Below are 72,089 nucleotides of genomic sequence, written 5' to 3'. Positions count from 1 at the left end.
CCCCCTCCCTCTGTTTCCACACCCCCTCCCTCCTCCTCCTCCTCCTCCTCCTCCTCCTCCTCCTCCCCCACCTCCTCCTCTTCCTCCTCCTCCTCCTCCACCTGCCCCAAGAAGGCTGCGCAAGAACCTAAACCTAACCCCAGGCTATCACGCCCCAAGTCCAGGGCATACAGACATGAATCCTACCAACGTAGCAACCGTTCACGCTACCCAATCCTAAGCCCCCGCTCCTCCTCGTCAGGGGCAAACAAATCCTCCTCCGAGCTCCCGCGCCGTGTGGCCATACCACGAGCCAGCTCGACTGGGAGGCCTAAGTTGAACCTGACGAAACTCACAAAGGAGACGCTGCGGGACATAATCCCCTTCACCAGCACTATTCCAGACACTGTCCAGTCTAGTGGTAGTGCATCCTCCTCCTCCTTCGACAGCGAAGTGCTTACCCTCCAAGCCCCTAAGGCTAACTAAGCTTCCTCTTAAAACTCCCTCCAACTAGTAGAACTCACTAAAGACAACTATTCCTATGGATAGATTGGATTTACGTGTGTTCTACCAGAACGTCCGTCACTGGGCCCCACAAAGGACCAGCACCTTGTTAGAAATTGCCAGACACGGTCCTGATGTCATTTGTTTGACTTCGATGGGTGATCCAGCCCCCGACTCTCTTCCCAAGATTCAAGGCTTCAATACTTGGAGTCGGGGTCTTGCTTTGCACTCGGGCGTCTGTATTTTGGCCAGGAAGTCCCTCCAGGCAACTATACTTGATCAATTTCATTATGAGCAGATGCTCGCGATCAAGTTAAGCACCACTCGCGGTCCCATCCTCCTCTGTACCCTCTACCGCCCTCCCCGTATCCCCTTCCTCCCCTTTGTTGACATTGCCAAGGTGATGTCATACAAAATCCCAACCTTCTTCATTGGCGATTTCAACTGCAGTCATGCTGCTTGGAGCCCTGGAACGCACAACAGCAGCTCAGTGAGTCGGCAACTACACTCTCTTACTATACTTCACCGGCTGAAGTTCCTAGGTCCGGACTTTCCCACATTCATAGGTCATGGATTGCAGGGTAAGCCCGACCTGGTGTTCTCCAACAGCCGAGCTTTCTTCCTCAACTCCACTATCTCACCCGGTGCCCCCACCCTCTCAGACCACATACCCTTAATCCTTCGCATCTCCACCTCACCCATCCTTATCCCCAGTGAGCCTCGGTTACGTTACAGTCAGGCCGACTGGGAAGGCTTCAAAAACACTCTCACGACATACACCAACACAAACATGGACAACACTCCACAAGCGGCGATAGAGCAGGAATGGCGCTCACTTACAAAGTTTGTCAAAAACGCTGTAAAAAAGCACATTCCTAGAACAAAGCACCGAAAGATTGCCACGTTCACCGCTTCTATGCGCACTAACAGACTACGCATTGCACTACAAAACAGATCTACAGATCTATTACAAGCACCCCTAGAGGCCCGTGTAGCCATCCTAAGAGACATGCACTGGCTACAGAGTAGCCTGAGGAAGTCCCTCTACATCGATTCACATCGAGAAGAGGAGCAACTGATGGCCTCGCTCTCCGGCGCCTGTGAGAAGGACCCTTCCAAGTTCTGGAGGACCCTCAAACGTGAGCTGGAGGAGTGCTCTGTGCCACCACCCAAGGTCATCAACCATCTTAACCACTCTGCACACTCCCCCCAACACCAAGCTGACCTTCTGGCGTCAGCATGGAGTGAGGTCTTTAAGCCCCATCCTGTGCAAGGACCACATTGCTTTAGCACCTTGCACAGTGTTAACTCATTTATGAACAGCTGTAGTGACCTCATTCCCGACGAGACTGTTGATCTCTCTCAGTTAGATGAAGATGATCCCCTTATCTGCCCCATCGTTTTGGAGGAGGTAAAGGGGGTTATCTCGGCACTAAAACTAAAATCCCCTGGCCCTTCAGGCATCGATGCACACATACTCAAACGTATGCCAGACAACATAATCTCACACATGACGACACTATATAACAGCTCACTAGCCTCTGGGTACTTCCCACAACTATTCAAGGCCTCCCATACCATCCTCATTCCTAAACCCCAGAAACCCGCCTCCGCCCCCCTTTCATATCGGCCCATCTCCCTTCTGGAGTACTTTGGAAAGGTGTTCGAGCACGTCTTAAGCCGCCGCCTGACCGTGTACCTAGAGACGGAGAATGTGCTGAGGGACTGCCAGTTTGGTTTTCGGCCGGGGCGCGGTGCAGAAGACGTAATATCCATAATCACTCAATGGGTTCAAAGACCGCCAGACGGTCGCCCTGGTAAGGCCATTTTGGTTTGTAAGGATGTGGAGAAGGCATTCGATGCTGTCTGGCACGAAGGCCTGAAGTACAAATTGTACCACAACTTCGACTTTGCCCTGCCGTTCACAAGGTTGCTCTGCAACTACCTGGACGACAGGTCAATTAGAATAAAGTGGCGGGGCTGTCTGTCCCAACCTTTTGTGCCGAAGGCTGGAGTGCCGCAAGGGTCAGTCCTTGCCCCCACTCTGTACAATCTATATACGAATGACCTGCCAGAGCCGGCTTATCCTCGCAACCAGGCTCTAACTCTCTCGTATGCGGACGACACTAACCACATAAGCAGACACAAAACGCTGCAGGGAGCGTTACACGTAATGCAAAACATCCTAGACGGGGCACACGCGTGGGAGCAACAGTGGCGCATTAAGACCAACGCGTCGAAATGCAATGCTGTACACTTCCGCTGCAAACGAACCAACAGAACAATCACAAACACTCCTCTTAAAATAAACAACACAAACATCCCAGCGAAGGACCATACCCGTGTGCTGGGTAGCACACTTGATAGTGGCCTTACCTGGACCCCACACTTCCGCAAGCAGGGAGCGAAGGCTAGGGCTGTGCTGGGTAGGCTCAGACGCTTCAAAACTGCAACACTGAGAACCAAACGTCGATTGTACCTAGCCCTCGTCAGACCGATTCTGTGCCAGTCCCCGGGACTAAGCCAGCTGACATGTGCCACCAATAACTACGAGCATCAGAAGGTTCAGAATGCCGCTGTCCAGTTCATCACGGGCTCGCGATGGAGCGACTTCAGAACCACTGAGTCTCTACACCAAATTTCCAACATCCGTCCACTCAACCAACACAAACACAAACTTCACTCAAGACACCTAGAAAAACTGCACGCCAAACACAAACATCTGATACAACATATTACACCTAGACCACACCGTACAGACTATCTGTCAGCTGCGCCCGTCCCACGTGCGGTGTACACGATAAAACGTGTATAACCGCACCAACAAGTAACACACCCCTTCACCAGCTTGACTGGTGATAATGTAATAATAATAATGGTAATGGTAGTAATAATGATAATAATAATAATAATAATAATAATATCGTTACTCAAACCTGACCTGGGGTAAAACAGGAATCCTCATGCCTTACCTGGGGCTAATCAGGAACGCCCTCTAAACGCGGGAAGTGAAATCTACTCACTAACCGTAAATTACACACACACACCTCTCACGAACATAGCCGCATCCCACGCACAAACATATACACTTCCTTTTTCTTCGACTAAAATTCGCTTCCTTTCTCACTTTCTCTTATACTACATCTTCTCATTTCAGTTTACCTCCCACTAAAGATTTTTCCGTTTTTCCCCCTTTCTCTACTACTACGCCTCCTACCATTTTCTCAACTTTCGTTGGTGATCCTAACCCCGTTGGTAACCCCGTTGGTAATCCCAACCTCCTAACCTCCTGCGTCGGGCGCTTCCCTCCAAGCTCCTGGTCAAGTCCTCCTATGCCATGACAACAATCTAGCCCCTAATTGCTCGCGATTCGCCCGGTGGCAATAGCCCTCTTTTATACACTACTATCTTTTCATTTTCTAACAGACGTTCTTCCCCTCCCACAAAACCCGATCCCGCGCAAGCGAGGTGGTCTTTTCTTGAATTCCAGAATTCCAGAATCCTTTGTCAACAAATTCACCAGTCAACACCTCCTAAAGATGGCCAGTTAAGGACAAAATGTGTCTATGGACTTCAGTACTCTACTACGAAATCTGCATCCAGACGAAAGCACATTGGTGCGTAACATATAAAAGAAATTCTATAAACAGAATAATGCTATCACAGCTGTTGACTTTAACAACGCACATATATATATATATATATATATATAATGCATAGATGTACATAATATATATTTATATGAATATAAATATACATATACCAAAGGCTTTTTCCCCATTACAAGGGAGGTAGCCAAAAAACAAAGGCATAAAAATCATTCCCACCCATTCCATCTCCAATACACTCCACTCCCCTCCACCCTCTCCCTTATCTTGATACCTCCTGGATGACGGGTTATCCCTGTATCTTGTCCACTGCCCTGGGTCAGAAGCAGTGTCACAAGACACAGCACATACACAGCAAGGCCGCTTCATTAAATCGGCGACCCTCCCTCTCCGTCCCCTCATGCAGAAAAGGAGATGGGGAGAAATCCCTTCGGGCTGCGACAAATTTTGCTCACACATACTACCTCACCCCCCCCCATCCTCCACCCATTCCACCTCATGCATCACAGCATCATCCACATACAACCATTTTTCCTTCACCCCTGTCATCTGTCCTCTCCCGTCCTTCCTCAACAGACATTCCACTCTTCCCCAAAGCCCTTTTCACGCCATCCATCCATGTCATCCTAGGTCGCCCCCTCATGTTCACTCCCTCCACATCTGCCTTCCATACCTCTTTTACTAGTCTTTCTTCACTCATTCTTTCCATGTGTCCAAACCATCCCAATACTCTTTCATCCACCCTATCTCTCAACTCCCTTACCACCCCTGTTCTCCTCCTCACCTCCTCATTTCTCACTCTATCCAGCCTAGTAACCCCCATCATACTTCTCAGACACCTCATCTCAAACACATTCAAACTCCTTCTCTCTTCCTCTCTTATGTTCCATGTTTCTGCCCCATACAGTGCTGTTGGCACAATCACTCCTTCATACAATCTCCTCTTAGCATCCATTCCGAAATGTCTATTTCTCATTACACTTTTTAATCCATCAAGGCATTTATTTGATTCTCTCATTCTACATTCTACCTCCACCTCCACTCCACCCTTTCCTGTCACATTCGCACGCAAGTATCTAAAACTATCCATTTCCTCCAGTTGCTCTCTCTTAATGCTTACTTCCAGCCTACTGTCACTCTCTCCCCTTGTACATCTCATCACCTTACTTTTGCCCACATTTATCTTCAATTTCCTTCTTTCACACACCTTCCCAAACTCTGTCACTAACTTCCTCAGTCCCTCCTCTGATCCTGCTACAAGTGCAGTGTCGTCCGCAAACAACAGCTGGCTCACCTCCCATTTTTCTCCATTTTCTTTAACCATCTCCAATCCCTGACCCACCACCCTTGCATTTACCTCTCGCACCACCCCATCCATGTATAAGTTGAACAGCCAGGGCCACAATAACTCCCACAGTGCCTTCCTGTCTACCCTGTCATAAGCCTTTTCCAGATCCATAAAAGCCCAAAAAACATCCTTATCTTTTCCTATAGCTTTCTCATGTATCTGTCTTACCACAAAAATCTGATCTACACCTCTATCTGTCCTAAATCCACACTGTTTCTCACCAATTACTCCCTCTATTCCTCTCCTAATTCTCTCAATCAAGATCCTCCCATAAGCCTTCCCAACTACACTCAACAAGCTAATCCCTCTGAAACTACTGCACTCACACTTGTCCCCTTTTCCCTTGTAGAGTGGAACTATACAGGCACTCCTCCAGTCCTCCAGAACTCTACCCTCTCTCCAGCAAACACTAACCTCACCAGCCAGTCCACCATCACTGTACCTCCTTTTTCTTTTCTTTTTTCTTTTTTTTTTTAGACATTCTGCATGACATCCATCTAGACAAGGTGCCTTACATCTTAACAACAGCCTTTACTTCATCCTTCCTTATTTCTCCTCCATTTTCCTCACTCATCACTCTCATTTTCTTAACACTTCACACTGCAACTATCTTTCCCTCCCTATCTTCCTTCACATTTAGAAACTCCCTAAAATATTCTGCCCATCTTCCCCTTACTGCCTTCTCTTTCATTATCGTCTCACCATCTGCACCTTTTACCTTTTCTTCTCTACTTGATTTGCCTCCTTTTCCTCTCTTAATTTCTTTCCAAAACATCATTTTATTACTTTCAAAATTTTCTGTCACACTCCTACCCCATTTCACATCTGCTCTCCTCTTTGCCTCCTTTACCTTGTGCTTTACTTCTCTTTTCTTTTCTATGTATCTCTCATATGACTCCTTCGTCCTATTATGTAACCAATCTGTGAAAGCTCGCTTCTTCTCTACTACTTCTTTATTTCCTCATCCCACCACTCACTACCCTTCCTTCATTTTCCTCCCATCCTTCTTGTTCCACACACCATTTTTGCACACTTTGTGACTCCCTCCTTGAACCATCCCCATTCCTCCTCCACTCCCAGCTCTACTCTATCCTTCACTCCCTCCCACTCCTCTCTCAGCTTCTTCTTGTACTCCTTCTCTTTTTTTCTTTTCATTTAAAGAGTTCACTCTAAGCACCTCCCTACCTTTTGTCCTCTTCCTTTCTCCATCTATCCTCCACTCTCAACTTACCTTCCACCAAAAAATTATCTTATATTCCCCCACTCTCTCCCCTTAGCACATGTGCATCCTTAACTCTTCCTATTATACTCCTATCAACCACTACATAGTCCATTAACGCTCTATCTACCACCCTTCCATCCACCACCCTCTCCCATGTGTACTTCTGCTTGACTTTCTTCCGAAACACTGTATTTGCTATCATCAACTCTCTCTCTAGACACATCTCCACCATCAACTCTCCACTATATATATATATATATATATATATATATATATATGTATTTATATATATATATATATACATAAACACACACACAAACACACACAGCACAGGAGCAAAAATTTGCAAAAAGGTCGTCAAAAATAGATGGGTTAAACATTTGGAAGAAAAAGCTATACTGAATCCAAATCAGTTTGGATTCAGACAAGGAAGATCATGTACAATAAACTTGATCTGTTTCTGCTCAAGATTAATATTCACAATGCAAGAGAGACCTACAAAAGGCATTTGATAAGGTACCACACAATGAACTAATAAGGTAGAGTCAATAGGTGGCATCAGAGGAAAATTATTGGAATGGATGAAAGACTTCCTGACTGGGAGGAAAATGAGTAGTAATTAGAGATAAATTCTCAAATTGGGAAGAAATGAAAAGTGGTGTCCCGCAGGGATCAGTACTGGGCTACTGGCCCCGATCATATTTGCCATATACATATATGACATGGATGAAGGAGAAGTGTTATATGAATTTCTTTGCAGACAACACAAAAATACTAAAGAAAGTAATAACTGAGGAGGATTGCAACTCATTACAACAAGACTTGGACAAGATCTAGAAATGGACTCAAAAGTGGGAAGTGAAATTCAATATCAAGAAATGTAGTATAATGGAATTTGGAAAAAGTAAAAACAGAATATCAAGAGATTATAAAATTGGTGAAGAAGAGGTCAAAAAAGTAAACTCGGAAAAAGACCTTGTAGTGATGATCAGCAAAGACTTGACACTGGATGAGCATATTAATAAAATAGTCGAAGAAACCTACAATCTATTGAGGTCAATAAAAGTGACATTTGCCTATGTAGATGTGGAAATGATAAAAAAGATTAACTACACTAATAAGACCAAAACTTGAGTACGCAGCAACACTATGGACGCCCAGTACCAAAAAGAATATAAAAAAATTAGAAAGAATACAAAGAGCAACAACAAAACTGGCACCAACTCTTTCCAAAATGACATATGAACAAAGACTGTCCAAATTAGAATTACCAACTCTAGAGCAAAGAAGGGAAAGAGGAGACCTACTATCTATAGAATTATGAAGGGAATGGAAATTTTAGATAAGAATTATTTATTGCAATGGGACAATGGAAAACAAGAGGACACGAAAAGAAACTAAAAAAAAATAATTACAGAGATCTAAAAAAAAAAAAAAAAAAAATAGCTTCCCACACAGAGTGATAGACACTTGAAATAAATTAGACAAAGAAACAGTGTGTGCAAACACTATTCAAGATCTTAAGAAAAAACTTGATGCTGAGAGATACAAAGACAGGTCACCACGAGCATAGCTCACTTTCCATATAATACAACTAGGTAAATACACACACACACATATATAAATATATCATATACATACATATATTATTTATACACACACACACACACTGAAGTGAATGTCAACATTAAAAAATGTAGTACAGTAGTCCCTCAAATAACGCGGATTCAATCATAGGCGGATTTTATTTCAAGACCATCTCAAATGTAGAGAATTGTTTTAAAATTCGCGCCGAGTTGGGCACGCATACGCACACACGCGGCAACATCGCAAACATTTGTGGTGACTGCTTTCTATTTTACCATATACAGTCGATTCTCATATAATGCGGTCATTATGTACACTGGGAACAGCTCAAACAAGGGTGTGGGGTGAGGGGAAAGCCGTGGGTGGCTGCCTGAGGTCACGTGTCAACCTCCGGGGCGTTACAATAAATCGCGTTATCTGAGGAACGACTGTATATATTTTGTATTTTACTTATATTCATTTCATTTTATTTTAATACTAGATTTTGTTAGAAAGGGGCTTCGCCCCTGAGATCTCAGCATGTTGATGAATTCGATAAACTCTTAATTTAAAATTTTGATATTCCTTATTTCCATTCCTAATTCTCTCTTTTTCTTCTTCATCCATCTCACTTTTTTTTTTTTTTTTTACTATTACAATTTTCACTTATTTTTATTTTTCTACTTCTACTGTTAACAGTGTTAATGATGATATTAGAATCCATACTAAAAGGATTCAAGTCTGAAACACTATCGCTATAATTACCAGTTTTATTGAGCGAATGAGGTGGTGACGACCTCATTTACTACTAACCTAAAGTGCGATTCGACGAACAACAAATCGGGCAGTTCGAATCGCGTCACCTGGATCGATCGAAAAAATTAAAAAAAAATTAAAAGAATAAATTGTATAATAGAGACGAAATTGATATTAGCTCGTTTAATTTTTTTTTGTCGAATTTATTCTCAATTTTAATAACTTATCAAAGGTATGTATGGCAAGTGTATTTTATTATTTTTCTTATATATTGTTTTTTTTTCTTATCATTTTTCATTTAAAAAAAATTAGCCAATATTTGTTCGAAAAGCTCAATTACTTTGAATGCTACTCATGAATTGGAGCCAAATTTAATCTGAAACATTTACAAAGTAAGGTTGAGTCGTCGAAATCGAAATTAGTCGATCGATCGAATCGAGAAAAAAGTATTTTTCATAAAAAAAAACAATATTTGTTCGAAAAGCTCAATTACTTTGAATGCTACTCATGAATTGGAGCCAAATTTAATCTGAAACATTTACAAAGTAAGGTTGAGTCGTCGAAATCGAAATTAGTCGATCGATCGAATCGAGAAAAAAGTCTGACAGACAGACAGACAGACACGAAACCGCTTTTGTTCGAAAAGCTCAATTACTTTGAATGCTACTCATGAATTGGAGCCAAATTTAATCTGAAACATTTACAAAGTAAGGTTGAGTCGTCGAAATCGAAATTAGTCGATCGATCGAATCGAGAAAAAAGTGACAGACAGACAGACACGAAACCGCTTTTGTTCGAAAAGCTCAATTACTTTGAATGCTACTCATGAATTGGAGCCAAATTTAATCTGAAACATTTACAAAGTAAGGTTGAGTCGTCGAAATCGAAATTAGTCGATCGATCGAATCGAGAAAAAAGTCTGACAGACAGACACGAAACCGCTTTTATTTATTAGATTATATTCCACTTTCCAATATTTCATTATTGCTGTTTTGTCTCACTTTGATCATTTATGTACTCGTAAAGTTAAGGTTGTTTGTTGGTTACAGTCCATTAGCGGTGCGCTTGATTCTACCTGTTCCCGCGACTTGTGCGGTGACCCATTCCTCAGTCTCTCACCATTCGTAGTGCTGGTCAATTGCTCTGAAGGTCGTGTTCATTACCCCTCCACGTGTTCACATGGCACCGATACACTACTCTAAGCCAACAAAGACAAAGATTCAAGGAAAGGCTGGAAAAATTGCTAAGCGAGAAAGGAAGTGTATGACGTTATCAGAAAAAATCGTCATTTTGGACAAACTGAGAAGTGGTATGTCCTATGCATCATGTGCCAGAGAATACTGACTTAATTAATCTTCTGTGCGAACCATAAAAAAATGTGAAAATGACATGCCGTGACACATTGTGCTCCTGTTTCTGCTAAAGTGGCGCATCACATCAGACGAATTTATCATCCTTTCATATCTTCGACGTCGGCATCTACCATAAACATGGCGTACCATTCGTCGTACACGACTTCGTTACTTAAAAAAAATCTGTTTTAGCACCTTTTTTGTTTTTCATTTCCGCACACAAAATTGCATATTACGGTGATACATTTTAATTTACAAAATTAATATTTAATTTTCTATTGCTATATTACTCCCATGGTCGAAACTAAAGATTTACCCCGGTATTTAATATGAAATATCACCATACGCGGATTTGGTTATACGCGGTAATTTCAGGAACCTAACCCCCGCGTTATTCGAGGGACTACTGTATAATGGAATTTGGAAAAATCAAAAATAGAATATCCGGTAAATATAAAATTGGAACAAAAGAAGTTACAAAAGTAAACTCAGAAAGAGACCTAGGAGTGATCATTTCAAATGACATGATACCTGACAAACATGTAAACAAAATAGTTGGAAAAACCAATGGAAGTGGCCTTTGACTACATGGACGAGGAAATGGTGAAGGAAATGGTGAAGAAAATCCTAGTTACACTGGTAAGACCAAAATTAGAGTATGCAGCTTCACTATGGACACCCAGTACAAAAAAAAAAAAAAAAAAATAGAAAGAATTCAAAGAGCACTAACAAAGATGTCACCAACATTCACTATGGACACCCAGTACAAAAAAAAATAGAAAGAATTCAAAGAGCACTAACAAAGATGTCACCAACACTCAGCATGTTGACATATGAACAAAGATTGGACAAGCTAAACTTATTGACTCTGGAGCAAAGAAGAGAAAGAGGCAATTTGATATCCATATACAGAATTATGAAAGGGATGGAAATCCTTGATAGGGATGATCTACTTAAATGGGACAGAAGAAATACAAGGGGACACAAGAAGAAACTTAAATAGGATAGTTACAGAAGAGATCTGAAAAAGAATAGCTTTCCACATAGAGTGATAGATACATGGAATAAATTGAAAGAGAAAACAGTGACTGCTAAAACTATACGACTTTAAGAAAGAACTGGATGCGGAAAGATACAACTGTGGGTCCCTACAAGCATAGCTCTTCTTCCGCAAAATACAACTAGGTAAATACACACACACACACTTATATATATATATTCATAACTGACCAAATTAAATATACAATTCATACATACATGCATAAACCAAAGGATTATTCCCCCTTATACAGGAGGTAGCCAAAAAACAAAAGCATAGAAACCATTCCATCCCCTATATAGTCCACTCCACTCTACCCTCCCTCTTATCTTGGCACCTTCTGGATGATGGGTCATCCCTGCATTTTGTCCACTGCTCTGGGTCAGAAGCAGTGTCGCAAGACACAGCACATCCACAGCAAGGGTGCTTTATTAAATAGGCGATCCCCCCCCCCCATCCCCTCATGCAGAAAAGGAGAAGACGGGGAGAAATCCTTTAAGGCTGCGTCAATTCATTTCTCAGACATACTCCCTCACCCACTCCCACTCATGCATCACAGCATCATCCGTACACAACCATTCTCCATTCGCCCCTACCTTGTCCTATCCCATCCTTCCTCAATAGACATTCTCCTCTTTCCCAATGCCCCTTTTACCCCATCCATCCATTTCATCCTAGGTCAACCTCTGCCTTCCACACCTCTTTTACTAGTCTTTCTTCATTCTTTCCATGTGTCCAAACCATCCCAATACTTTCATCAACCTTATCTCACAACTCCCTTTCCACCCCTGTTCTCCTCCTCATTTCTCTAGGATATATTCATAATGTCAAGTTGAATAAAAAAAAAAGTTAGTGGCTTATCTAATTATTTTCTTATGTGAGCCTGTGCTTCACATGCAGGAGGAAGTCATTGGCATGTATGCCAATGGTTGCCCATCCCTGGACTATGCATTGGTACCTACTGGGTCTGTTGGAAACATTCTGGATGTTAAAAATTTTCAGGGTGAGAGTAGGAGACTGTCAGATTAATTATTGTATGGTAGAAGGGAAATTGAGAGTGGAGTTAAAGGAACAGAGACAGAGAATTGCTGCAGATGAACAAATTAAATTAAAATAGTGCACGTCTCCAAATTCATCATATACTTGCATATATCTATTTTTATTACTAATTCATCAATGGCAGACTTCATGAAAAAGAAAAAGAAAAGAAAAAAAAAATAGTAAAAGTTACAGTCTACTTTGTTTCAGTGTGGGTTATATAAGTGGCCAGCAGGGCTGGGTAGGTTTGAGTAATATATATCTTACTGAGATCAAAGTTGCAGTCATTGATTGTGGTACATGGGTATGTTGATGACAAAGGCAGCAACTGTTATCCTGTATGGAGAGAATGGGCTCTTTGTTCTGCTGATTGGGAAGGGTTGAGGGGTGAGGCAAGAGAGGGACCTTGGTTTTGGGAGGGCCATTTCTCCCTCATGTTGTTTATTATTCAAACCATGGGATTGGTACCCTTGTGGAAAGCAGCTCCCCAGTCAGGTTAGGTGTAGGGAAGCTAGGATTAGGGCACCTTTTCTGACCCCTTCCCTAATAGGACAAGCAGTGTGGATCCTGAATGGTGCTGTTAAAGGTGGTGGCATACTAGGCTAGCATGTTACTTGCTTTTGCAACTTCATTTGAGTAAAACTACTTCAGTTACAATATTCTAGACTTCCATAAGAACACCTCCACAATGTGTCTAACATTTGTATAAGTTTAATTTCTCAGTTCATAATTCAGCTTCTCCCTATATAATGTAAGAGAATTAAACATTTGGAAATTTGAAAAACAGACTGTAACCAAAATCACTTCTACACAAAGTAGCAAAAGCAAGTTGCATGCTAGCAAGAAAATGCCAAGTGGGCTGTCACCTTAGTCATAAGCTGTCACCAAGCTGTATCTCCGTAGTCTACACTGCCTGCCATATGGGTTGTGAATAAGGGGTTCCAAAGACAACTATCTCCTACCCCAACTATTGCCAGAGGACTTTTGGTTGGTTGTTGGTGTTACAAATTAATCTACCGTTAGTGGAAAAAAAAAATTACAGGTAGCAGTAACGGATTATATCAGTCTCAAGTCATTGCCTCACTCTCAGCATCAACTGTCAAATGAGAATCAACCCATTGGCACATTGGGAGGTGATGAGGCAGCAAATGGTTTTCCTTCAGTCAATTTTTTAATTCCCACTTTGAGATCTTGTCTCCCTCTTTGGCAGATGAATCAAAAGGGCTGCAAGACTTTGAAATGCAATTCCTAGCCAGTAGGAAAAACCTCACCCCGTATGTTGTAAGTACTAGACCAATTTGTTGGGGTGTTTGAAACAAAGAAAACACCACCTCAGAAGCACAATTTTGTTTTCCGATACATTAATTTCCCATGGTCACAATGTTTAATGTAATGGAATCTGTAAATAAATGACCACAGACTTTTTTGAGGTTTATTTGTACTTTATGTTTATAAGACCTCACAAACTTGGAAACATAAAGTCATCTCTCTATTCCTTATGTATAATTCAGTCATTAACAGTAAGCTGAGAATATGACAAGGTTGACCAAGACACAAGATACTGACTGCGATGTCCCTAACCTACTCGTTTGTAATTTATGCTTGAGCAACATCCACTTTAACACAGGTGTGCAACCTTGTTGTCATGTGTAGCAACAACAGTCACAAAAGTCCATTTCACAAGCCAAATCTAAATTAATTTCATACGAGTCACAAACTTTAAAGCAATATTTTTTAAATGAAAGGTTGTTGAGAATCACATTGTAATACAAGCAAGTGATAATTCAAATTGGGGCTTACTTCATTCTTTGAAAGTACTTAACTAGGAGTGCAATAATCTTTGAAATATTCCATATCCATTCTGGTTCTGCTGTTATTGATGCTGAAAGTTTGGAAAGGCACATACAATACTTGAATACATAGCATTTTTACCCAATTCAGGTACTCAAGGACAACTTTCATACATGTTGAAATGTGCATTTTGATATGTTGTACCTTTCAGAATAATTTCCACCATGACTGCCATTTGCTCTTTTATTAAAGCCCCATAAATCAATGTATAAAATTCATGTGACATGCGGTTACAAAAAATGTTTCCTATTTTCAGCTATGATGGTTCAATGGTTGTGTACCTTATGAAGTAAACCTAAAACAAAATTTAAGACATTTCACAGAAAAGGCAGTGAAATAAAATAGTTACATGTAATTTGTTTGCCATACTGTATTTGTTAAATGTGGGTACAGAGAATGAATGAGCTTGCAAGAAGTATCAGGGAAATGTTATAATCACATGGACCTTCTCCTGAACACATCTGTATTCCCCCCTTTTCATATTTTCATTCCACCCAAAACTGAAATGTCATGCACAACCACTGAATAGGAAGCATTTACTCAACTTCAGAAGCAAACAAGACAACAGAAAGCAACCAAAATTTAAGACAATACTAATTTCACAATGACTATGCTCTCTACAGCTAAACTTAGAGAAGCACCTTAAATAATCCAATTGCTTTGCTTAAACCTCCATGCATGGCCTGTGAGAAATGCAGATTTCTTTGCCTGGCCAGGAAACTCATGTTTGCTACAAGGGGCACTTTTGTCATGCTTCTGAGATGAATGCTTCTTGTGAATATATCACACAAACAGTTTTCTTAACTATATGTTAATGTTTTATATATTCTGGACTGAAGCAGCAATGATTACGTAAAATCTTCTTGAACCCATTTTTTCTTTAAGGTTATCTTTCATATTAATTGCTCTCTCAAGTCTCTAAGTCATCTTTTCTAAGTTCACTAGTATTCACGCTGCATATTTATTCAATAGTTACAACACGTCTGTCTGTCTTTCAGAATAGTCACTCAACTTACATCCTTCCTCTCATAACTACAGTTCAATTAAATCCTTGTTTATTCCCACAAAAACCTTTCTTGTTCAGAACTTTCTCACAAAGAAAGTTTTGAAATGTTAATCCTACAAACTTCCCAATGCTACTGCAAATAGAAAAAAAAAAACTTGCAAGTGATCTTCACTGTTGTTACCTCTGAAGTCACCACCTGCTCAGTCTTCATCAGACACCTATTAAACAACATGAAACTATCAGTGCATCAATACCACTTGTTTGACTTTGACATCAAATGTATCTGTACATTATCCTCAACTGAACTAAGGCAACAGCATGTCTGTGTATTTTGAGGAAAATGTGTACATTCAACATGTATAAAGCTGTTATGTGATAAAAAAAAGGTGGGTCCTGACAAACCCATCTATCTGGTATAGTGCAACTGTTTGCCTACAACAGAAAATTGTATTGCATGAAAAGCAGCAGCAACCTCAACTTGCTAATCAGCTGGACAAAGTAAAAATTCTTCAACCGGAGAAATCCTTCCATGTAAAGTGACTGGAATAATTTGTGCTAATGTTTTCACATAAGTTCTTTGACTGTTCTTATTAATATCAAGTTACTATGTATACAATTCCTTGTATTTCTTACCAATAAGCAATGGCCAAAAAATTATACATCCCACTTGCTGAAAATCTGGAAGCCAAAACCTCCAACTGTTTGTGATCAAAACTGGCCATGCTATTATGCACCAATTGGAACATTTATCAATGAGCAATGGAGGTACACTTCTTGGCTACAGAACCACAAGTTACTACAGACAAGCTTCATATAGCAATTCTTCTGAGAGGAATGATGGAATTCTACAACAGCAATGCTGGTATTTCAAAGGAGAATTCCAAGGCTCACATCTACTTCAAATGGGAACAAGCCTCTCCTGCTCCTTTCTTTCACTCCAAACTCCATTTTATTTTGGGGTTCACTTCCTTAGATAAAATCAAACTGTCTTTAAATATTCTTTCCATCCTATTAGAAACCCCATTCTTTTAGTCCCATATAAAACTTCCATGCCCTGTTAATATACAACAATGACATCCCATAAGACCCTCCACATAAATTGTACACTGTTAGCATTTATACCAAATAGTACACAAGGTTAAATAGGAAGTAAAACTTGTCACAATATGGGTACACAGGCTTCAAGTTATCACTGCACTAACACTCTGTCCCTTTCATTAGATATTACTATGGAACCCTTGGCACACCTTTGCAAAATATTATAAAAATTGTGCAATTACTAATTTTGTTATAAAGGCATTTCTCTCAATACCAGGCCTATGTACCATGGAAGAAGGAAACCACCATTAATCCTCTTGGCCCAAGCAAAGCTGGCCTGTTTACCACATCAAAATGCAAGGAACAGAGTGTAGCTTGTGATACAACAAATAAAAAAAAAATAAGAATACTACTTATAATAATAACATAAATATAAATAAAAATCAAATCAAATCAAATGTACAGTATCAAACATTAGGGACTAACAATATTTTTGCTTGAATGGAGGGCTTTAGGGTAATTATTTTCAATTGGAAAGGCAAATATACATGATGATGGCATTGAAGGAACTTATAATCCACATGCAGTACAAACAGGAATCAGTTGAAGCTCTTGAACATTTGAGCCTTAGACAAACACATGAAAAAAAAGTATATAAAAAAATGTTATAAAAAAAAAAGAAAAAAAAAAATATTAATTAAATAACATAAAAAATAAAATAATAATAATAATAATAAAATAAAAGAAAATAATAAAGCATTTCACTCAGACTGATATAGCATAGCATATCTTTGGAGTCCTACAATTAACTGTGCTGGAGCTGTCACCAACCCCAAAGTTTGTCACCACCATGAACCAACATGTACTTTGTAAGGGTCATCTCACCATCTTCTGCACTTGAACTCGACACATGGCACTTTGGGAGAGCCGCAATGCTCTCTAGTGTCCTTTTTGGAAATATATCTGGTTTACCACTGCTACACAGTTTGGGATGGAAAGCAACAGAGACAACTGATGAGAGAACCACAGGCTGTTCCATGTAATTTCTGTATGCATTCCTCCTGAACATAATTACAAGTACTTTCTCTCACAGTAGAGGACAAGTTAGAGAATGCAGAGGATTAGATGAAGACGTTGCAATGCTATCCTGAGCTATGGCAGCAGATAAGAGGAGGCCTCAGCTGACAGCCTTTGTCGTCATTCGGATGTCTAATTTTTTAGGTATGGTAGCGAGCAACGTACGTGGCGGGAAACAATCCTCGCTTGTCACTCACTTCACCCGTCCACCAATGTTGATCAGATTGATCAGTTACTGTAATGACATCCCCTCGCTTGAATGCTAATTCCCCTTCTTCCTGGGGAGTGAAGTCATACAGAGCTTGAACCAAGAACTGAAAGAGGGAAACAAAAAATGGAAAACATTAAAGTAATGTGAACAAATTTAACACTTTCAACAAACACCAAACATCTCAGCAATTCATGTTTCAACAAGTGCCATGAAATTATTGTCAAAGTACAGCTCAGCAATAATAATAAAAATTCATACAACCAATTTCGACAGAAAATAATTGTATCAAAACTGCCATTTGAGGACAAAGCCATAAATTAGTACAACATTTCACTTGTTAAAGCTTTATAAAGTACATAGTTGTGGCACACAAATATCTGAGGATAAATAGGACCCAGTTCCTCCTATTTATTCTCAGAGATTAGTGTACCACAACTTTATACTTGATCAAGTTCTACCAATGAAACATCACATTAATAAAGGCTTCATCCTCAACCAGTGTTTCTTTTGATACACTTGTCGAACTGCCAATTGCATAAAAAAATTATTATAAATGATACTTCACCTCTTCTGGCACCATATCTGTAAGTTTGATGTCGTGTGACCTGGAGACAGAAGCAGATCGATGATATTCTACAAGTTCATTCAAAGAATTGAACTTGACCACCCAGAGGAAGAACTTCCCTTGTGCATCACGAAGAACTTTGAAGTGTTGAACACCATCCCCACACCTAATAAAACACAAAATAAATTGAACTTGAAGGTAAAGAATAACTGACTGTTTCAATCACAAACAGCACTGAAAGAGATGAAAACTGGTAAGAAACTTGGGTGATTCACCACAGTTTTGAGCCACATGTTGGACATGTGATCAACACCTATTAACCTCCTGGTGAGCTCAAAACTCATATATAGCCCAATCAATGGGTAATGCTGTGACCATGCACACACAACCCCCCAACCTCTTGCCAAAAGAGTTGGAGTGCTGGCTCAAAGTGCAGCAATGCTGAAAAATTTTCAGCCCTGCGTGGAACTTCAACTCAAATTGCTGAATTAGTGATAATGAACAGTACCACTGCACCATCAGCTGTCATCCGGAGTGTCTGATGGAGGGAATAGTAGTTAGTGGATGGCTAGTGACATGATTCAATGTGTGCTGGTTCACTGTAGGACAGCATGTATAGATTCATTACACAAGAGAAAGGGCACAAATATGAATGGGGAGAAATCCCTTCAGGGTGCTGCAAACTATATTTCACACATACTCCTTCACTCCCCCCATCCCCCACCCACTCCCCTTTCACGCATCACAGCATCATCCATACACAACCATTCTTCATTCCCCCTCTCTTCTGTCTTCTCCCTTCCTTCCTCAACAGACATTCCCCTCTTTCCCAATGCCCCTTTTACCCCATCCATCCATCTCATTGTTAGTAGACCCCTCATGTTCCCCTCTTCCACCTCTGCCTTCCACACCTTTTACTAATCTTTCTCCACTCGTTTTTTTCCATGTGTCCAAACCATCCCAATACTCTTTTATCAAGCCTATCTCCCAGCTCCCATTACATCCCTGTTCTCCTCCTCACCACAGCATTGCTCACTCTATCCAACAATACCACTCTATCAACCCCTACCATATTTCTCAGGCACCTCATCTCAAACACATTCAAACTCCTCTCTTATGTTTCACATTTCTGCCCCATACAGTGCTGTCGGAACAATCACTCCTTCATACAATCTCCTCTTAGCATTCATTCCCAAATGTCTATTTCTCATTACATTTTTTAATCTCCCAAGGAATTTATTTGCTTCTCTCAATCTCCATTCTACCTCCACCTCCACTCCTCCCTCTCCTGCCACATTTGCACCCAAGTATCTAAAACTATCCACTTCCTCCAGTCTCCTTTAATGCTCACTTCCAGTTTGCTGCCACTTTTTCCCCTTGTACATCTCATCACCTTACTTTTATCCACATTTATCTTCAACTTCCTTCTTTTGCACTTCTTCCCAAACTCTATCACTTTGTCAATCCCTCCTCTGATCCTGCCACAAGCACAGTGTCATCAGCAAACAACTGGCTTACCTCCCACTTTTCTCCATTTTCTTTAACCATCTCCAATCCCCAACCCATTACCCTTGCATTTACCTCTTGCACCACTCCATCCATGTATAAATTGAACAGCCAGGGTGACATAACACATCCCTAGCTTAGTCCCAACTTTACCTTAAACCACTCTCTCTCCATTTCTAATTCTAACATAGGCTTTACTACTCTCACAAATACTCTTGACTGCTCTTAGCAGTTTTTTCCTCTCCTATATATCTGCAATACTTCCCAGTGCCTTCCTGTCTACCCTGTCATAAGCCTTTTCCAAATCCATAAAGGCCCAAAAACAACACCTTACCTTTTTCTAAAGCTTTCTCACATATCTGTCTTGGTACAAAAATCTGATCTACATAACCCCTACCTGTCCTAAATCCATACTGCTCCTCATCAATTACTCCCTCTGTTCCTCTCCTAATCATCTCAATCAAAACCCTCCCATAAGCCTTTCCAACTACACAAACTGATCCCTCTGAAACTGCTACACTCACATTTGTCTCCCTTTCCCTTCTTTTAAACAAATATTAAAGAACCTCACTAGCTAGTCACTGTACCTCCCTTTTTTAGACATTCTGCATGACACCCATCCAACCCATGCCTTACCTGTTATCACCTTAACTACCTTCACCTCATCTTTCCTTATTTCTCTTCCATTTTCCTCACTCATCAGTCATTTTCTTTCTACTTCCCACTGTTACTACCTTTCCCTCCCTATCCTCCTTCACATTTTGCAACTCCCTAAAATACTCAGCCCATCTTCCTCTTATTTTCTTCCATTATCATCTCTCCACATGCACTTTTTACTTTTTCTTCTCTACTCTTCCTCTCTTAATTTCTTTCCAAAATGTAATTTTTGCAGGAAAATTAATTTTTCCCTGATACAAACCTGAGGTACTCCTTACAATAGGATACTTTCGCATAGCACGAATATTTCTACTGCAAAATTAAAATCCTCACTCTGTGGGTCTCGGCAATGCTTATCCTCAGTAAGGGGCCCCACTATAACCATTCTCTGAGCCAGGTATGAAATTAAGCACAAGGTTTGTCAGGCAAGGAGAAGGAACTGTTTAGAGGGGTGGTTGAGGAGGGACATTAAAGGTAAGGAGTACCTCAGGTTTGTATCAGGGAAAAATTAATTTTCCTGCGAAAATTACATTTGTTCCGAAGAATACAAACTCTTCGGTACTCCTTACAATAGGAGACTCGAACTTAGGAGGGAAGGAAGTTGTTATCTAGCCTGGGAAACTGCCGTAAGGAAAATCTAGTGTGCTAAGACTATGTTGACCAGACCCCTATACATTCCCCTCACTTTGAAGTGCACCCCTTTCTGTTCCCTGGAGTGGAGACAGACAGGTTATAATCACTTTTGTACCACGGAAGGGCTTGAATCGATTCCCTTGGAATGCTTGAGAGCCCGCAGGTGAGGTAAGGGAATGTAAGAGTATGAGAAGGACTTTGGAAAGTTATCCCTGCAGTTGCCGAGCCAGAACCTGGATGAGTTGTCAGGGTCGGCTGTGTGCTCTTGAGGAGGGGTATATCATCTTCAGGACTTCTTGGGCGGCCACTATGGGGCCCAAAGATAAGTTCCCTAAATATTCCCACATAACTTCTTTGAGGTAAAAAGAAGTGAACGTATTCTGGCTCTTCCATAGACCTGCTTGAAGAACCTGGTTGACTGACAGACTCTTTCTGATGACTAGGGAGGTCCCTACTGCCCTCAGGTCATGGGCAATCTGTGTGGTTCATGTCGCAGGCTCTGCGGATGACTTCCATTGTCCAGTAAGAAATGGAATTCTTAGTGATGGGCTTCGGTCTACCTTTAGTAGAGATGAACAACCTCTTTAATTCTGGTCGAAGAGGTTCGGTTCTCTTGAGGTAGGTCCGGATGGCTCGTATCGGGCATAGAACTGTTTCAGTCTATTCTTCCCCTATAAATTCGTCTAAGGACGGAACACTAAAGGACCAGAATCTATGGTCGGATTTGGCAGGATCTTGGTTTTTGGCAATGAATTGAGGCATGAAAGTGAAGGAGACCTCTTTCCATCCTTTGGAATGGGCGACTCTAAGAGATGGCGTGTAACTCCCCTACTCTCTTGGAAGATGCCAGGGCGAGCAGAAAAAGCTGTCCTCAAGGTGAGGTCCTTCAGATGTGCCTCTCGGAGAGGTTCGTAAGGGGGACCCCTCAGAGAGTTCAGGACTAATGCCACATCCCGCGGAGGAGAACTGATTTCCCTGGGGGGGCATGATCTTTGAAGTGCCTGAAGAGCATGGAAATTTCCGGTGAAAGGGCTAGGACCATGCCCTTCAGAGAAAACACCTGATTTAGAGCTGTCCTATAGCCTTGTACTGCCAAGAGGGAGATCTTCTTGGACTTCCTGAGGAAGTGGAAGGAGGCGATCTCAGGAATGGTGGCTCGATCTGGGACTAACTTCCTGGAGTGGCACCATTTTGCAAAGGCATTTCATTTCCCTTGATAAAGGTTAGCTGAGGAAGAGCGAATATGAGCGGACATGTCCTCCGCCACTTCTCTGTGAAAACCCTTCTTTAGGAGGATCCGGACCATAGTCTGAACGCGTGAAGATTGAGTGCTGAAGGGTTCTTGTGCCAAGCCCCGTTGATGGGTGGATGCAGAAGATCTGGTCTTCCCTGAAGGGCCAGAGGCTCTTCTACTGCTAGCTCGAGGGCGTCTGGAAACCATGGGGCTTCGGGCCACCAAGGAGCGATCAAAGTCATCCGAAGGTAGGATGCGTGTCTTGCTCTCAGGAGTACCTTCTGGAGCAAGGGAAATGGTGGGAAAGCGTAGGAGTCCAGGTTGTCCCAACTTTGCAGAAGAGCGTCTTCTCCTCCTGCCAGAGGATCCGGGAAAGGACTGAAATATATTGGGAGTTGGTGATTCCATCTCATTGCAAAAAAGGTCCACTAGAGGGGAGCCCCATTTGCTGAGGATGAAGTTCGCTACCTCTTGATAGAGGGACCATTCTGTGTTGATTATCTGATTCTTCCTGCCGAGGTGGTCCGCCCAGACATTCCTCTTCTCCAGAATGTAGCAGGCTTTGAGTGACACCTGGAGATTCTTGGCGAGGTTGAGGATGTCCATCATCAGAAGGCATAGTTCCTGGGAGACTGTGCCCCCCTTGCTCGTTCAGGTAGGCTACTACCGAGGAATTGTCCGATATTATGCCCACTACTTTTCCTGAGACTTGATCCTTGAAGTGACGGAGAGCCAGGAGTACTGCTTTCAACTCAAGCCAATTGATATGGGCTGTCCGCTCGACTGTGGACCAGGAATCGCTGATGTGATCGTCGTTGAGGTGGGCTCCCCAGCCCTCCTTGGAGGCATTGGAGAACAGGAGGACTTCGGGGGGAGATGGGCCGAGGGGCATCCCCATGAGAAGGTTGCATGGGCCTTCCACCAGAGAAGAGAATCCTTGACTTCTTCGGTGAGGGAGATGTGTTGTAGGGGTTCTCCCTCTTGCAGGGCCCACTGAGACTTGAGGAGCCACTGTAGCGGTCGCATTCTTTGTCTACTCCTGGGGATTAATTTCTCTATGGAGGCCATATGGCCTAGGAGGATTTGGCATTGTTTCGCCGTCAGGAACCTGGTCGATAGTGCCTGTGCAACTAGAGAAGCGAGATTCTGGATCCCCTTTTCTGCTGGGAAGGACTTCATTAGGGAGGAGTCCAGGACCATACCCAAGTACGTGACTCTCTGTCTTGGTAAGAAATCTGACTTTTCCGGGATGACTACTGTGCCCAATTTCAGGACAAAGGTTAGGACCATTCTCAGGTGTTCTTGGCATAGCTGGGTGGAATGTGCAAGGATCAGCCAGTTATCCAAGTAACGTAGTAGTTGAATTCCCCTGGAGTGGGACCACGCTGAAACGAGGTTGAACACACTGGAGAAGACTTGGGGTGCTGTGGAAAGTCCGAAGCAGAGGCAGGGGAAGTGGAAGGTGTTGCCCCTGTGGACGATTCTGAGGAATTTCCTGGAGGAGGGATGCACTGGTATGTGGAAATAGGCATCTGGGAGGTCCAGCGACACCATGAAGTCCCCTTCCCTGATAGACGCCCTTACGGACTCTGGGGTGTCCATTCGGAACTTCGTCAGGGAAAGGAACTTGTTGAGTGGAGACAAATAGATGACTGGTCTCCACACCCCTGTTGTCTTTTCTACTAGGAATAGCCTTGAGTAGAACCCTGGATCCGGAGTAAAGACTTCCTCTAAAGCTCCTTTCTGGAGCAGAACGGAGGATTCCTCCGCTAGGGCCCGCCCGCGAGCCGAGTCCGGGTGGTAGCTGCTGACTTGGATGGGATAGGGGGAGAGGTTTGGGACAGTGGGAAAGGGAAGACAATAGCCTGTCTTAATGACTTAGTAGGTCCAGTCTTCCGCCCCGGCCACTTCCCATGCTCTCCAGTAAAGGGAGAGGCATCCCCCTATCTTGTGCAGAGGGGCTGGCAAATTCCTAGGATTCCTGTGGGGGAGTCCGGAGCCTCTATAATGTTTGCGTCTAGGAACTCTAGTCGTAAAGGGACGGGGCTTTCCTGTCTGCCTTTTCGACTTGGAGTGGAGGGGTAGGGAATCAGCATGCAGGTGAGAAGGGGGGCCCCCTTCAATGGAGCATAAATTTCTCTGAGGAGGGGATCACTGGGGTCTCCTAGGATGGTGTCTCTCCTGCGGGACTCAATGTTGGCCCAAGACGTTAAGAGGCAGGCCGCTTGATGCTTCAGAGCTCTGCTCGAGCTTTCCCATAGAGCCTGGAGGTTGCATTCCCCTTGGGGTTGCAGCCCGGGTAAAAACTCCCTTACTGAAGCCAAGACGCGTTCCAGCCAGGAGTGCACCGCGAGAGAGAGAGCCAGGCCCTGAACGAGGTCCCTGGATTCTCTGCCGGAAAGGATGACGTTTCTTCTGAGCAGTGAATCCACGTCTGCTTTGACAAACTCTGATAACAGAGCCGGGATCAAGGCTTCTTAAGGTTTGTCCCTGATGGGAAGTAGAAGCATTTTTGCTGTTCCACTGGAACAGAGCGCCAGCGCGGTTTTTCGGTTGCCCGGTTTGTGAGTGCGTCGGAGGCCTGGTTCATGGCTCGTACCGTCTGTGTACTCCATGGGAGTTGGTTTTGTTGTTTGAGAATTGCCCGTCCTGAGGATTTCAGACTCGAACGTGACTTCCTCTTCTTGTGGAAGGCTCAGTTGATTAGCTCTCCTAACTTTAGAGAGGATCTCTGAGCAGGAGGGTGTAACAACCATCGGGGATTCCGACTGGGAATCCTGCGAAGTTTGGTAACTTGCCCTCTCATCCCCGGCGCTGTGGACTTCGTCGCCGTCATAGCTGGCGCCTGTCCGGTCAGCGAGAAACACCGCGTCTGCAACCTCGTCCCTGATCTCTGTCCTCGTGATCAAAGGGCATGGAAAGGTCACCGTTGATCACCCAGCTCTTCCTACGGTGGGTGTTATGCGTACTGCGGGATTCCTGAGTAGAAGAGACTAAGGGGCTCTTTGTCTTTGAACCCGGGTTCGTTGTCCGTGTCGGCGTCGAGTTTCTGGGATGGGTCGGGGGCAAGCCGCAAGCGACCTCATCCGGGAAAAATTTCATACAGGAGCGGTAGCTAGAGGTGGCCCGAGGCGCATGTCCGTCTACGCTAACCGTCCTGGTTGGAGGAATAGAGGACAACTTGGCCCGAGAATGACTCGAAGTGGACGTTGTACCACTTTCCTGGCTACTACGCTTTGGAGGAGGGACCGTCGAGTTTCCGGGATGGGTCGAGGGCAAGCCGCAAGCGACCTCATCCGGGAAAAATCTCGTACAGGAACTGTAGCTAGAGGTGGCCTGAGGCGCATGTCCGTCTACGCTAACCGGCCTGGTTGGAGGAATAGAGGACAACTTGGCCTGGGAATGATTCGAGGTGGACGTTGTACCACTTTCCTGGCTACTACGCTTTGGAGGAGGGACCGTCGAGTTTCCGGGATGGGTCGAGGGCAAGCCGCAAGCGACCACATCCGGGAAAAATCTCGTACAGGAACGGTAGCTAGAGGTGGCCTGAGGCACATGTCCGTCTACGCTAACCGTCCTGGTTAAAGGAATAAAGGACAACTTGGCCTGACAATGACTCGAGGTGGACGTTGTACCACTTTCCTGTCTACTACGCTGTGGAGGAGGGAGAGAATTGCTCGTCTCCTCTGAAGCCGTAGTCCGCCTTCTCTTGTTTTTGGGGGGTGAAGAGGGAAGCCATTTTCTATGCTTGCGCACCTTTTCCCCTGCATGTGCTTTCCTGTGAACATGAAAGGACACGGAACCCTGACTATCATCTCACTGAATGCACGTCTCACACGGGGATGAAGGTGAACACTTAAGAGCTATACACTTGAAACACCAAATGTGAGGATCCACTTGGGCTGGCGGTAAGGGGGTGAGACAAAGGTATCTCCCTTCGGCGAAGGCACACAACCCCGATGAAATTGAAGGACGACGAACTCCTTAGCGTCCTGGAAGTGAGCTGGCGACAATCGAAGCGGGTTGCTTGATTTTCGGCACATACGTAAATATAGAACCGTTGATTAATTAACGGTTCGCTGCCGTGCTAATAATGGAGTTTGACTGAGAATCAGCCCATGGGGGAAACCGATAAAAACTAAACATGTATAGTTGAGAGATGTTAACTCGTTCACTACTGCGAAGAGAATGGTTATAGTGTGCAAGACTTGTGGTGGAGGGCAAGGCCCCCCCCCCCTTGCCCCAATGGGGCCCCTTACTGAGGATAAGCGTTGCCCAGACCCACAGAGTGAGGATTTTAATTTCACAGTAGAAATATTCGCGCTACGCGAAAGTATCCTATTGTAAGGAGTATCGAAGAGTTTGTATTCTTCGGAACAAACATCTTTTTATTACTTCCAAATTTCTGTCACACTCTTACCCATATTTCACATCTGCTCTCCTCTTTGCCTCCTTTATCTAATGCTTTGCTTTTCTTCTCTTTTCTTTGTACCTCTCATATGCTTCTCTTGTTTTATTTTGTAACCAATCTGTGCATGCTTCCTGCTTCTCTTCTACAACCTTCTTTGCTTCCTCATCCCACCACTCACTACCATTCCTTCTGTTTCCTCCTGTCCTCCTTGTTCCACACACCATATTTGCGCACCTTGTGACTCCCTCCTTGAATTATCCCCATTCCTCATCCACTCCTAGTTCTACTATCCTTCACTCACTCCCACTCCTCTCTCAGCTTCCTCTTGTACTCCTCCTTTTCTTTCTCATTTAAGCAGTTTAATTTAAGCACCTCCCTACCTTCTGTCCTTTTCCTCTTTCTCCATCTATCCTCCATTATCAACTTACCTTCCACCAAAAAATGATCTGATATTCCCCTACTCTCTCTTAAAACTATGAACTGTACTACATTGTACTGCCTCTGCAGGAAGTTTATTCTATTCATTTACTATATGGTTGGCAAAGTTGTTTCCACCCACTTCTAAATTAAATATACTTCCTGAGAGTTTCAGACTATTATTTCTTGTTTGCTTCACTTTGTGAAAATTTCATCACTTTTGATGTCAATTCCTTTATAATCTTAAACACTGTATCAAATCACAATTTTTAGGGGAAAATAGATTCCTAGTTTTAGTCAATTTTCATAGATTTATTTCTGATATTTGGAATCAGTTTTGTGGCTCACTGTTGTACTTTTTCCAATCTGACAATGTCTTTAACCAGATTTGGTTACCATACGGGAACAGCACATTCCAAATGTGGATAAACTAATGATTTATATGGCTTGATAATGCCAGATGGACTTTTAAAATAAAAAGATTGCACAATCAGTCCTAGAAATTTATTTGCCTTCTTTGAGGTGGAAATACACTGCTTAGATGATTTGTGATCATCACTGATAATTATGACAAGATCCTTTTCACTATCCACTTTTGTTCCAAGTAAATTTTTGTACGACTTATTTTTGATATTTCAAATCCGTTTTGTGGCTCGCCATTGTGCTTTTTCCAATCTGTCAATGTCTTATTTGCCTTCTCTGTGGTGGAAATACACTGCTTAGATGATAAAGATGATCACTAATAATTATGCCAATATCCTTTTCACTATCCACTTCTGTTAACAAATTTCCAAATATCAACAGGGCAGGACTAGCAACAAGGAATTTAAATTGGACAAATTTAGATTTAAGAAGGAAATAGGTAAGAACTGGTTTACCAATGGTGGTCAACGAATGGAATAAACTTATCAACCATGTAGTGAGTACTGAAACTATTGGTTGTTTTAAGAGAAGGTTAGATAGCTTAATGGATAGGGATGATAGGTGGTAATGGACATGGGACTGCCTAATGTAGGCCTTATGGTCTCTTGTATTTCTTTCTTTCATATGTTCTCATTGTTTTCCCATGTCCAAAACATCCCAATACTCTTTCATCAGCACTATCTACCATCTCCTTTTCCACCCTAGCTCTCCTCCTTGTTTCTCACTCTATCCAACCTTGTAACATCTACTATACTTCTCGACATGTCATCTCAAATACATTTAAACTTTTCCTCTCTGTCTCTTAAATTCTTGGTCTCTGCCCCAGACAGTGCTGTCAGCACAACCACCCCTTCATATAGATTCCTCTTTGCATCCATTCCCAAATGCCCATTTCTCATGACACTTTTTAGTTCCCCAAAGCATTTACTTGCTTCTCTCAATCTCCAATTTACTTCCACTGCTACTCCTCTCTTTCCTGCCACATTACCAATAATACCAAAAGCTATCCACTTCCTCCAACCTCTCCTTAAGACTTGCTTCCAACTTGTTGCCATCCACTCTCCTTGTACATTTCATCACCTTACTTTTACCCACATTTACCTTCAACTTTTTCCTATCACATTCCTTCCCAAACTCTGTCACTAACTCCCTTAATCCATCCTCTGACCCTGCCACATGCACAATGTTGTCAGCAGACAGCAACTGGCTTATCTGCCCACTTTTCTCCATTTTCTTTAATCATCTCCAGTCCCCTGCCCATTACACTTGTCTTTACCTCCTGCACCACCCCATCCATGTATACATTGAACAGCCAGGGCAATATGACAATTCCAGTCTTACCTTTACCTTAAACCACTTGCTTTCTCCATTTCCGATTCTAACATAGGCCTACTACTCTCATAAAAAATCTTGGCTGCCCTTCACAGCTTTCCCCCAATCTGCAAAACCTCCCACAGTACCTTTCTGTCTACCCCATCCTAAGCAAGCAGTAAATCCACACAGAACAAGTTTCATTATATCATTGATTACAATGGTTAAAGAACTGATGTTGATGATGCTTCCTTGTGGAGCTACTCCTTGTTGGGTGTGGGGAGGATAGGGAAGTTCCTCTCTGTACTCAAAGTTCACTGTGATAGGAATTGGGATATAAAGATGGGCAAGTCTCTGGAAGCCCAAGAGGAAGAGCTTACATGTTGGTTGTTCATTAATAAAGTACAAATTGTTTTTATTTTCAACAATATGTGTGTAGTGCTACAACCTGCATGGAAGGCTGTTTGGAGGAATGATACAAAGGAATGGTGTTCCAACTGTCTGGGAATCAGAATGTGTTTGCAGAGACAATTTGTGATGAAAATTGAGCCATTGTTATTTGGAGAAGTTTTCTTTCCATAGATTGAGGAAAGGATGATAACTTCTCTCAAGGTGGTAAGGAAGCTGCCATCCAAACATATTTAGTTGTAAAGTTTAGTATGAAGGATGTTTTCATGTGCAAGTGATACATCATATTATAATTCATGTTGTTTGGGCCTAACTTATTATGCAATTGAAAAGGTAAATGTAGAACTACAAACAATCAATTATTGCCTTGAGGGCTGTGACATGTAAAACCTAATGGTGGTTGGGTAGTCCTATCTGGATATGAACTTGAGTTTTTGGTTTGCTTAGCTAAAGGTCAATGGTAGCATTTCTGCCAGTGTCCCAAACGCTTCAAAAATTGAGGATGGGGGAGTGTACAAAAATTATTTGTTATGAGATATTTCTTATTCTTAGCCATACTTTGGAAGGTGATTATTGATATGTAGGCTTGTAAAGGTCAATGTGCTTGATACCTCACTCATTGGACATGCACTCTCACTTTTAACCCATTGACGACGGGTATCATGTATACATGTCATAGCAGAATTGCCACAGACGACGGGAGCATGTATAGGTGACATGACACTTGCCGACGGGGAAGTCATCCATAGCTGCACGAGTTGTTTTGGTACTAACGCCGGGCAACATGTATTGATGATTTCTCTACCGAAACGACGGGATATCATACATGCATGCCATATTTTTTATTTATTTATTTATTTATTTTTTATCTATTTATTTATTTTATTTATTTATTATTTATTTTTTATTCGTTCTACTTATTGTTCCCCCCATCCCTCTCCTCCTCCACCTCCCACACGCGAACCTGAAACAGTGGGGAGGGGGGGGATGGAGGGTATGCTCCCCCCCTATCCCATGGGAGGGGGGATTCCCTCCTCTACCCCCGTTTCTCTCCTCCTCCACCTCCCATACACGAACTGGAGCCAATGGGGAGGGGGGGGAGGGGGGTATGATTCCTAACTCCATTTCCCACCCTACCCCCCCCCCCCATCCCACTTTCCTTACACCAATTAGTGAAGGGGATATCATGGGAGGGGGGTATGCTTCCTAACTCCATTTCCCCTCCTACCCCCCCTACCCCCCAACCGAGGTTACAACAGGAGATCCTAGGCCTCTCTCGCCACTCGCTAGCCTGACATCATGCCACGCAAGCAACTCTCAACCGCTGCCTCAACCCCTGCCTGTTCTGGTGCTGACCCTGGTTCAGCTCAGCCTTCCACTTCTGGTCTTAGAGCCAAGAAGAGGACCCAGCGTCTTTCAACCCCTAGGCCTGACTCTTATGTTGACGACCCGGCAATTGCTACTCGACCTCCTCCTGCCTCAACCTCAACCCCTGCCCGTTCTGGGGCTGACCCTGGCTCAGGTCAGCCTTCCACTTCTGGAGTTAGAGCCAAGAAGAGGACCCGACGACCTTCAACCCCTAGACCTGACTCTGACTCGGAGGTAGACGACCCGGCACCTGTTACTCGTCCTCCTGCTACATCTCAACAACCTGCCACAAATGTAAGTGTGAAAATTTATGTTTGAAATGTAATTATTTTGATTGTAATATAAATGTGTGACAGTTTTCACATACACGTGCGAGATGCATATTTTATGTGATCTATTTTGTATATTTCAGGTCCCAGACTCTGACTTGGAGCTGGATACAGGGGGTGACGATGTCTTGCAGCTTCGGTCGGACAACTCTTCGTCAGAAGAAGAGGAGTGGTCTGACTTGGATTATGTGGACTTCACCCCATCAGACAACGACCCTAACACCTCGCAGGATTCAATCCCATCTGACGTCCCTCTTGCCAATATTCGTCAGGAAATGTTCAAGAGGAATGCTCCCGGGACCCCATCCTTCGTGTGGAAAAAGGCACAAAATATCCCACGGGTGAATGGTTTTTCAGCCTATCCAGGTGTAACACCATCCCTGGATGAGGAATCATCTGCCTGGGATATTTTTAGGACCCTCTTCCCAGACCATCTGTTGGACATCATGGCTGATGAAACCAACAGATATGCTCAGCAGCACCCACCCACCAGTTCCAGCCACATGAAGGATTGGGAGCCCATAACACCAAGGGACATAAGGACGTTTATGGGATTGAAGATGTTGATGGGCATCCACAGGCTCCCAGACCAGCGGGACTACTGGTCGAAAGACGAGTACTTGGGAGTCAACATTTTTAGAAAAAGTATGCCTCGTGATACTTTTAGTAAGATTGCCACCCACCTGCACTTCACCAACAACGAGGAACAACCCGATAATGACAAGCTCTGGAAGCTCCGCCCCGTCATTGATACCTTCACCGAGACGTTCCGTTCAGCCTACGTGCCCAGCAGAGAAATCACAGTTGATGAGTCCATCCTGCGGTACCGAGGGCGTCACCACGCAATTCAGTACAACCCCACCAAGAGGGGCCGCTTTGGCTTCAAAGCCTATAAGCTCTGCGTGAGTGACGGTCCAGCAGCTGGCTACACATGCTCCTTCAAAATATATATGGGGCAGGAGGACAGGGGAGATGTGCCAACCTCCCAGAAAGTTGTCGTCCAACTGATGGAGTGTGCCAGACTGTTGGATAAGGGGTATAATTTGTACTTGGACAACTGGTACAGTTCCCCTTCCCTCTACCACTACCTGCAGTCCAGGAGGACAAACGTGGTGGGCACTGTACGGCTGAACCGTAAATACATGCCACGTGATCTGGAGGCCAATAGGCGGGGTGATATTGACTTCCGATCCAGTAAAACCGGGATGTTGGCACTCCAGTGGAAGGACAAGAGAGTTGTCACCATGCTCTCCACTGTTCACACCAGTGAGACTACAGAAGCCGGCCAGGACAGGAGAGGGAACGTGAAAGTAAAACCGAAGGCAGTGGTGGACTACTGCAACGGTATGAAGGGGGTCGACCTCTCCGACCAGCTGGCAAAGTATTATGCTATCCCCAGGAAGGTAAACAAGTGGTATATCAAGCTGTTCTACCATTTGCTTGATTGCCTCGTAGTGAATACGTACTGTCTGTACAAGCAGCTGGGTGGAACAACATCCCAGAAAAATATGAGGCTTGGCCTGGTGGATAGACTACTGAACTTTGACCGTCGGAGAGGTCGCTCCAGAACCCCCTCGGTCCCTCCATCTGCCAACGGTATGGACACGCGGGTCCATATCCTGGTGGACACACCTGGCCGGAAGTTCCGACGCTGCCATGGCTGCTGGGAGCAGTCAAAGAAGAGGAAGATGGTGAGGTATATGTGCAGGGAGTGTAACCTCAGCTTCTGCCCTGCCTTCTGCTTCAACCACCACCACGGCCTCCAGTAGCACAGGTTGACGTGCAGGTGGGAGGCAGCTAATAGAATAGGATAGATTTTTTTTTTTATAGGTTTAGTGGATAGGGACCTCTCAGATGGAATGAACCTTGACGTGGTTGAGAGGCTGAGTAACCAATATGGTAAAACATATTGGTGAAACCAATACATTCCAAATAGTATATAAAACAATCCATGTATTCAACTAAATAAAGATTTTCTGTTCTCGAGAGAGTGTCGCTATTGAAGAGGATGAGCTAAAGAATAGAAGATGGATTGACAGTTCAGAGGTCTTTGGCGGAGAAGAAGAAGAAGAAGAAGAAGAAAATGATGAGAACCAAAAGCCGAACAGAAAACGGGTGGAAAAATTTGACGTAAAACACTGTCCCAAACGACGGGATGACATCTATAAATGCATAAACAATAAATCAATTTGCTGTAATGTTTACAGGCTTCAGTAAAAGACAAAATAGTATTAGACAATTTCATATTGTAATATATCTAGTACTTGATAATAAATTATATAATATATTATATAATGTATCATTATCATGGCCGATTCTCAAGTAATATGCCTCATAAACTCAACCTTATCAACCTCGAAAGTATTTTATATACAAAGCTGTATCGCCAAAGAAGGCAAACAGACACGAAAGGAAATTATTGTGTGAGGACTATACAATGTCGTCCGCCACTGTAGAGCGCCGGCATGAGCGTTACCGCTCGTTTTCTGTTGCCCGGAATACGGTGCTGCCAAGCCTACACCCGCCCCGTCGTCAATGGGTTAAAAAAGGGAAATCTTGGATGTGGGGTGTCTTTGGAGGTGACAAAATGCCTCCACATTGGGGCACAATCCATTTCATTCAAAGAACAAAATATCAAGATAAGGATGGTAATTTTTTTTAGATTAAAAGGAAAAACATTGAATTTATGTTGTCAACAAGATAGGTTAGTATTGTGTTAACTATTGAGAAATCTACTATTGTTTTGGAGCTGTTCATTGGAAGGTTTCCAATTTACACAAGAAAGGTACTATCAATGTCTTCTTCTCAATCTTGTTTCATCCCCTTTACTTACAATATTCTCCTTGCTAAACTCTCCTCATTTATTCCTTACAAATGCCACCACATGTACCTTTCTCAACAGTGATCCAGAGAATAATTTGTACTAACAAGTGTAGAAATGGATGCTACCAACATCACTGGCAACCTTAAAAGAAAATTAACTTACTTGACTGATAGTGAAAAATCACCTGGAGAAGTCTCACTGACTCGAACAAGGAAAGCTCCTCCATGTTTTTTGGATAAAAGTTTTTCAGCATCTGCTCTTGTTATTCGCCCATAATACCACCTGGAGATAGAACCAAAGATTAATACTCTGACTTTCGTTATATATATATATATATATATCATAACACTACAGAGATCTGGACTTCAGAAAACTCTGGAAGTTATTTGTTAGTTTTAAACTTCAAAGGTTGTCCATTTTATTGCTTACCTTTCACACACCTTCACAATCTTTTCACTATCTTACCATAAATTCTTAATTCAAATAAAGAAACATTTATTGGTTTATTGCATCATTAATAAAATGATAAATTAATGTAACATGCCCATACACGTATGGTACAATAGACATGAAAGGCTAAAAGTTTAGGCCTCATATTTGGTACTAGTATGACTTTTAGCCCACATATCAAAGACACATACACACCAAAAAAATAAATAAATAAATAAATTAAATAAATTAAATAAATAAATAAATAAAACCTAAAACTATCACAAGCATTGACTCTGGACCACAGAAAGAAATTTTCATAACTATCTTCAAACAATCCTTAAGAACCACCCTTGACTATGCCTCCATAGCTTGGTTCCCAACAATCATTAAGATGAACACTAACAAAATTCACCCAGGGATTGAACAACTTTGAATCTGAATTATTTTTTCCACAAAAATTTGCCCCAGAAGTCTAACTTTCCTTGGATTTTGAATACAAAGATGGCTATATTACATGGTACCAAATTCAATAAGACCATATCTTAGAAGATTTTAACAATTTTCTTTAAGTAAAAATTTTAAAACATACCAGTTCTAGTGTATTGTATATGGAAGAAGAAGAAGAAGAAGAAGAAGAAGAAGAAGAAGAAGAAGAAGAAGAAGAAGAAGAAGAAGAAGAAGAAGAAGAAGAAGAAGAAGAAGAAGAAGAAGAAGAAGAAGAAGAAGAAGAAGAAGAAGAAGAAGAAGAAGAAGAAGAAGAAGAAGAAGAAGAAGAAGAAGAAGAAGAAGAAGAAGAAGAAGAAGAAGAAGAAGAAGAAGAAGAAGAAGAAGAAGAAGAAGAAGAAGAAGAAGAAGAAGAAGAAGAAGAAGAAGAAGAAGAAGAAGAAGAAGAAGAAGAAGAAGAAGAAGAAGAAGAAGAAGAAGAAGAAGAAGAAGGAAAAGAAAGAAAAAAAAAAAAAAAGTTGCACTCAAAATTATTAGAACCCAAAGGCCTCCATGATCAAGTTCCAAGGTACCACTATTTTGATGATACTGTGAACCTTACGCAACTCCATAATATACAAACATACTAACAAGTCACCCATGCAAGAAATATTATCTTGTTCATGTAGGGCACTGTAGAACGAGTTGTTCTGTATCTTTTGTGTGGTTGCATCTACAACAGTTTGAATATTTGGTCCAGCCTATTATGTATTGATATTGCTTTTATACTGAATGGTGTCCTGAATGGTGTATTTATCACTTCTCTTGAAATGGGTTTTTCTATAGGGTTAATGTCCAGGAGTTTTTGGCAGAGTAACAAGTTTTCTGGTCTGTCTGAAAGAGATTTATTACAAATCCAAGTTTTTGTGGTTTTGTTTGGATGTATCTCATTAATTGTACCTTGTTATATCTACCTAATTCCAGTACACAGGAGAGGAGCATAAATAGCTTCAAATTCATATATCATTCCAACCTGGGCCATATCCTTATTTACCAATTATCTATATTCAGATTTTAATTCATATATTGTTCCAGGTTGGGCTATATCACACAAGTTATTCCGGGTATTTATACACCTCTATGGAAACTATCTTCTCACCCTTTCTACATTTAATCTTCTTAATTTGTTCTCACGATCTCTTGCCTTTTAACTTGGCTACCTATATGGATGATGATGTGATGCAGGAGGTGGAATGGGTGGGGGGATTGGGGGGTGAGTTAGTATGTGTGAGCAAAATTTGACGCAGCCTGAAGGGATTTCTCCCCGTCTTCTCCTTTTATGCATGGGCGGATGGAAAGGGGGGGTCGCCGATTTAATGAAGCGGCCTTGCTGTGGATGTGCTGAGTCTTGCAACACTGCTTCTGACCCAGGGCAGTGGACAAGGTGCAGGGATGACCCGTCATCCAGGAGGTGCTAAGATAAGAGGGAGGCTGGAGGGGTGTGGAGTGTATTCAGGGATGGAATGGGTGGGAATGATTTTATGCCTTTTCCTTTTTGGCTACCTCCCTTGTAAGGGGAAAAAAGCCTTGGTATATGTATGTATGTACCTTCCTTATAAGGGGGAAAAGCCCTTTTGGTATGTAATATACAAGTAGTTTATCTCTTAGTCCTCCATTATGCTTTAGTTTCCACATGTGGCATTTGATAAAGTTCTTAGATTTATACTATTAAAAACAATAGAGGCAGTCAAATTAAGAAAGACCACATGTCTAAGGGATGTGAAGAGATACAGTTTTCCATATAGATGCATAAATACTGGAATAGTTTAGATGATATAGCCCAAGCTCAAACAATACACAAATTCAAATCTAAATGATAACTGAAAATCAAGGATACAGATCAAGTTGGAATCTGTACATGAATTTGAGGCCAGGTGTGATAAATAGTTAAGTAGGGGATGGGCTCCAACAAAGGATGCTCCTTTCCTCTATATATGATTATGTACAATCCAAATAAAAGGTGCATAGTATACTTACTCATGGTTTTTCATTTCAATATAGTTGCTTGGAACAAGACCTTCCTTTCCATCCAGTTCTGCTCTGTACCAGTTCATGTCGTCTTCCATATTCAACACCTGTCAAGAAAAGATTTAGTTTAGTCAACTGCCACGTGCCAGATGCAGTTCCTGCACTTTAATCAATCAAGTTTTATTAAAATTATCAAATTGGATCAAAGATGATAAAAATGATGACAATAAAGATGAAGACTAAGATGATGATGATGAAAATGAAGATGATGATAAACATGATTGTTTGGCAGTTGTCCTCACAGCATCACCTTGACCCTGTTGGCTCACACAATGTCCATTGGGATGACAGTCTGCCAGATACAAGTCCCACGAGACAGCCAACTTGCGCACCTGGTCGGAGTGGTACTCAGCTGCCATGAAGTATGGCTCCAGCACAAGGGCTCCCAGCACAAGGGCTCCCAGCACCACCATGGCCTCATCTCAAAGTCCCCCTGAATAGCAGTCAGCCCAATGGAGTCCCCCGGGATGACCATCCAAGGATGCCTACAGTTCCTAGCTGCACTGAGGTCAACCCTCAGCCAGGTCGGCATGGTTCGCACAAAACAAATCCCCTGGGAATGCCCCTCTATGTGGTGTCTCCCGAAATGTCAACACTTCTTTCTATTAATTTTGATTGGATTTTGTACACCTTTTCATACATGGGGAGCTGATACCCAGCAACTACTCCCCTCTTTCTTATTGCAGCTGATGATCAAAAAATCCCACACTAATACAATAAACAACACTAGCCTTACCGAGACATTTTTTTCCTTGAGTGACCTGTGGGCCAATCCAATAACTAATACCAGTTACCTGAGACCTGTAAGTTTCCTACAAGTAAGGTCTGGGGCAAGATTGATCAATTGATTGGTTTCTGGAATAAAACATTTTGTATTTTTATTTTTGCATACAATTTAGTGCCAATAGTGGGTACCACCATCAGGAAGTGCACCCTTGAAGGGCTGCCACTGTCTCTGGATTTGGTCCAAGATAACTCTCCATTAATATTAACTGAATTTCTTTCACTTTTTCACACTTGGAGAGCTGATGGCAAGCAACTGCTCCCCTCCTAATTTCAGCTGATGTAAAAACACTCCCATACTAATACAGCCAACAATACAAAGTTTCTTCCCAGAGAGATTTGTGGGCAGGCCTAATGACCACAGCCAGCTGGTTTTCATTCAGAGAAATGCCAAGTACATAAGAACATAAGAATGAAGGAGACTGCAAGAGACCATAAGGCCTACACTAGGCAGCTCCGTATCCATCACCACCTGTCATCCCCATCCATAAAGTTGTCTAATCGTTTCTTAAAACTACTGATAGTTTCAGCGCTTACTACATGGTTACTAAGTAAGCGCTGAAACTATCAGTTGTTACCAATTCTTATCATGTTTTACTCTTTGCTGCTACACCAATGGACATTCCTTTACTCATTTCTTCCCATTCACTTTGGATCTAAAAGCCACAATACCACTTTTCTGGTATGTAGATATTTGTATGTAGGTTTGAGGTAAATGTGGGGCTACATCAGGGATGTGTCATGTTGCCACTGCTGTTATGTTCAATGTGTACATGGATGGGGTCGTGCAGGAGGTATACGTGAGGGCAATGGGCAGGGGACCAGAGATGGTTAACCACTTCAGTATGATGACACCTATGTAGGCGTCATGAGGTGCAAGTGGGTACACGAGGATGCCAGCATCGGGATCTTGATTATATACATTTTGTAGATGTACACAAGTTACCCCCAGATTCTGTGAAATGGTTTGATCTTTTTTGTGTTTATCATTACTCAGAGTAAAAGACAACACGTAATGTGATGCAAATTATTTATGGCAGCCGATGCAGCACGCGAGAATTTGAGTCATACTGAAGTGGTTAAAGAAAATGGAAAGTGGGAGGTGAGCCAGTTGTTTGAAGATGATGCTGCTGTGGTGGTAGGGTCAGAATGGGGTTTAAGGTGGTTAATGGAGTTTGGGAAGGTATGCAATAGAAGAAAATTGAGGGTAAGTGTAGGTAAAAAGGTGATGAGATATTCAAAGAGTGAGGATGGCAATGAGTTGGAAGTACGTCTTAAAGGAGAGAAGCTGAAGGAAGAGATAGTTTTAAGTATTTGAGGTTCCATGTGGCTAGAAATTTACCTAACTAGTATACTGGAGAGGCACAACACTTAGGTCTTGTCTCCTATTCTCTCATTTTTCTTTATCATGCCTACTCTCAAATTCATGTACAGTTCCAACTAAAATTATATCGTTCATTTCCAATTATCATATTTAGATTTGAATTTGTGTATTGTTTGAGCTTGGGCTATATCACTTCCTAAGCTATTCCAAGTATTTATGCATCTATATGGAAAACTGTATTTCTTCACATCCTTTAGACATGAAGTCTTTCTTAATTTGCTCCCATGACCTCTTAAAGCCCCCCATCTTTAATCAGAAGATCTCTTCTGTCAATGCAATCTATCTCCTTTAGTAACCTGAATATTGTAATCATATCACCCCTTCCTCTTCAATCTTTCAAAGCTGGCAGACCCAGTCCTTTTAGTCTTTCCTCATATGGTTTATCTGTGAGGCTGGAGACCAGTTTGGTTGCTGCCCTCTGTATTCTCTCAATCTTACTTATATCCTTCACTCTGTGTGGGGACCATACTACTAATGCATATTCCAGTTTTGGACAGATCAGGGTTTCAACAAGTTTTTTCATCATCTCTTCATCTGCATAGTGAAAAGCCACTTTGATCTTCTACAGTAGTCCACTTCTCTCCCACAATCCTGCAGATATGTCTGTCAGGTGACAGGTTGTCTTTTATCAACACTCACAAGGAATAGATTTAGGATGGTCTTTTGCCACTATTGACTTTTTCCAATGCTTTGTATTTTTTGGTATTGAACTTCATTTCCTTTTCTTGGCTCCCTGTAAAAAAAATTTGTTTAGACCTTTTTGCAACAGTTTCCTGTCCTTTTCATTTTTCACTTCTCATGATGTGGGGTGGAGACTTGGAATTTAAGGCAGAAAGAAGTTTAAATGTGTTTGAGGTGAAGTAACAGAAGCATGGTAGGGGTTACAAAGTTGGATAGAGTGAGAAATGAGGTGGTGAGGAGGAGAGCTTGGGTGGAAATGGAGATGGCAGATAGGGTTGATAAAAGATTATTGGGATAGTTGGGACACATGGAAAAAATGAGTGAAATTTTTTTTAGTAAAAGGTGTGGAAAGCAAAGGTGGATGGAGTAAGGACAACCAAGGATGAGATGATGTATGGGGTGAGTGGAGCTTTCAGCAAGAGGGTAACATCTGCTGAACAAGGGAGAGAGCATTGGATGGGGCGAGTGGAGAATGGTTATGTATAAGTAATATTTTGATGCAGCGTGTGGGATTTCTCCAAGTTTTCTCTATTTTCTGCACAAGGGGTGGGGTCCCAGTGAAATGGCTCTGCTGTGGATGCGCTGCATCTTGCTGCATTGCTTCTTACCCAGGCAGTGGGCAAGAGACAGTGGTGACCTTTCATCCGCATGGAACTAAGATAAGAGGGAAATGGGTGGTAGACAGGAGTGTAATGGCTTGGAGTGGGTGTCTGCTTTTGATCTGGTTATCTCTCTTATACTGGGGAAGAAACCCTTGATTTACATTTTAAATCAGGAATGAAATAATTTGTATTAGTACTTTTACATCATAGCTTCATTAGTATTTGTATACAACTTAAAAATGAGAAATTATCTGATCCACCCCTGCTTGACAATGCTTTAACTCAATGACAAATTTACATCAGCCATGACATTGCTCAAAATTTCATCAAGCTGTCAAAGCAATTGAAATCTCATGTTCACACATTGCATTTTAAGACTGTGCTGCTCTAAGGTTGACTGTATATATGCTTACCCCTGGCTCCACCCCACCTCATCCCTCACATCTTTTCCTTTATTCCCATTTTTGTATGCATAGAAAATATCTGAATACTCATAAAAGCAACTTAAAAAAAGTTATTTTTCCTCTTGTGCTTTCAATTTCAAGAACAAAAGTCAACCCCAATTCCCCAGTCAAATGACCCTCTGACCTTCTACCCATCAAAGAACAAAGCAATCAAGCCATCAAGAGTCCACACATGCTGGTTTCCTTTGACCTTTACTCACTTGACCTCTACCGGACTGCCTACATTCAAATTAGACCAAACTTTTTCACTCTTGGAAAAAAGTTCCTATGCTGACACCATTCAAAACTAATATAGTGCTATAATTGCTGTGGCTGTTGCTACTCTAACTCAATGCAGGGCAAATGGGAGCATGCATATACACTATCAAGAACCACAAATATTTCCATATGTGTGTCTTGGATCATGTGTTGGACTTGTAATCAACAGCTATTTCCCTCCTGGAAGAGAGCTCAGAGTTCATATATGATCAATCTATGGGTAATGCTGTGACGTTACACGCATACACACTCCCAACTCCCTGCCCACGATAATTGGAATAATGACTCACAGCACAATGACAATGAAATTATTTCAGCCCTGGACAGGATTCGAACCCAGACCGCCATAGTGACAGCCATGAACACTACCACTGTGCCATCATGAGTGTAATGTGTAATATGTGCGTGTGTGTGTGTGTATATATGTATGTATATGTATACTGTATATGCATACATATACCAAGGGCTTTTTCCACCTTGCAAGGAAGGTAGCCAAAGTCAAAGCCATAAATCCACTCCCACCCATTTCATCCCCACATACTCCCCTTCACTATCCTTCCCCTTTTTCTTCACTCCTCCTGGATAACTGGTCATCCCCAAATCTTGCCCACTGCCCTGGATCAGAAGCAATGCAGCATGACAGAGCACATCCAAAGCAAGGCCCCTTAATTTAAGAGAAATCCCTTCGGGTTGCAGCAAAATATCATTCACACTTACTCCCTCAACCCCCACCCACTCCTTTCCATGCATCACAGCATCATCCATACACAACCATTCTCCACTCACCCCTGTCTTCTATCTTCTCCCTTCCTCAACATTCCCCTCTTTCCCAATGTCCCTTTCACCCCATCCATCTCATCCTTGGTTGCCCTTTCATGTTCACTCCCTACACATCTGCCTTCCACACCTCTTTCACTAATCTTTCTTCATTCATTCTTTCCATGTGTCCAAACCATCCCAATACTGTTTCATCCACCCTATCTCCCAACTCCCTTTTCACCCTCACTCTCCTCTTCACCTCATTTCTCACTCTATCCAGCCTAGTAAACCCTACCATACTTCTCAGGCATTTCATCTCACATTTAATCTTCCTCTCTTACATTCCATGTTTTCGCCCCATACAGTTTTGTTGGCACTATCACTCCTTCCTACAATCTCCTTTCTCCATTTAGCATCTATTCCCAAATGTCCATTTCTCAATACACTTTTTAATCCCCCAAAGCACTTACTTGTTCTCTCAATCTACATTCTACCTCCACCTCCATTCCTTCCTTTCCTGCATATTCACACCCAAGTATCTAAAGCTATCTACTTCCTCTAGTCTCTCTCCCTTAATACTCACTTTCAATTTGCTGCCATCCTCTCCCCTTGTACATCTCATCACCTTATTTTTGCCCACATTTCAACTCCCTTCTTTCATACAACTTCCCAAACTCTGTTGAGAACTTCCTTAATCCCTCCTCTGATCTTGCTACAAGTGCAGTGTCATCAGCAAACAACTGGTTTATCTCCCATTTTTCTCCATTTATATATATATATATATATATATATATATATATGTATACATATACCAATAGCTCTTCCCCCATCACAAGGGAGGTAGCCAAAAAACAAAGGCATAAAATCCACTCCCACCCATTCCATCCTCGCATACTCCCACTCCCTCCCTCTTATCTTGGCTACTCCTAGATGATGGTAGGGATTACTAAGTTGGATAGAGTGAGAAATGAGGTGAAGAGAGCAGAGGTGGAGAGGGAGTTGGGGGATAGGGTTGATGAAACAGTATTGGGATGGTTTGGACACATGGAAGGAATGAGTGAAGAAAGATTAGTAAAACAGGTGTGGAAGGCAGAGGTGGAAGGAGTGAAAGAAGTGAATATGAGGGGCAAAGAGAATGTCTGTTAAGGAAAGAAGGGAGAAGAAAGAAGATAGGGTTGAGTGGATGAGTTGTGTATGGATGATCCTGTGATGCATGGAAGGAAGTGGATGGAGGATGTGGGGGTGAGGGAGTAAGTGTGAATGATATCTTGATGCAGCCTGAAGGTATTTCTCCCCATTGCTTTTTCTGCATGAGGGGATGGAGAGGGGGTCACCAATTAAATGAAGTGGCCTTGCTGTAGATGTGCTGTTTACATACATATTTACACACACACACACTCCCCTTCCTGTAAGATACAACTAAGTAAATACACACTCTCTCACACACACACGCATGCACGCACACACACACACTTCAAATCTGTATTCACAATTGACAACTCACCTAACTGTGAGTGAATAGACAGAAATCCCCCTCAATCAAGGAAATAACTGTAACAAAGAAGGAAATCAGCAACCAAATAAAAAACCTTGATGTCAGAAAATCGCATGGTCCACATGGAATTACAAATTGGATACTGATAGAATGCGTAGAAGAGTTAACATATAAAATATACAATATAATCAAATGCTCACTCAAAGAAGGAAGGTACCACAAGACTGGAAAAATACAAACATTGTACCAATATATAACGGAGGAAACAAGGAAAATCCAACTAACTACAGACCGGTCTCCCTAACAAGCACAGTAGCTAAAATATGTGAAAAAGTGGTTGAAAGTAGATGGGTTAAACACCTGGAAGAAAAAACTATACTGAACCCAAATCAATTTGGATTTAGACAAGGAAGATCATGTACAACAAACCTGATCTACTTCTATTTGAGACTAATAGATATAATACAAGAGAGGGATGGATGGGCAGACTGTGCCTATCTAGACCTACAAAAACCATTTGATAAGGTACCACACAGGAAATCAATAAGAAAAATAGAATCAATAGGTGGCATCGCAGGTAAATTATTAGAATGGATGGAGGATTTCCTGACTGGGAAAAAAATGAGGGTAGTAATTAGAGATAAATACTCAAAGGGGGAAGAAATGATAAGTGGTGTCCCACAGGGGTCTACTGACTATCTATAGAATCATGAAAGGAAATCCTTGATAGGAATGATTTACTAAAAAATGGCAATATAAAAACAAGAGGTCATGAAAAGAAACTCAAAAAGGATAACTATAGAAGAGATCTGAAAAAAAAAAAAGCTTCCCACGTGCTGGATATCTGGAACAACTTAGATAAAGAAACAGTGTGTACAAATACTATTCAAGATTTTAAGAAAAAACTTGATGCTGAAAGATACAAAGATGGGTCACCACGAGCATAGCTCCCTTCCCGTATAATACAACTAGGTAAATACACTCACTCACTCATGGATGAAGAAATGGTAAAGAAAATACTAGTTACACTGATAAGACCACAATTGGAATACGCAGCATCACTATGGATACCTAGTTCCAAAAAAACAAAGAAACTAGAAAGAATTCAAAGAGCAATGATGAAAATAGTACCAACACTCTGCACTTTGACATATGAACAAAGATTGGATCAACTAAATCTACCAACCCTGGAACAAAGAGAATGAGGTGATAGAAGAAATACAAGAGGACATGAGAAGAAACTTAAGGAAAGTTACAGAAGAGATCTGAAAAAGAATAGCTTTCCAGAGAGATAGATATCTGGAACAAACTGAATGAGGAAACAGCAAGTGGTAAAACTATGCACAACTTTAAGAAAAAACTGGATGCGGTAAGATACAATAGCAGGTCACTATGAACATAGCTCTTTTCCTGCAAAATACAACTAGGTAAATACACACACACAAAGGGCAGCAACCAAACTGGTCTCTAGCCTGGCAAATAACTTCCCCAGTCATATCCTCATTAAAGTTCACTAAAGAACTACAAGGAAAAATACAACCTAAATTTTTAAATTAAGTAATTATTACCTATAGTTTCACTATGTGGAACACCTGCAGTCCTACAGTGGCTGGCAATGACCCATGGACTCTCCCAGTTCTATCTAGGAAGAAACTGAAATGTTGTTTGTTGTATTGGTGCGAGTTTCTTGTTATCGGCTGAAACTGGTAGGAGGGGAGCAGTCACCAATTGTCAGCTCTCCATTTGTGAAGAAGTGAAAGAAATATAGTTGAAGTTGACAGACAAGAGATTTTAGGTTCAGTCTGGAGATCATCTCAAGCTGCACCTCCTGATGGAGATGAACGGGGTTTCAGGTTTTAAAAATGGTCAGCTTTGCTATCCATCTTGCAGGACCACCATATGCAGGTACCTGTCATAAGCCCCTACAACCTACATACAAGAGAACATTCATAAAAAAGGCAAAATACACAGAGGAAATCTATCTACATACAAAGAACTTCCTCCCCTTTATAAGGGAGGTAGCCAAGTCGAAAGGCACATGCCCACTCCAACCCATTCAACTCTCATCCACCACCCTTTCCTCCCTCTCATCTTAGCTCCATTAACAGAGGAAATAGAAAAAATATAATACCACCTCAATCACACATCAGAGCCACTATTGAAATAATAATAATAATAAAAATAAAATCATAAAAGTTATAAACAAGAAAAGAACAACAAAAAGCCAAATACACAAAAAATATCTTTCCCCATTATAGGAGAGGGGTACAACCCAGACATATACCTACACTTTAGCCATCCATTATCCATTTACTGTCCCTTTTATCTTAGCTCCTTGTGGATGAAGGGTCATCCCTGTCCACGTTTGTATCAGAAGCAATGTTGGAAGGCAGCTCTACCATAGTTCCTGACAAAAGCTGGAATATCCCCTTTACCCTCATTCACTCAAGAATTTTACAGAGCAATGAAAAAATTCCTTTAGGTCACATAAATTTATCATCTCTTCCTAACAACTCCATTTCCACCTACATTTTGCTTTGTCCCTTCCCTTCTTGACAGACATTCCCTTTCAGCTAAAACCATTCAGCCTCCCTTCACCATATCCATCCATCCCATTCTCAGTCTTTTCCTCCACTGTGCTCCATCCAACTCTACCTTTCATTCATTTTGTTAGTCTTTCTTAATTCTTCCTATATGCCCAAAGAAATCCTTGCATTCTTTGATCCATCTTATCTGCCAGTTTTCCACCCTACCTCATTTCTCAATCTATCCACCCTCACATCCCCTAATACATTTCTGAAACACGTCATCTCAAACACATATATTTTCTTCCTTTCTGCCCCTGAAGTGGTGACACCTTGCCTCCAGACTGGGCCCAATATATCTCCATTAACTTCAACTGTATTTGTTACACTTCTTCACACATGTGGAGCTGAAAACCTAGGACTGCTCTCCTCTTCCTACCAATTTCAACCAGAGACAGAAACAGTCCCACACTGATACAACACAGACAGAAGTTCAAATTTTCTTCTCAGAGATTTGTAGGAGGATCCAAGGACTGTTCCCAGACACTGTGGGGCTCCTGATTTCCCACTTTGTGAAACTTGCTGCAGATGTGCTGTATCTTGTGACACTGCTTCTGACCCCAGGCAGTGGGCAAGATACTGAGATGACTCGTCATTCAGGAGGAGCCAAGATAAGAGGGAGGGAGCATGTGGAGATGGAATGGGTGGGAGTGGTTTTTTTTTTTTTTTTTTTTTTTTTTGCTACCTCCCTTCTAGGGGGAAAAAAGCCTTTGGTATATATATGTATGAAACTTGGGGCAACAACTAATTGATTGATCGATTCAATTAACACCCAACTACACTCAAACTGATCCCTCTAAAACTACATTCACCTTTGTCCCCTTTTTCCTTTGTACATACATACATACATATACCAAGGCTTTTTCCCCCTTTCAAGGGAGGTAGCCAAAAAGGGAAAGGCATAAAAACACTCCCACCCATTTCATCCCTAAATACACTCCACACCCCTCCCACCCTCCCTCTCATCTGAGCACCTCCTTTGTGAGGTGGAATTAAACACATATTCATCCAGTATACTCACCTCCCTTCATTATACATTAAACAATCTCATCAGCCAATCCACTATAAACATTTCTCCCATTGAGAGAGACTCCAGATGACACCCATCCAACCCAGATGTATGACTAGCTCAAATCATTTACAATGTTCTTTGTACTTCATGGTGATATGTTGATAGTTACATAAATGTATATTTACTCATTTCTGTTCTTAAATATGTGTATCTATATACCATGAGCTTTTTCCCCTCTATAAGGGGTAGCTAAGTCAGACACGTTCCTATTCCCATTTCACTCCCCTCCACCATCCTTTCCACCTCTCCCAACTCAGCTCCTCATGGATGACGGGTCATCCCTGCATCTGCTAATATGTGCATATCTCATAAAATGCATCTTTATATATTGGATGTAAAGTTGTTTCTATGGTGAGATGAGAGGATTGGGAGAACAAGCTTGTGACATAGGTGTTTCTTTTGACTTGACCACCCACCTTGTACTAAAGAAACCTGATACATGTCAAATTGGTTGTGAGATAACCATGTAATGAAGCAGTGGGTAACCCAGCTTTGGCTGCTGGGCCCTGGTGTAGAGGTGCTCTGTCTTACTGCACTGCCTTTGATCCAGGCAGTAAGTAGGGGGTAAGGATGGCCATTCATCCATAAGGAGTTACAATAATTGGGAAAACAAACAAGTGTTGGATGGGTGTAGGATGAGTGATGGGTAGGTGGATGCCTTGGCTGGTTACCTCCCTTATAAGGAGGAAGAAGATTCTTGGTATAAAAATAGGTGAGGTGGTGCCAAAGATGGTATCCCCACTGAACTTGTATTTATGTATGCTATACGATCAACATTCCAGAAACACAACCTGTTTGTACACTGAACTTTGCCTGTAATTAGCATGAACTGCCTAAATGCTCTGGGTATAAATCATCCCTTTACACAAGAACATAAGACAAGGAGGCTGCAATAGACCATAATGCCTACACTAGGCAGTTTCATGTCCATTACCCCCTATAATCCCCATCCATAAAACTATCTAACCTCTTAAAACAACAGACAGTTTCAGTGCTCACTACATCAAGGTTACTAAGTCTACTCAATTCACTGACCACTCTTGGTAAATCAGTTCTTGCCTATTTCCTTTTTAAATCTAAAATTGTCCAATTTAAATCCATTATTCCAAGTCTTGCCCTGTTGTCTTAATATGATGCACCACCCTTGTTAAAACCTTTGATCAACTTGAATACCACTATTAGATCACCCCACACTCTGCATCTTTCTAGAATATCAACTAAAGTGCCTATAACTGTCCTCATAAGGTAAATTTCTAAGCCCATGTATCATTTTGGGCATTCTCCTCAGTACTGATTCTAGTGAATTCATATCCATTCTATAGGATGGAGACAAAAACTACAGCACAGTCAAGGATTGGTCTGACACTGTCCATACAATAAAACCTAATGCTCTGTTAGGTCTAATTCAGGTAAGAATACAGTTTCCTGGATTTAAAGTTGGGACTCATTAGCAATCAGTCTCTCTCTCACACTCAGTTTTCCCAAAATGGTGTTATCTAAGCTATACCTGTTTTCTCAGTTGTGTAAACCTACATTCAAAACACTGCACTTTGAAATATAAAAGTCCAATTGCCATTTCCATTTCCCCAGGTATACACCAAAAACTGATCATACAGGATTGGGTACTCACTTCACCAGAGGGTTTACTCCAATTTTGGCATCAAAACATTTATAATTTATTATTAAATCTTACCTTTAAAACAAGTCCCTTCCTAAAGCTGAGTTCATCTTCAGCAGTGGCATTGAAATCATGCTTCGCAGTAGCCTCCATCCTGCCTTCCTGAAAGGAATAAAAACATTAACATGTGTACCTTCTATCCATATGATTAAATCAATAATTGGCTGCACTAAAACATCACCATGAGAACATCTATACTCTGAAACCAAAGTAGTTTCCTTAGACTACCTTATGAGAATGACTGTTAGTTCTATAAAAGCACCTTTGAACCCATCCATTCCTCACATTACAGCAAGTGACAAGGATAATAGCATGTTGTACAAAGACCTAGACAGTACACCTAGGTCTCTTAATCCAACACTCACCAAATGCCACTTGTGTGGACATTTGGGCCCAGGACATAAACCCACTTCAGGAAATGGCCCAGGACATATAATGCCACCGACTCCAAAGTGGGTTTATGTCCTGGACCCAAATGTCTACACACATGGTGATCAGTGAGTGTTGGATTAAGAGACCTCGTAGGTGTATAAATGCATGAGGAGGCTAAGAGTAGGAAATTAATTTCAATACCAGAAAGTATAAACTATTAGAAATGTGGAACAATACAAAATAGATCATTTCTGAATTATTCAGCAGTTGTAAAGAATCAATTACAAAGGAAATAAATCATTCTGTTACCCCAGGTCTCTCTTGCAGGAGATCCACACCTCCCAGGTAGCTACAGCCATTAGACAGGCCCATAGGTCACTTGAGGTAAAAAGGATTTGTTGTCTGAGAATAGGTAGTGTAAGGGAGTGCAGAATGAGGTGCTTGGTGTCTCCTATGTGATGGTTGTATCTGAGGAAGTTTCATACAGTACTGTGGCCAGGCCTATTCTATGTTGGTGCTGTCTTAAAACTGGATGGTATCCTGAACACAAGCATGTTAGTGTGGTTTATGCTACTTGAGAGGGATTTTTTAGAGGGGCCAATGTCTGGGGGAGGGGGGTGGATTGAATGGAGTTGGGAGTTTGGTGATCCATCCCAAAGAGTTTGTTTTATAATCTGGGTATTAATGTGTTTTTGTGTGAAGTATTGCATGGCAGGTGGTTATGCGTGTCCGAGTGGCAAGATTTTTATTTTCCACATTCAACTGGCTGTGGTCGTGTGATGGAATGAAATGGGTGAGTGGGGTTGAGGACTTTAATATAAAACTTTACTTATAATTTTCATATGGTATCCTATGGGTAGCATTTTGGATTCTAAGTGCAGGTGTTCTATCTTGGTGGTTTTGGTGTATCCTGTTACCATCATCAATGCTTTATTTTGTATAGTTTATAAAATGCTGTTTTACCAAATGTTGAGAACCAAGCCGTGGAAGCATAATCAAGTGTGGTTATTAGTAATTAATTTGCTTATGCTAGCCAAAGCCTGTAGGCTTATTTTTCTTGTTGATTTTCAATGCCAGATCTTTGATATTCAGACCGAAGGTCATACAAGTATCAAAAACAAGGCCTAGAATTATCGGGTTCCTTTCCAATGTCAGGGTTTAGCTGTTTAAGTTCATTGTTTGGTGTTCTACTGATTTATGGCTTTATGAAGTGATCAATGTTACTTATGATTTCTGGGGTGAGGATTCAATTCTATTACTTCTGAGCCATTGTTCTAGTTTGGATAAGTAAGCTTGAATGTTCTTAGTTGTTATTTTGTAGTTGCTAGGCTGGGTCTTTATTGTCAGGTCATCTTTGAAGGTGAGTGTTTTGGTGTTATGTTCTAGAAGAGGTAATAGTGCAACAAGATCACTGTTCCTTTAGGGACTCCAATGTACATTTTTTTTTTGTCTAGAATTTTTTTTATTACAAGTTAATCTGCACTGTTTCCAAGCTAACAAATTAGTTTACCATTTCTTGTCATTGTTATGAATATCAGTATTTATGATTTTTATAGCACATATCTAAGAACTATCAAATACCTTGTTTATGTCTATTGCTACCATAATTGTTACTCTGCACTATATGTTGTGGATAAGTTTCAGATATTTTTTAATAGCACATTTCTATGAGCTCCATCAAGTGACTTGTTTGTCTATTGCTACCATAACTGTACTTTCTAGTGATGCTTTCTTGCTGAATCTATCACTTACTGGGCGATATCTGTGAAAGCGTAGTAGCGAAATAGCCCTTCTTGAATATTTGTTGGTTTGGTTATAAAATTAAATTAATCTTGGAAAAGAATTTAAACAAAACTGTCATCCTCCCCTAACCAACACAGATTCAAAAATGGTTACTATACCAGCACCTCACAAACTTCAATCATATTTGAAAGATATAACAAAAAAGCTCTATCAGAACAACAGACAAATATACATTTAATAAAGTACCTACACATATAATGTATAAAATAATCATTGAGACACACAACAATGATAAAAAATAGCCAACAATTTTTTGTTGAGAGGAAAAAAAAAAAAAAACAGAATAACACAAAAGATTTATATTCAAATCCCTAAGGAGCAATGCTCTTATCTGCACTATTCAACCTCTTCACAGGTTATTTCTTCATGCCAAATCCTGAGCATAATACTAAAGTACTAACCAATTGGAAATGACCAAAAGATAACCCATCACAACAGCTTTAGAGTGGCTACCAGGATCATACAAATTAACGTGGGCAATACAGAAAAGAGGCAAAAACAAAGTTGAATGGAAACCTCCCATCAGAAATTATCAGTAACATTGCTCCTGACAGACAACCAATTGTCAAAGAATAATCCAATAATGAAATTGAATGGCCACTTCCTTCCATTGGACAAGACCTCTAAAATCCTGGGCATCACTTTTAATACTCATGTTGAAGGGCCTCACTCACTCAATGAAAATAGGAAAAACATACTAAAAAAAGTAGCTAACACGTTTTGTTTACCAGAAACGTTAATCTATATATAAACATTGCAAAATAACCTACAATCATGTAAACTAACATCCTACAAACTACATAAATGTATAGTGATGTACCAAAACCAAAATGCTCCCCATAGAAGACCACTTATGGGCACAGTTAACAACACTAACACTAACACACACATTCATACCTGACCCTTCCCCCTTGTACATTATAATTACATTAGCATGCCTCCAGTTCATTGGAATACTTCCTTTCTTTGGCATATAAACTCATGAAATGTCACATTACAACTAGTAACAGGATGCACTAAACCCACTCTAAAGGAACACTTGCACACACAACCACAACCCTCCCCATCTAAAAGATAACTCTATTCACCCATCTTATTACATCATACAAGAACAATCAACGAAACACCTTATTAAACAGTAGCAGCATCAGGGTTGGGTTCAAGTGCATGCAAATGTACTGAAGTCCATGTCCAAGTACCAGGTTATTTTTCATGTACAAGTACAGTAATTTTGTTATATATTTAAGTCCAACTCCAAGTACATGCCAATGTAATCAAGTACAGGTACTTCATGTAATTTAAAAAAATAATAGACATGTACATCATGGAAGTTAGTAGTTTTCATATACAAACATTGATGAGTACACCATTAAAAAGTAGGATTTCATATAGAAAAATAAATGGAAATTTTACCTTTATTTTAGCACATACTGCTTTTATCACAGAATTGCTAAACAAAAACATGACTATTTATACACCAAAGATTTTCCCCTTATAAGGGCATGCACCCACTCTCATCACCCCTTCCTCCCTCACATCACATCTCCTTGTGGATGACAGGTCTTCCCTGTTTCCCGCCCACTGCCCTGGGTCTGAAGCAATGCAGCAAGACACAGCATATCCACAGCAAGGCTGCTTTGTTTAATGAGTGACCTCCAACCACTCTCAGTCCACTCATTCAGAAAAAGATAAGACTGGGAGAAATCCCTTCAGACTGCATCAAAATATTCACACATAACCACTCCCTATTCCCACATCCTATCTTTGCATCACAGTACCATCTATAAACAGCCATTCTCCATTCGCCCCATCTCCTGCCTTCTCCCTCCTTTGCTCAATATCTTTCATCCCATCCGTCCACCTCATCCTCAGTTGCCCCTCAAGTTCCTTCTATCCACCTCTACCTTCCACACACCTTTTACTAATCTTTCTTCACTCATTCTTTCCGTATGTCCAAACCATCCCAATACTTTCATCAGCCCTATCTACCATCTACAATTCTAACCCATCTCTCCTCACTTCCCTGTTTCTCACTCTATCCAACCTTGTGACCCCTACCATACTTCTGATATTTCATTTCAAACACATTTAAACTTTTCCTCTCTGCCTCCCTTCTTCAGACATGACACCCATCCAACCTCATCTTTTCTTGATTCTCCTCCATTTTTTTCTCCCACCACCACCATTTTTTTATGCCTTCCACTGTTACCACCAATCCCTCCCTATCCTCCTCCACATTCAACAGCTCTAAAATACTCTGTCCATCTGCGCCCTTTACCTTTTTGTTTGACCCACCTCCCTGCCCTCTTTTAACATATTTAAAACAAAAATTCTCTCCTACTCCTCCCTCATTTTACATCTGCTCTCCTTTTTCTTATGTTTTGCTTCTCTTTTTTTTTTACCTCTCATACGTTTCTCTAGTCCTACTCTGCAACTAACCTCTGAACAGTTGCTTCTTTTCCACTTCCTTCTCCATTTCTTCTTCCCACCACTCATTACTGTTCTATTCCCTCCCATCCACCCTGTTCCACATACCATCTTTGCACACAATGTCACCCCCCTCCTTGTAACACCCCCATTCCTCTTCCACTCCTACCTCCTCCAATTTCAAGTAGAATATAAGGGGATCATGACAAACATCGTCCCTTGTTCTATTTCATTAATATACCTGGTAGTTTTGTGTGTGTGTGTGTTTGTGTGTGTGTGCGCACTTACATATTACCATCAAAGTTCACTTGAATCTATATACTTTTGATTAAATACAATGTACTTTGTATTTTTCAAGTATTCTGGGTCTAAGTACATGTACAATTACCACTGAATTTTTAAACTCCAAGTACATTAAAATATGTACCAAGTCCATGTACAAGTACTTGGACCCAACCCTGAGCAGCATACTACCTGTACATCTACAGCAATCTACCATTTGTACCACACAATACAGCCACTCTTTTGTAATGCTCTTGTGGAGGGTATTAAGAAGGCTACCATTGTGTTCCCATAAATGTTGCAAAAAGGAATCAAATGGTGTAGCATATGAAGACTAGGTATTCCTTTTTCTGCATTTCCTATCAAGAGTCAAGGCATGCTTTGACTAATCCACTCATTTGTGATATATAAATACCTGCCTCCAACATATCCATTGGAAAAAATATACATGGGTAATTTCAGGAAACTATAAATAGGGTTTCTTCATTCATCATGGTTTAATGAAAGCTATAGCAGCCACAAAGGTTGTCCAGAGGAAACCTACCAAATTTGTGCCTTCCCTGCTGAAGGGGCTGGATCTACCCACTGACACATAGATCTCAAGGCAACTGAATTTTAAGTGTTCAAGATAACCAATGGATAATATGACGACTATCAGTGCCAAGGGAATATAGGTTAAGGAATGACAGCTATACAGAGAGGCTTAGTAGGAAAATCCATATATCAAGTGCTAGGCTGTATTTGCAGAAGCATTTGTTTTCCAATGGTGTTGCTAACAGGAACAGTTTACTGGGGTGGGTTAAGGAAGAGCTAGAAAAATTTTAGTCCAAGTTTAATAACTTTAGGAAAAATCACGAAAAAAAAAAAAATTATTATTATAGCACAAATAACTACCACAGTTGATAAGGCTGCCATAAGCCCATTAGAGCCTCTTCCATGGAATTTTTGGTATCTGTGAGTAGCGAGGGCTAACAATCTATAATTATCTGTGAATTTCCTTCATTTCCAACATAAACACTATATAACAACATTGCAAATGATTAACAATTCTTTTGACTGGAAATCTTAATTTTGACATTATTGCATCCTATCTATGCTGATATCAAGTCAAATCAATTAACTTCACTTCTCTGTAATCCAGACATATAGTGCTTCATCACTAGACTCAACTGCTATACTAAATGCACCACTGAATTAATTTCTTAATCTTACATAGCACATATTTTGTAAATAAGCTATGCTTCATCTGAATGTTCCTTTGGAAATTACCAGAATACTCATGATACACCCTCACTTGACCATTTCTTAATACTGTTAAATCTTTTACTATATCCAAATGTTAAGTCCCCAGAACCAATACATCCTAATTGAGCTTTAACATTAAGCATATCCTAACTGCCCCTTTCAAAAGAAACACATTATATAGGCACATCTTGCCACAGCCCATTCACAATGTGTAGATCTGCTAACCATTCACCATGAAACTACACACGCTTACGACTTTTGATCAACCTACACATACTGCTTATTAAATTTACGTTTATTCATTGTTCCTACAAGAAGTTACATCCAAGCTTTGCTTCTCAAGTGTCCCTGTAGTCTGCAAGGCATGATAACCGAACATCGCTGCTTATCCCCACATGAATGTTGGCCACAAATAACGAAAAACCTGGTCAGAGAGCTTCGTTTTGTACTATATCACATGTAAACTAATGCAGTATCTCAAATAAATGATTAAACCCAAGAAAATGTCATTCAAAGGTAAGTCTGAAAACATACGATATCGTACCTATGGTATTGGCAGAAAACACAATTCTCGTTTATAAATATACAAGCATATGCTACCTAAACATGTGAGAAATTGGATATACACGACTTGACAAATACGTGGCCTACATGTATGTCTGCAAAAGTAAACATAATAACATTAATAAGAACTTATCTACTTGTTTTACCTTCCTATTCTAGTTTCGTCTCTTCGGACCTATAGTCTCCTTCACACACCAACTTTTCACATCACCACATCCACGCCCATCACATAATTAGGTATACACACAACACTTTAAGAATATACCATACCTGGTTGCGAAAGCTTTCTCAAAATAAAATCACAATTGCCAACTATTTGGAGTGGCACGCACACACGAAAATGTTAATATATCAGGGACTTCGGGCTCACTACTCCCTACCTCGGTACCACCACTTGCCATTGAATATACGCTGTTGACATATCTCAGGGTGGAACTTAATATTGCACAACCTGGGTGGTCTATCTATGCCCTTTACTGTATTTTTCACCTCTACGTTTATTTCGGTTTAGACTTAACCCATAACTGCTCATACACCAAATTCATTTAATTTCTTAGAGAATAGCTACACGTGAAAATGCCTCATTGCGTTATCTATATTTTTCTAACATAGCTATATTACCATCACAAAGGTAATATAATATACTGTAAAATATCAAATAATTAGGTAATAAAAATATTGTGAAATATTCTAATAATGCAGCTCACTAATCGTATAATTATATATCATAATTTCGTATTCACAGTTTTGTTCTGTGGATCTTGACAAAGCATTTGAAATATTAAAAATAATACATTTATTTAATTGACGGCAGCAGAATTTCAATCATCTTGATTATTTCCAATATAAATGGCAAGGTCATCTAGATAATGTGGATTTACTTACTGTCGCGGATGAGAATGAAATCTTGTTCGTACGGCGTTTTTGTAGTGGAACTGGCGGTAGTTTTAAATTGTCTTGATCATTGGACTTATCTTAATTACGGCATCATGAGCATTATATTAACCAGTAAGTACTTTCTATATACATTTTAAGTTACTAATGTGTTTTCTACATTGTGTAATATAAGCATGGCATATTAACACCCTTGAATTGTTTACCTGTCCGTTACTGAATTTTTACATCTTGTTTGAGATAAAAGAGCTTTGAATGCATAGCAGCACTCTGATGTAATTGACATTATGATGGAATATATTCCCCACATACCTAGCGTACACTTTCTCATTTTATATCTATGCAGTTTTGTTCCAAAAGTGCAGTTACATGGGTATTTATATATGATAATGTTTTCATTTTATATATAATACATATTCTTCTGGAGAACTCAATATAGTTTCGTAGACATTTAATAACTAATTTGTGACTGGACAGTACGGGAAATCCTCGCCCAAATAATCACAAGAATCAGTTCACAGAAGCTGTTGCCCAGTGTGTGAAAGGGTTAAGTCTGTATTAGTATTTAGACTTGGAATATTTCTACATTCACATAAAACTGATTCTAAACACATGTAAGAGTTGGGTCAGTAATTATTCAAACATTGTTAGTCGGATTTTTTGTCCAGACCAAAACCGTTACGAATCAGAGGTTCCTTAGAGATGAACAAAATGTTTTGGCATTATTAACAATATCTAAAGTAGCGAAATCGTATGGGTGAAGTAAAGCAAACATTGTGCCTACATATGTTTAAAGTATCAAAAAATCTTGAATCCACACGCGCTGTGTGTGTGTGTGTGTATATAGTATATATATGTATGTATATATATACATAAATATATATATATATATATATATATATATATATATATATATATATATACACTCGTATATATGTTGAGACATTGTGACAAGTTGAAAAGGGTGGAAAAAGAGAGTCACGGGTCTCGTTCCAAGTTTATTCCTGACCGGTTAAAATGGTTCATGTGGTTGAATATACCGCTAGATTGGTTTCCCTCTCTAACGTATTTCTTGTGTTGATTGATTCGTGTTGTGAGTGTTTTAGCAGTCTGACCAACATAAAACTGATTACATGATTTGCAAGGTATTTTGACTGCTAAAACACTCACAACACGAATCAATCAACACAAAATATACGTTAGAAAGGGAAACCAATCTAGCGGTATATTCAACCACATGAAACATTTTAACCACCCAGTTGACTGGGATAACGCTAAAGTCATCACATACAACAACAACATAACAGAAAGAAATTTAATTGAATGCAGTTTGATCAAATCTAGTAAGGGGATAAATGTTAATCTTCATCAAGTTTTATTTCTCATGAAATTTCAAAAAATTTTGAATTGTAATATAATTTATGAGCAGTTGTTCCATACTTGTTGGTTACCAGGACGGCCCAAACGTCCCATACTTGTTGGCTAACAGGACGGCCCAAACGTCCGTCACGTGTACTTCTTCCACTACCTCTCCGAATGCCCTCTTCACTATGTCATATATTCTGTACCTTGTTTCTTCATCTTATAATTCCTTCTTTGTATCTGCACTGAAGATGTAATTATACGAAAGCGCTCTGCTTCGTTAGTTTACTTTTCCTAGTGGTTACTTACGCATATATATATATATATATATATATTATATATATATATATATATATATATATATATACACACACGTAAGAAACTCGTCAGTGGACAGCGACATCAATCTGATAATTTTATGACAGTCGCGTGCAGGGTTCGAACCTACCGCTCAGCTACCAGTGAGACTACTGTGCGGTGCCTTAACCACACACACACACACACACACACACATATATATATATATACATATATATATATATAATGTGTGTGTGTGTTACTTGCGGCGAGGGTCAAGGGGATGACGGTTCAAATCTTTCCACCGGCGAAGTTGAACCAAGAACATGGTTTATTAAATTCCACGCTACTAAGTCCTCTGTGAGGGGCACCGTCCTAGCCTTTCAATATGGGAAATTTGTGACGTTGAACCATATCATATATATATATTCGAGAGTTGACACCTTGACGTGGTAGATATGCTTGAGAATCTTAATGACTACAAAAGCTATGTCGATCGAGAGAAAATCTCTGTAGGGTCACCCATATCGAACAGGTTTTGTAAGAAAGATTAGACAAAGAGCAGCTCACGCGCACAGTCGCAGGACCCACTGCTAACTGGCACATCCCTGATGGCAAACAGGGAAATTCCTCGTAGATATATGGGGTACCGTTATAATGACGGCGTGGACCATAGGGCACCCTATAGAAATAGGGCTTCACCGAATATAATGAATAAGGTGACACCAGAGAAATATCTCACCAGAAACCAGTTGGCACGGAGGTGAGATTACTGCTAAAAACACCTTTCATAGCAACCATGAACAGCACAACCAAAACAAAACCGGGCGTTCCTGTTGGATCATCTCCTAAAGGTCCAACCGCATTGCCTCGTGTGCTTACGGGCAGTGTGCCACCGAATGTGAGTAAGCACTGTCCAAGCAGAGTCCAAGTCTTGGACATTAAACAACATAAAGAAAATGAAGATCTATACTTACAACGTAAGAAGTCTCTCAGAAGACCACAGGCTGGAGAGTTTAATGGATGAACTAAAAAACATCAAGTGGGACATCGTAGGACTGAGCGAAGTCCGAAGAACGGAAGAAAAGCTGACACAATTACAAAATGGTCACCACCTGTTCTACTATAGAGGTAAGGACAAAGAAAGATCCACTGGAGTAGGATTCTTGATCAACCGAGAGGTTGCTGGTAATGTAGTCAAATTCAGTAGTTTGTCTGACAGGGTAGCTTGGATTGTGATTAGGCTGTGTAGAAGGTACACTAAAAATAGTTCAGGTTTATGCACCAACTTCACAGAGTTCAAACGATGAAATTGAGTCCTTCTATGGTGATTTAAGTCAAGTATTGGATCAAGAAAAAAGTAAGTACACGTTGGTAATAGAAGACTTTAATGCTAAAGTAAGGAAGTAGATGGAAGATGAGACGTGCATTGGGAAGTTTGGAATAGGTGAAAGAAATGGCAAAGGCGAGATGTTGGTCAATTTTGCAGAGAACTACAACATGAGGATAATGAACACTTTCTTCCAAAAGCGTGTAGGTAGTAAATAGACGTGGAGAAGTCCAAATGGAACAACAAAGAACGAATTAGACTTCATATTAAGAGATTAGAGCAAAATCGTTAACATTGTTACGGTGATAAATAAAGTAAACATAGGTAGCGACCATAGAATGGTAGGTTACATAGTTAAATTCAATATCAGGACCGAAAGAAATAAACTAATTTTGAGAAAGAAAATCAGCCTTGCAAAGGTTAAGGATAATGAGAAGAAATTTCAGTTAGAAATTCAAAATAGATTTGAAGTTCTAAGAACAAACGAGGACACCGTGGAATTTGAATTTAGTGAATATCATTAGGGAATCGGCAGAGAAAGTAGGAAGTACAAAAAAAAAAACATTTGAGAAAAGAAATACTCCAAAGCTACAAATGACCTAATCAAAAGAAGGATCGTGCAGATTAAAAGCAGGAGAGACGAAATAGAAGGAGTAGAACTAAACAAGCTTATCAATAAAAGGCAAAGATTAGATAAAAGAAAGAGAAACATGGATGGAATAGAGGAAATTATTTGGAAAGGTCAAAGTATTAAAGTGACCGAGCGCAGACATGCGTTAGGAAGACAGCAAATGATATGTTTGAAAGATAGAAATGGATAAATCATTAAATACGGGGACAGAATGGTAAAAGGAGTAGGATAATTCTACCAAGAGCTTTACTCGTCGAAAACTGTAGTTGAGTCAGTAAATTCATGTGTAGACGTTAATAGTGTACCAGAGATTACAAAGGAAGAAGTAGAGTTTGCTTTAAAAACTATGAAACGAGGAAAAACACCTAGGGAAGATTGTATATCGATAGATCTGTTGAAAGACGCAGGAAAATTAGTTCACATTAGATTAGCTGAGTTGTACACCCAGTGCTTACGTCAAGAAAGCGTTCCTGATGCGTGGTGCAATGCTATAGTGATTTTGCTTCATAAAAAAGGAGACCAGAAGGACCTTAGTAATCATCAACCGATTAGCTTGCTATCAAACGTATATAAAGTATTCTCCAAGATCCTGACAAATAGACTAAGTCAAGTTTTAGATGGAAACCAACCGAGAGAACATGTAGGCTTTAGGAGCGGATACTCGACTCTAGACCATTTGCAGACGATAACCAACTAATCGTGAAAACGACATAATACAATATACCCCTGTGTTTAGCTTTTGTAGATTACGAGAAGGCCTTTGACTCGGTAGAACAAATAGCAATACTAAACTCGCTACGCAATCAGGGTACAAACGAACAGATCGCAAGAGTTTTAGAAAAGATTCATGCGAAAGGTACCGCTATAATTCAACTGCATAAAGATACAGAAAATACGGTCTCACTAAACGCCGACCAAAGTCGACCAACGCCGACCAAAACCACACGACGGTTTTTGCTCAGATGCATAATTTATATATATAAAATAGCATATGGTTGCATTATTTGATCTATTTTCTTTAAAATATGTGATTTCCATGTAAAATCATCAGAGAAAAGTTACGTTTCTATCCTCTGCAAAATTACCAACCGGCAACCAACGCCGACCAAACCCAAACAATGACGGCTTTTGCTCAAATGTATAGTTTTAAATAAAAATTAGCATATGGTTGCATTATTTTACCTATTTTCTTTAAAAATTTGTGATTTCCATGTAAAATCATCAGAGAAGTTACGTTTTTATCCTCTGCAAAATTACCAACCGCCGACCAAAACCACACAATGACGGTTTTTGCCCAAATGCATAATTTATATATAAAAAATAGCATATGGTTGCATTATTTGACTTATTTTCTTTAAAATGTGTGAATTCCATGTAAAATCATCAAAGAGGATACGTTTTTGTCATTTGAGCAAAAGCCGTCATTGTTTGGGTTTGGTCGGCGTTGGTTGCCGGCTGGTAATTTTGCAGAGGATAAAAACGTAACTTTTCTCTGATGATTTTACATGGAAATCACACATTCTAAAGAAAATAGGTCAAATAATGCAACCATATGCTATTTTTTATATATAAATTATGCATTTGATAAAAAACCATCAATGTGTGGTTTTGGTCGGCGTTGGTCGACTTTGGTCGGCGTTTAGTGAGACCCCAGAAAATATCAATATCGAGAAAAGAGTAGGCAAGGCGATACAATTTCACCCAAACTATTTACAGCTTGCTTGGAGGATATTTTCAGAAGATTAAGTTGGGAAGAGAAAGGTTTAGAAATTAATGGCGAATATTTGAACCACCTAAGATTTGTGGATGACATTATTCTTATTTCAGAAAGAGCAGAAGAATTGCATGATATGCTAAGCGATCTAAACAAGGAAAGTCTCAAAGTAGGTTTAAAAATGAATAAGAGTAAAACCAAATTAATGTTTAACATGAAAGTGCAAAGTAAAGAGTGCCAGAGATTACAAAGGAAGAAGTAGAATTTGCTCTTGAAGAAGTTTAGTATAATTATTTAGGGCAGATGGTGAAAATTACTAAAGATAATGATAATGAAATAAAAAGACCCATTACAATTGGTTGGAAAGTGTTTGGTAAATATAATAAAATACTGAGAGGCCCTCTACCTTTATGTTTGAAACGTAAAGTTTACAATCAATGCATTCTGCCAGCAATAATCTACGGGTGTGAGACTTGGAAACTAACAAAGGCGATGGAAGCAAAACTAAGGACTGGATCAATGATGGGAATAACGCTGAGAGACCGAAAGAGAGCAAGTTGGGTGAGAGAGCAGACTAGAATGAAAGATATTGTGGAGGCGGTGAAAGAGAGGAAGTGGAATTGGGTAGGTAAGTTAATGCGAACGACTGATGAACGATGGAGCAAGTGTGTCACTGAGTGGACGCCGTGAGATAGGAAGCGTGGAAGAGGGAAACAGAAGGTGGAGAGACGAAATCGAGAGGTTTGCAGGAGTGACGTGGCAGAGGTTGGCGCGGTCGTGTGAATCATGGAATGCTATGAAGTAGACCTTTGTTCAGCAGTGGACTCAGGATGGCTGAATTGATTGATTGATTGATACACACACACACACACACACTCATATATATATATATATATATATATATATATATATATATATATATATATATATATATACATACATACATACATACATACATACATACATACATACATACATACATACATACGAGAGTTAAATCTGACCGCAGCTTGGCTAGAATCAACTTATTGATAGACTTAAATTTTCTTATCAAAGATCCTTGTTTATAGGGCAGGCGGAATAAAATGCTACTGTACGTTTCGCTTATCTTAGAGCATTTTCAGGTGCAAAATATATTTGGTACAAAGTTAAATGCAAACTAAAGTTAGAATTGGGAGAGTTTACAAAAAATTGGAGGAGATTTTGTCCGTGGGTGGACTCAGTGGGAATCTGTCCCTTGTTCTTCTGGTGTTGTTTGTAGTGTGGGCCTAATGTCCCTGGGCTGACTTGGTGATAATCTGTCCGTTCTTCTTTTGGAGTTGTATGTGGTGGTGACCGAGTGTCCAAGTAGAGTAGCCGGAGTCCGCTCAGTGCAGTCCTAGCGTCCTTATACATGGAGGTTTCGGAGAGAGATCATTTCGCTACGTAGATGACGTCCTGGTCATTGGTCCGGAGAAGACTAATTTCACTACTAAACTCAATAGGCTGAGCACGGTAGATAGGGATATACGATTTACAGTAGAACACGAGGTGGACAAAAAGTTATCCTGCTTAGACGTAGTGATTTGGAGAAAGGACAATAGTACGGTGAGTTTCTCGGTCCACAGGATGGCAACAAATAAAAATGACCTCATTCACTACATTTTGACGCACAGTGAAAGGATAAAGAGAGAAGTAATAATTGATTTTTTTTTTCTCTGAGCGTTCCGGGTATGCAGTGAGGAACATATCAACAGAGAGGTCAACTACATTTTCAAAGTGTTTTCAGGACTTAAATAAGGTTACTACATAGTTGAAAAAATAGCGCTTAAAACAATGAAAACGAAAAAGGATGAGGTAAAGGAGACTAAGGAAGGTGGCTTTATTGTGGTCCCCAATTCCAAGTACACAGAAGAGTTGGGACATTTACTCCGTACGAGGATTGGTGAAATAGTGAGAGGTAAGGGGAGAAAAGACAACATTAATGACAGCGTGGTGTACAAGATACCATGCGGCGGCTGTAGCCTGAACTACTTCGGTGAGACAGGAAGGGGCTACACAAGCGGGCATACGAGTACAAAAATGACCTGAGAGCCCACCGAACATCCAACGCATTGGTGGTTCATGTGGAGCAATGTGGACACCTACCCAACTGGGACGGAGTAGAAATATTACAACGAGAATTAGACAAGAAGAAACGAAAAATAGTCCAGGCAGCTTTCATAACGCCCCAGCCCTGCTGTAACCATCGAGATTGTTTTATTAAACTGTCCAAAATGTCCGACTGGATGGTCCTACGGGAGTTGAAGGGGGCGAGGGAGAGGAATGGGGTGGGTTAGTAAAGGAACGCGGCATAATGCGAGTTATAAATTGTTGATTTTCTGTCCATATATATATATATATATATATATATATACATACATATATATATATATATATATAAATATATATATAGATAGATAGATATATAGATACATAAACCAAAGGCCTTTTCCCCCTTACACGGAGGGTAGCCAAAAAGAAAAAGGCATAGAAATCACTCCCACCCATTTCATTTCCCATACTTTTCACTCCCCTCCACCCTCCTCCCTCCCTCCTATCCTGGTACCTCCTGGATGACGGGTCATCCCTGCATCCTGTCCACTGCCCTGGGTCAGAAGCAGTGTCGCAAGACACAGCACATCCACAGCTAGGCCGCTTCATAAATTCGGCGACCCCCCCCCCCTCTCCGTTCCCTCATGCAGGAAAGAAGAAGACGGGGAGAAATCCCTTCGGGCTGCGTCAAATTTGTTCTCATACATATTTTCTCACCCCCCATCCCCCACCCACTCCCCCTCATGCATCACAGCCTCATCTATACACAACCCTTCTCCATTCAACCATATCTTCTGTCCTCTCCCGTCCTTCCTCTATAGACATTCCTCTCTTTTGTAAAGCCCCTTTCACCCCATACATCCATCTCATCCTAGGACGCCCCCTCATATTCACTCTTTCCACCTCCGCCTTCCACACTTCGTTTACTAATCTTTCTTTACTCATTCTTTCCATGTGTCCAAACCATCCCAATACTCATTCATCAACCCTATCTCCCAACCCCATTTCCACCCCTGTTCTCCTCCTCACCTCCTCATTTCTCACTCTATCTAGCTTAGTAACCCCCATCATACTTCTCAGACATTTCATCTCAAACACATTCAACCTCCTTCTCTCTTCCGCTCTCATGTTCCATGTTTCTGCCCCATACATTGCTGTTGGCACAATCACTCCTTCATATAACCTCCTCTTTTCACCCATTCCCAGATGTCTATTTCTCATTACACTTTTTAATCCACCAAGGCATTTACTCGCTTCTCTCAATCTACATTCTACCTCCACCCCCACTCTTCCCTTTCCTGTCACATTCGCACCCAAGTATCTAAAACTATCCACTTCCTCCAGTTTCTCACCCTTAATGCTCACTTCCAGCCTACTGTCACTCTCTCCCCTTGTACATTTCATCACCTTACTTTTGCCCACATTTATCTTCAGCTTCCATCTTTCACACACCTTCTCAAACTCTGTCAATAACTTCCTCAATTCCTCCTCTGATCCCGCTACAAGCGCAGTGTCGTCAGCAAACAACAACTGGCTCACCTCCCACTTTTCTCCATTTCCTTTAATCATCTCCAACCCCTGACCCACTACCCTTGCATTCACCTCTCGCACCACCCCATCCATGTAAAGATTGAACAGCCAGGGCGACATAACACACCCCTGACGAAGTCCCACCTTTACCTCAAACCATGCACTCTCTCCATTTCTAATCCTAACGCAGGCTCTACTACTCTCATAAAAACTCTTGACTGCTCTTAACAGCTTTCCTCCTATCCCATATATCTCCAATACCTCCCACAGTGCCTTCCTGTCTACCCTGTCGTAAGCCTTTTCCAGATCCATAAAAACCCCCCAAAAAAACATCCTTACCTTTTCCTTTAGCTTTCTCACATATCTGTCTTACCACAAAAATCTGATCTACACATCCCCTACCAGTCCTAAAACCACTCTGTTCTTCACCAATTACTCCCTCTGTTCCTCTCCCAATCCTCTCAATCAAGAATCTCCCATAAGCCTTCCCAACTGCATTCAACAAGCTGATCCCTCCATAACTACTACACTCACACTTGTCCCCTTTTCCCTTGTAAAGCGGAAATATACAGGCACTCCTCCAGTCCTCCGGCACTCTACCCTCTCTTAAACAAACATTAAATAACCTCACCAGCCAGTCCACCATAACTGTACCTCCTTTCTTCAGACATCCTGCATGGCATCCATCCAACCCAGGTGCCTTACCTGCTCTCATCATCTTAAAAGCTGCTTTCACTTCATCCTTCCCTATTTCTCCTCCATTTTCCTCACTCATCACTCTCATTTTCTTAGCGCTTCCCACTGCAACTACCTTTCCCTCCCTATCCTCCTTCACATTTAGCAACTCCCTAAAATACTCTGGCCACCTTCCTCTCACTGCCTTCTCTTCCATTATCATCTCTCCATCTGCACCTTTTACCTTTTCTTTTCTACTTGATTCGCCTCCTCTTCCTCTTTTAACTTCCTTCCAAAACATCTTTTTATTACTTTCAATTTTTTCTGTCATACTCTTTCCCCATTTCACATCTGCTCTCCTCTTTGCTTTCTTTATATTATGCTTAACTTTCTTTCTCTTTACTTTGTGCCTCTCATACGATTCCCTCGTCCTAATTTATAGCCAATCTATGGATGAATGCTTCTTCTCTTCTACACCCTTCTTTGCTTCCTCATCCCACCACTCACTACCCTTCCTTCTATTTCCTCCCGCCCTCCTTGTTCCACACACCATCTTTGTACACCTTATGACTCCCTCCTTGAACCATCCCCATTCCTCCTCCACTCCTAGTTCTACTCTATCCTTTACTCTCTCCCACTCCTCTCTCAACTTCTTCTTATACTCATTCTCCTTTTTTTCTTCATTTAAGCAGTTCACTTTAAGTACCTCCCTACCTTCTGCCATTTTCCTCTTTCTCCACTCTCAATTAACCTTCCACCAGGAAATGATCTGATATTCCCCCACTCTCTACCCTTGGAATATGTACATCCTTAACTCTTCCTACCATATCCCTGGTCACCACTATATAGTCCATTAACGCTCTATCTGCCACCCTTCCATCCACCACCCTCTCCCATGTGTACTTATACTTGACTTTCTTCTTAAACACTGTATTTGCTATCATCAACTCTCTTTCAAGACATATCTCCACCATCAATTCTCCACTACGATTTTTGCCTCGAACTCCATACTTCCCAACCACTCCGTCTATTGGTTCATTTCCTACCCTAGCATTTAGGTCTCCCAATTCAACTACATTGACATTTCTCCCTAATCCCTCTATACACTCATTTATATCTACCTAAAATGCCTCCCTTTCCTCTACGCTCATCTCACTACCAGGCCCATACGCACTTACAAAAACCCACATCTCCTTTCCCAGCTTCACCTTCATCCACAGCAACCTTGATGATACCTCCTTCCACTCCACTACCCACTTACTTATCACTTCACTTACTAGTATAGCCGCCCCTTCTCTCCCTCGTCCCCTCTTCACTCCTGAGTACCTCCCAGATACACTCCCAAACTCACAGTTGCCCTTTCCTTTCATTTTAGTTTCACTCAAATCCAGTACATCCATCTTTCTTCTCACAAACATACTACCTATCTCTTCCCTTTTACTCTCATCTGTACCACATCCACGCACATTAAAAGACCCAAACCTTAGGGTACTGGTTGGAAAGCTCCCAGACCCTTTACTTTCTTTTTTAAGAATGTCCACTTTTGGGGCTCCAGGTAGTAGGACTCCTAATCCCATCCCCGTCCCTTTTTTGTCACCTTTTACGACTCAAGTGGAAATACTTGGTGGCAGTATTCTTTCCCCCCACCACAGGGTAGGTAGGCGAAAAAAAGAAATGAATATTCAGAGAAATTGTACAGGACAGTAACAAAGGGTTGGGGGACAGCATAACGGAGGGACAGTCGTAGTATAAAAGTGTGTGTGTGTGTGCGTGTGTGTGTGTGTGTGTGTGTGTGTGTGTGTGTATACATATATATATATATATATGTGTGTGTGTGTGTGTGTGTGTGTGTGTGTGTGTGTATTTACCTAGTTGTATTATACGGGAAGGGAGCTATGTTCATGGTGACCCGTCCTTGTATCTTTCAGCATCAAGTTTTTTCTTAAAATCTTGAATAGTATTTGCACACACTGTTTCTTTATCTAAGTTATTCCAGGTATCCAGTACTCTGTGTGGGAAGCTATTCTTTTTCCGATCTCTTTTATAGTTATACTTTTTTAGTTTCTTTTCATGACCTCTTGTTTTTCATTGTCATTTTTAGTAAATAATTCCAATCAAGGATTTTCATTCATTTCATGATTCTAAATATAGTCAGATCACCTCTTTCTCTTCTCTGCTCCATTGTTGGTAGTTCCAATTTCGATAATCTTGGTTCGTATGTTAATTTGGAAAGGGCTGGTGGTATGATGTGGTGATTGTGCCGACAGCACTGTATGGGGCAGAAACATGGAACATAAGAGGAAAAGAGGAGTTTGAATGTGTTTGAGATGAGTATTCTGAGAAGTATGATAGGGGTTATTAGGCTGGATAGGGTGAGAAATGAGGCGAGGAGAACGGGGGTGGAAAGGGAGTTGGGAGATAGGGTGGATAAAAGAGTATTGGGATGGTTTGAGCACATGGAAAGAATGAGTGAAGAAAGACTACTAAAAGAGGTGTGGAAGGCAGAAGTGGAGGGAGTGAACATGAGGAGGCGACCTAGGATGAGATGGATGGATCGGGTAAAAGAGGCTTTGGGAAAGAGGGGAATGTCTGTGGAGGAAGGACGGGAGAGGACAGAAGATAGGGGTGAATGGAGAATGGTTGTATATGGATGAGGTTATGATGTATGTGGAATGGGTGGGGGATGGGGGGTGAGGAAGTATGAGTGAGAAAAATTTGACGCAGCCCGGAGGGATTTCTCCCCGTCTTCTTTTCTGCATGGAGAGGGAGAGGGTTGCCGATTTTATGAAGCGGCCTTGCTGTGGATGTGCTGTGTCTTGCGACACTGCTTCTGACCCAGGGCAGTGGACAAGATGTAGGGATGACCCGTCATCCAAGAGGTGCCAAGATAAGAGGGATGTAGAGGGTGGAGGGGAGTCGAGTGTTTTAGGGATGGAATGGGTGGTAATGGTTTTTATGCCTTTTTTTATGCTACCTCCCTTGTAAGGGGGGAGAAGCCTTTGGTATTTGTATGTAAAAGCATATTAAGTTTGTAGTACATGATCTTCCACTTTTAAATCCAAATTGTTTAGGATTTAGTGTATTTTTCTCTTCCAAGTATTCCATTTATTCTTAATAACTTTTTCGCATATTTTTACAATTATGCTTGTATGGGATACATGTCTATAATTTGTTGGATTTTCTTTGTCTCATCCTTTATGTAGTGGTATAATATTTGCCTTTTTCCAATCTTGTGGTACTTTTCCTTCTTTGAGTGAGAAGTCAATTATCTTGTGTATTTTGCTTGTAAGTTCATCTAGACATTCTTTCAATATCCAGTTCGCTATTCCATTGGGCCCAATCGATTTTCTGACATCAATATTCTTTATTTGGTCCCTTGTATGTGTGTGTGTGTGTACTAAGAAAACATTGCTCTATTTTAACATAGAACATTAAACATCCATCATATATATATATATATATATATATATATATATATATATGAATATATATATATATATATATATATATATATATATATATATATATTGTATATTTAGGGCGCAGATTCTCACTAATACACACGGAGTTAAACACGACAGCATTTTGGCACTGGTTAATCTTCTTACTGAGATTTTCAATTTTCCTCACAGTAGGTCTCATTTCAGGAGGGTGGGCAAATACAAGCCTTCCAAATTCTTCCATATTTAATTTAACGTTTCGACTTCAGGGAGTCATCTTCAGAATGGTTACAAGAGAAAAGTCACAATTTTTCTCAGGTCACTATCCAGAGCGAGGTTGCCATAAAGGAAAGTGGTGTACTCGAGCTCTGCACGAAGGGCCTGCAACTGGGACTTGTTCTTCTCCAACTGATCTTGCACCAATTTCCGCCGGAAATCATTGGTGAAATCTGTCCGCTGCACTGCGTGGTCGTGTAGGCGTATATATATATATTATATATATACAGTCACTATCCGAGTTACGACGTACGCGAGTTACGACCATCCGTACTTACGACCACGTCTAGTAGATGCCTATTATGTGTTTACTGTATATGTCTGGCAGCACAGCGGGTAAGGAAGTTGTGGCAGCCCGGCATTGCGTGTGACAGTTATGGCAGAGATGGAAAAGTTGCTATACGCGTGGTTGGAAGATAATAGGCAATGAAATGTGAAAGTGATGTTGCAAGCAGTGCAAAGTAAGACTAAAATTTAATTTCGCATGTTGAAAGAACGTGCAGGTGAAGAATACGCTTCAAATGAATTCATAGCGAGTGCTGGGTGGTTTCGTCGCTTTCGAGAGCGTTACCAGGTTCACCACGTGTTGTCGACAGGTGAGGCTGCTAGCAGTGATGCGCCTGCAGCTAAGGCATTTGTGGAAGAGTTTGATAAATTAATTGAGGATGAAGGATATTTACGCACTTTCGACCACGTCTAGGAGATGCCTATAATGAGTTTACTAATAAGAATACTATATAATAAGTATTCTCTTTCTTTAACCTATCATATCATATTAACAATTAAGCAACTGAAAACAATGCTGTATGCAACTGTAGGAGAGAAGCCAAACGCAGAATATGGGATCCAATGTATTTAACGTTTCGCCCAGCAGTTTCATATTCGTTTCTCCCCGCAAGCTCGGGTTATATAAGGAATCAGATGTTTGTCCACTATGTTATTTCTGAAGAAGCCAACTGGGCGAAACGTGAAATACATTGGATCCCATACTCTGCATTTGGCTTCTCTCCTACAGTGTTGTTGCTTTTATTCAATGCTGTATACAAAGATAAATGTACTGTACCTATATCTCATACTTAAAATGGATTAAAATGGACGAGAAATATGGATCTTAAAATACACATGTGTTTAGAGTGCATATAACAACTGAAGAGTTAAGAAAAAATATTAAAATGAAACTACAATTTAAAAACCTTAAAAATGGTAAGCAAGGTTATATTTAATACGTGTGTGTGAGTGTGTGTGCGTGCGTGGGTGTATACAGGTATAGTATATACATACAGTGTCTGTATGCGTATATATACTGAAATACAGTAGAGTATTAAAACATTAAAAAACTAAGAAAAAATTATAAAAATTAAACTAAAATAAGATTGATAAACAGTAAACAGCTTGTATATAATAGTTTTCAATAGAAAAAAATTACTTAAAAACGCAACAGATTTATATCATGTATCCTGGAGTGTAACCCTCGCGTCGGCCATTTTGAATGGGATCCGACTTACGACCAATCCGACTTACGACTGGTTGGTCGGAACCTATCTAGGTCGTAACTTGGATAATAGTGACTGTATATATATATATATATATATATATATATATATATATATATGTGTGTGTGTGTGTGTGTGTGTGTGTAGTCCTTGATGTGGGTTGACACCGGTGTGAGGTGACCTAATCTGGAGATATTTAAAGTAAATTTTTATCAATTATTGTATTATTCTCAATAACAACGATTTTTTTTTAAAGATGTTGAATGCGTACTTCTAGATATTCTAAATCAAGATCTAAGAATATAAGGTCTAACCACTTCCGACCGAATTTCGAGGGAGTTGGCGCAGCGGGCCCGTGAACGTCACCTGGCTGTTCAAAGTGGGGTTAGCGGGTCCTATAGCTGTCAGTTGAAGCTGGTCCGTCGTTCAAAAATGACGTCGCCTTCGCTCGCACTGCTCCACGCAATTAGTTATATTCTGACAAATATTATATAAAATATATATATAAAATATTATAGTTCCTGTCTATATATATGAATATATAATATATATGATATATAATATATAAAATATTATAGTTCCTGTCTTCCTTGGCGTTTCACAGTTTTCTTCAGTGTATCACAAAGAGAAAATGGACTCAGCCAAATGACGTCAGAAGCTGCGCAGAAGAATGTAAACGGTCTGACCTGTATATTTAGACCTTGTTCTAAATCTATGAGCAATAAGTACCTACCGTCTGTGTCCTTGAACACCCGTGATCATCTGTCTTTTTTTTTTCTGGAAGCGCCATGTCTCGTTCTTCGGGAAATCAATTCGAATAAATTCACTTTCCACAACTCATGAAATCTGCCCATAGACAAAATAATTGGTTTCATCCTATTAATGTTCAGTTATTTGTAAATAAGACACGTTTTAGAATCAGAACAATTTAAGGAAAGTCACACAAACATTTTGGATGAATAGGCGGTATTATTGACAAAATTCCTCTTAGTATATCTTCTCGTTTTTCTTCTACTCCTGTCTCTCTTTTTTTTTTTTTTTCTCACCCACTTCTCTTTCTTCCCAATTCTTTCTTTCCGTTCTTATTTTTATTATTTGTTTATTTCTATTTTTTTTTTTTTTTGTCTCTCTCTCCTCTCCTTCTCCATACTCTTTCTTTTTAGAGAAAGCGTGAGGGGTACTGCAGGAAGGAGGAAGAGGAACGAATAAGGGGTTCAGAGTAAGGAGGGAGTGGGAGAGCGTTGAGGGTTGCTTTTCTCAACCTACGCAGTGGCAGGACGTGCGCCGCGCAGTGGT

At 40.9% G+C, this 72,089-nt stretch overlaps 1 protein-coding gene across 3 annotated transcripts; it reads right to left on the bottom strand.

Annotated features, from left to right (window-relative positions):
* Positions 1-14,615: 14,615 nt before the first annotated feature.
* LOC143026591 (growth factor receptor-bound protein 2-like) lies at positions 14,616-55,650 on the bottom strand. Of its 3 annotated transcripts, none has more exons than XM_076187240.1 (7): positions 55,349-55,650; positions 48,401-48,487; positions 44,619-44,703; positions 36,574-36,671; positions 33,844-33,963; positions 18,161-18,326; positions 14,616-17,698 (listed from the first exon to the last, which is right to left on the bottom strand). In XM_076187240.1, the coding sequence occupies exons 4-7, from the start codon at positions 36,660-36,662 to the stop codon at positions 17,525-17,527; spliced, it is 549 nt and encodes a 182-aa protein (XP_076043355.1). In that variant the 5' UTR covers positions 36,663-36,671; positions 44,619-44,703; positions 48,401-48,487; positions 55,349-55,650; the 3' UTR covers positions 14,616-17,524. The 3 variants fall into 3 exon arrangements, with proteins under 3 accessions (XP_076043355.1, XP_076043354.1, XP_076043353.1); XM_076187239.1 differs by having other exon boundaries at positions 44,619-44,692; XM_076187238.1 differs by lacking the exon at positions 44,619-44,703 and having other exon boundaries at positions 55,349-55,646.
* Between the last annotated feature and the right edge of the window lie 16,439 nt (positions 55,651-72,089).

Source organism: Oratosquilla oratoria, chromosome 6, assembly GCF_046742065.1.
Source record: "Oratosquilla oratoria isolate Oo_2021 chromosome 6, ASM4674206v1, whole genome shotgun sequence".
Classification (NCBI taxonomy): Eukaryota; Metazoa; Arthropoda; class Malacostraca; order Stomatopoda; family Squillidae; genus Oratosquilla; species Oratosquilla oratoria.
Note: the sequence above shows the minus strand (reverse complement) of the source record. Positions and strands in the feature narration are given on the sequence as shown.

Coding starts and splice junctions, on each gene's coding strand:
- LOC143026591 (XM_076187238.1), bottom strand. CDS start 48,478: ATGGAGGCTACTGCGAAGCATGATTTCAATGCCACTGCTGAAGATGAA. Junction 33,964..36,573: donor ATTGAAATGAAAAACCATGA/GTAAGTATACTA, acceptor TTCTATCTCCAG/GTGGTATTATGGGCGAATAA. Junction 18,327..33,843: donor GATTTTTCACTATCAGTCAA/GTAAGTTAATTT, acceptor GTGTTTTATTAG/GTGTGGGGATGGTGTTCAAC.